Below are 72,089 nucleotides of genomic sequence, written 5' to 3'. Positions count from 1 at the left end.
AGTTATCTGTACTATAGTGTTACACAGTTATCTCGAGCACCACAGAGTTTATAGGACTGACAAGTGTCCAAAGGTATGTCTAAGGTGAATTACATCAGCAGCTCTTGTAAAGTATGGCAATGGGCAGTGTATTAGGTGGGAATGGCCTAAAAGTCTTTAACCTACAAACACACACATATTTAAATTTGGCAGGACTGAGGTTAGAACCCCTACCTATCTAGTTATCTGTACTCTAGTGTTACACAGTTATAGCATGTGGCACAGTCCTTATAGGGCTGACAAGTGTCCAAAGGTACTTCTAAGGTGAATGACATCAGCAGCCCTTGTAAAGTAGGGAAATGGGCAGTATACTGGGTGGGAATGACCTAAAAGTCTTTAACATACAAACATGCACACACACACACACACACACACACACACACACACACACACACACACACACACACACACACACACACACACACACACTTGGCAGGACTGAGGTTAAAACCCCTACCTATCTAGTTATCTGTACTATAGTGTAACCCAGTTATCTCAGGCACCACAGTGTTTATAAGACTGACAAGTGTCCAAAGTTACTTCTAAGGTGAATGACATCAGTAGCACTTTTAAAGTAGGGCAATGGGCAGTGTACTGGGTGGGAATGGCCTAAAAGTCTTTAAAGTACAAACACATACACACATTTACATTTGGCAGGACTGAGGTTAGAACCCCTACCTATCTAGTTATCTGTACTATAGTGTCACACAGTTATAGCTCATGCCATAGATGTTATAGGGCTGACAAGTGTCCAAAGGTACTTCTAAGGTGAATGACATCAGCAGATCTTATACAGTCAGACCTTTGTATGTGTATTGAGGGGGTAAGGCCCCATAATACTTTAACCTACAAACACACCTGCACAAAAAGGTGGGTGATGTGATATTACAACCCCCTACCTCAGTTCTACTACACAATTGGGCTTACCTTCATGCTGGCACATGTGACTGGTTATAACTGGTATGCAACTGTCCACAGCAGGACATCAATATGTGCCTTTCAAGGTATCCCTGCTTATGACTCACTCTGTGTGTGTGTTTCCCTGTGTCTCTCTGTCTATCACTGTCTGTCATTCTATTCCCCATGTCTATGTGTGTGTATGCTTGAAATATTGTTCTATGGTGCCCATATATATGTCTGTGAATCACATGCAACAAATGCAGATATATCACATATGGGCCACCTACAGATAGCTGAGGGTACTCCTGTCTGATGGGTGTGGGTAGAGACAGTTAAAGTGTACATAGCTGTCTGTATGTAAAGACATCTATGAACAAATACAGTTATATACTCCAATGTGGGTTTAGACATGGGCTGTAATTCTCTGTGTATGAGCATGCCCAGCATGACCTTCTATAGTAAGAGTGGCACTCCATTCCAGGGATACTAGTACTCCGGTCTGCTGTTTTATGTGCTTACAGCCATACATGTCAACCTGTTAGTGCAAGAAATATGGAGGTAGCCTGCCAAAATGGGGGGACAATGGCCCAAACATAGGGAGATACTGTAAATGTTGCTCTTATTAACATAGAAAGATGCTAGAGTAACATGGTTTGTTTTAGCAGACATTTTCTGACATATATGTCATCTGACACTGAAATTTATTATGTTATTACTTACTGACAGATAGCCTCAGATCATCACAGTGATTTACCTGGGAAATACAAGATGTATGATGCATAGACCAAAATTGTGGGCAAAACTATAGACATTCTTGCCCAATCTAATCAGTTGAGAGGTGTGGCTACAGCTGATTGGTTGATGAAGTTGTGTAGACAGTCCAGCACCTCAGTGATATACTGGCTGGGGATCTCCTGCTTGTGTGGTGTTCTTCTTAACTGATAAGCCATATCCTGGTGTGGGTACAGAGTGCATTCTACTGAGCAGAGATGTCCATTATATTTGTGGTATATACCACTTAGCACTGTGATTTCCAGCTATGTCAGTGGCAGAGCAGTACAGAGTAATGTGGTGAACCACTGACAGACATTTTTTATAGGTTGATAGGTCGATATAACATTACTAGGCTATTGGGCCTGAAGCCATTACAGCCCTTGCAAACAAGTGTGTAGCCCATGTTAGGATATGTCAGCACCCAGAGCCCCTGTCCAGCAGGGACACAGGTGGAGTCACATGACTGTATTTTCTGTTTCCCATGCACTTATACAGGGAGTACTTCACAAGGGGTTTGAGAAACTCAGTTTGATGTGGATAGGGAGTGTATTCTACAGATGGGGAAGTCTGTGGGACATGTATCTGTCACACCAGCAAGTTCTATTGATATCACAGACCAGGTTGATGGTGTGACTGCAGATTGTTCAAGTGGGCCTTGCCTTCCAGATGTGCAACATTCCCATCATGGCAGGGTGTGGATTGCTTAGCATGCCAGACAGAGGACACATCTGAGGAGTCTGTCTGGAACTGAGTAGATGGACAGTGCTGTAGCCTATCTGTATAGGGTAGGTGTTTGGGGTCCTGGTATCTCCTGGTGAGGAACCACTGTGGCATCTCCAGCTGCTTCATGTGCTTTGTGAGGCCCATCTATGAAGCTCTCTGTACAATGGAAGCAACATGGTGCACAGACTTCTGATTGCTATCAACCTGGGTGGCCAAATGCCTCAGTACTGATTGTGTATGTCAGACATTGTTGTTAATGTGATAGTATGTGGGGACTTCAGTCTTCCCAATAAGGATGATGATGGATCTGCAAGCATTCAGCTTGAGGCCATGTTTCTGGCAACAGTAATTTGTTTTGGTGAGACCCTGTTGTGGGGCATCCACATCTGTTTGGGTATTGATGACTGTTCTCAGCTTGCAGTTGTCTGGCAAGTTGGTCAGCCATAGACCAGTGTTTTTACCCTGCACCTCAAGGAAGTATATGCCATACACCAGAGGTGTCCAGACCAATCCCTCTGGTATGCCACTCATTACAGGTGTACTGCTTGGGTTAGCTACCCCTATTATGATCATGTGGGTTATATCAATGAACCAGTTTGCTACCCATCTGGTAACATATGGTTTGCTGCCTAGTTGACAGGTTTCATGTACTATGGCCACATGGGGAATAGTGTGTAAGGCTTTGGCCAAGTCAAGGTGGTTGGAATGCACCATCTTTCCCTCATCCATACCTTTGTTGTCTGTTCCAGGGATGTCATCCAGAGTTCACTGACATACCTCCCCTTGAGAAAGGCAGAATCTGTGGGGTCCAGTATTTGGGGTTTGCCAATGTCCCTGTTAATGAGGTCCATGATGATCCATTGCATGGCCTTGCAGATCAGGCTAGTTAGGCTGATGGGTTTTTAATTCCCTGGATCGGTAAACACTGCACCTTGGTGTACAGGGCTGACAGTGCCTGTCAGCCACTCAGCTGTAACAAGGGCACTACTCAAGCTTTGGTTGTGTAGGGTGAGTACTGATGTTGCCAGTTCATGCCTGAGTTCATGTAGGTTGCAGGCTGGGATGTATTCAGGTCCCATGGAGGCTGTTTTCTTGCTTTAAGAGGGCAGTGATGCCCTGTTCCCTAGTGATAAGGGTTGGGTGGTCAAGTACTGGGGATGTTTTGCTTTCCTGATTGGGGGCAGAGAAGAGACATTGCAGCTGAATCTGTCAGCCAATAGATTGGCTATATCTACAGCATTTCTGTATGTGGTGTCCTTGACCACCAGTTCTGCACAGATCTGGGAGCTTTCTTTATGAATGCAGACATATGTGAGGAAGGCCTTATGATTGTCTGTCTTAGATGTGGGCACTTTTGACTTGGAGATGCCTATAGAGGATTTCAGAGGTGCTCTTATTTGTTTGTTCAGGCTAGGGGTGATTACTTCCAAATCTTGCCAGGGAGGTTGATACCATAGGGGTGCTGCAGTGGTTAATCATGTTGGTTACTGCCAAGTCCAACATATGTATCATATCTTGTGGGTGTATCAAGTAGATGTCCTAAAGATTTAGCATTGATAAGATGGAGTAATCTCTGTGCATTTCTGTTCTGGCATGGTTGGTTTTCATATCAGTGGTTGGGCAATATAAGTCAGCGTGGACACTTGATAGATTTGTGGAGGGCCAGATATGGGGTGGGTATCCTGAGTCATATATGTTTGCCTGTAGCTACCCATAATTTGCATAGGGGTATCACCATTGGTTGACTAAACTTGAGTATCTAGTGTGTGTCAGACTGTTTGACCAGCGCAGGGTGTGTGTCTGTCTAATATATATTTATACTCCACCTCCTTTGGCTTTACTGCCTACATTTTGGGGTCTGGCTGTGCGATAGGATAAGTAATCAGGTAAGGATGGGTTGCTGCCTGCAGCTGCAGGCCAGATTGCTGTGAGTGCACAAATGTCATCATCTGCCAGGGATACGAGTGTCTGCAATGAGAACATTTTCCTGTTTAGACTCCTAGCATTTAGCAGCATGACCTTTACTTTGCAATTTGTTGAGTGTTATATGTTGGTAGGATTGACCCAATAACTGTCCCTAAAAGGGCACTATGGGGGAGGCAAGGGCTTTTGACAGAGGCCTGAAAGCCAAGTGAGACAGATGCAGGCCATCTGTAGCAAAGCAGCATGGTCTGTCAGTCATATATTCCCGCGCTGCCTGGCAGTGGATCCCCCTGGGATGACACCAGTAAGCAACCAATTGTTACTGACAATCATTTTCTGTTTGTATTGAGTCATAATTCCAGGTGATGGTAGAATGCTGCTTAAGGCTATGGACATACCTGCATGGGACACATATTCAGCAAGCTGACTCATGTCTGTCTTCCTATAGTCCGTTGAGGTACATCTGAAGTCATTCACACCACCATGGACTAGGCCAGAGTGATAAAAATACCTGTTGTGGAGTGACCTGAGTGCATGTGTGATATGGTGGATTCTGAAACCTGAAGTGAGCATGACTTTCTCCTTATCCAGCCTGGTGAGAAGCACATCTGTGTGTCTCACAGTGGAGTCTCCTATGAGTAATATATTGGGTTTATGGTAAGGCCTTAGTGGTTGCAAGACACTGGTGTGTGAACTATGCATGTTCTGTGGTGTGTAGGTTTGTGGAGTTCCCATGTGTTTTTGCCTCTGAGGTGTCCTTTGTTTGAGTTTTTGTTTTGTTGTGGTCCTCCACTTACTTGTGTGTGTGTTGTTTAGTTGTGGGTGATGTTTACTGACCCAATACCCTGCAGGGTACCTATGTTACTGCACAATTTGTTCTGGTGTGCACATTTTCCATTTGTCTGGCCAGTAGTTCCCCCTCCCCTTATGAGTGTGTCTTTGTCCTTCTTTAGTCCAGTCACAGACTTTTCACACAGTGGCTCCTATGTATTTGTATTTCTGGTGTGAAAGGGGTAGACACCATAGTCTTACACACAGCGTTATGAGCTTCACACCTCTGAGTGGACCTATTTAGCATGCTGTCCATCATTGCACCTCTACATCTGCTGTGGTCCTCAGACTGTTTGTGTTGCTATGTTATTATGTGTTTTTTTTTATGTTTTATTATGAGGTTACATGTTGGCCCTAGCTGTCAACCTGTCACATAGAGACATCTGGACAGGCCCATATATGACAGTCAGACATAATGGCCTGCCAAAGATAGACAGTTGGAGAACCGGTTTGGTATTTGCTTGCTTTTTCTTATGGGTATGATGTCTGCTTCTCCACTGTCTGCCATTGATGTTTTGACATGAACCTTTCTTGTTTTGCAAATAGTTTGGCAGGCAAATGCAATGTTAGGACAGGCATAACAGATATACGTGGCATACCTGTGGTCCGTCTGTGACAGCCTGTCATTCCAGGGGTATGGATGGTGGCCAGTGACTTGTTGTCATTGCTGACTCAGTCAGGTGGCAGCCATTTATAACCTGGCAGTACACTAATTTTCAGGTACCTGCTGTCCTAGTAAACACCATACCTCTCAACCTCTTAGAGCCAGAAATCTGGATAAAGCCATAAATAATTGGGTGACAGAGGGCCAAAAATAGGGACGTGTTAAATATTTCCCTTACAAATGTAGATAGTTGCTACAATAACAGGTTTTGCATTAGCATGCATTTTTCTAAAGGGTATGAAGTCTGAAATTAAAATCTGTTCATTATTTTCTGACTTTAGTCTTTCATGATTTGCTAACGACTTGCCAGTAAACCACAATTTCATGACAAACAGCAAACTTATGATGCAAACCTCTGGACATTCTGTGAACATCTGTACAGTTGAGAGGTATGCTAGGCACTGTGTAGGTTACTCTGAGCTGTGTACTGTACATATGAGTGGCTCCCTATCCCTGACTTGTCCATCTTTCCTGCAGTAATGGATATTGACCTCTGGACAGTTTGTACAGGTCCTACTGTAGATGTAGTTGACATGCAAAATAGTTGGCACAGAAAGTTCTGTAACATGGACCCTGTCAATCACAGTACTGTACCTAGGCCACTACTAAGCAACTACAGCCAAGTGTAAGTGCTGCCCAATTCCTGACACTATTAAACATGCATATACATAGCTCATTGACCCCTGCATATTGTGGATGTGCAACAAGTTATCAAGTTGACTGGGACAGCCCTGGGAATGTATGCTGTGCTGCTATTACTCTACAAAGATACATTTTACTGCATTTCTATGAGGACATGGGTGTTTGGGTTTACGTTTTGACTACATTAGGCATAGTATTGTGCCTGTCTTGGAGAATACTGGTATATCACTAAAAAATGAAGGTTATGATGTAATGGCAGACATTTGGGTTTCAGACTTCCTACCCTTCAGATACTTCATGCAACTTGCAAGACCTTCTGTGATATCACTGTGTAAGTCTGTAAGAGGTCTATTTCATTGTTGTCCCTATTTGTGGGCCTTTGCCAGACATATCTTACTGGATTTCTATGGCTGACTTGCTGGGAGGGGCAGAGGGGTGAGTATGGGACCCCAACATTGAAATCCATGCATGTGACCTATGACCCCCCTGTTTATTTGTCCCCCATATACACTGCAGTGAGTTTTGTCAGGTAAGGGACTACTGCATACTCTGCAGCAGCCAGTATTGGGCAAACGTTTCCTGTTTTCCTACATAACTGTCAGTTGTCTGCTGTTATCCCGGTAGCTCACCCCATTCCCTTGCATACATGCAGCAATACCTGAGATATGCTACCAAAATGTACTGCCACATTCATCTATTGTTAAGAAGAGTGAATTACCTTGTGCCTACAGCAGTTATGAGGATGGTGGTTGAGGGATGACTCTGTCAGATGCATGCAGTCCACAGACTATACATGGTAAGATACAGGTAGTGTGATGTTTCTGGCATCCATTTTACTGTGTGTGCGAATCAGAGAGAGATGTCAGTCCCTGGGTCCCTAGGGTGTCAGTGTATGTGCTATGCATTGCCTATTTGCCAAGATCAGAGCATACTGGGCATGCCTACATCTGCCTACAAGGGCAGGCCAGAAGGTTTCTCCTCCAAGTCCCTCTGTGCCTGTGGAGGCCTTGGCAATGGTGGGGGACTGTGTGCCCCTTCCCTGTGATGTTCCTACCACAGCTGTTTCCACAGGATCATATTGTGTAGCATGGTACAATACTATGAACATGTGCGCACATGGCGCTGGAGGGTACTGCAAGGCTCCACCAGATATGTCAAGGAAGCTGAACCATGAATTGAGCCCAACACACACTCTATAATGTTCCTAGTTTGTGCATATGGCTCATTATGGCATTCTTCAGTGGGTGTATGTGCATTTTTGATGGGTGTCATCATCCACGATTCCAGTGCATAGCCAGCATCTCCTACAAGATGGCCATACAGCATGTCCCCCCTAGAAAATGCCTTGTACAGCTGTGAGGCATGCCAGATCTGGGAGTCATGATAAATGCCATGGCTGCCAGGACACACGTTGATGATAATGCCTTTGGTATTGCACATGAACTGGCCGTTGATGGAGTGATAGCCCTTGTGGTTGACATACACTCTACCATTTTCACCGGGTTGTGCTTTGATGTGGACGTGAGTGCAAGCTATGGAACCCAGTACCTCTGGGTAGTCTACTACATGGTGGAAAAGATGCATATTGCTGGTCCTCTCCTCAGGGGTGTTAGGGAAATAAATGTTCTCACTGGCATGCGGTAGTGTGGCATCCAGGAACTGGTGGAGTGCCCTGGAAGCAGATGCCTGTGAGACCCCCATGATGTCCCCAGTAGGTCTTTGGAAAGTACCTGTAGCTAGTATTCCTAAGGCTACACATACCTTGGTTTCAACTGGGATGGGTTCCTCTCTTTTGGCTCTGGGTCTGAGGTGAGGCTGGCAGAGCTTGGTGAGTTGCTGAAGTATGGCCTTGTCCACCCTGTAGCACTCTAGTATCTCCAGATCATGTAACCCCAGAAGGTTACCCTTGGTCTGAACACTCTTCTCCTCCTTGATGTGGGTCAGTTGTCAGCATTATCCTCATCACTGCACTCAGGCTGTAGCACATACAGATGTAGCAAAGCAGCAGCAGCCACTATCATATTTGTCAGTTAAAATTCCCAAGTGTTGACACCACTGGTGTAGAGTTTGTGGGAAAAAAACAGACTGAAAGGTGTTTGCATATTTTATACTGGTGTGCTGCAGATGCTGTCTGTGTGATTGGCTGACTATGATACATTCCACCTGACAGCTATATTATTGAAGGGTTTGAATGGGCCACTATGAGTGACAGAGTCCGTATTACTGATTTGTAGTTCATTTCCTTTACTTTGCTTTTTTTTCTCTATTTCCACTCTGTTTCAGAATGCTGCACAAACTGTTTTAGCTAGTATAAACATTGCTTAGCAGAAAAGGCCCTTCTCTGGACACAAACATGTTTAACATTTCTTGAACCATCTAAACAGCCTCAGACACACACACCCTTGCTTATCTGTGCTTAGCTGAGTGCAAATAAGAGCTGCGGAGCTTCAATGTGCTTACAGCAAGCATGACACACCCGCTTCTCATGTCATCTGCTTCTTCTGTTTACACCATTGCATTATAGCTGCTATACAGTTAGGTACCCACAGACACGGTCTCCCATTTTGTTATTCAATAAATTTAGCTCATTTACACACCATACTGCCTTAATAGACTGTGGTGGTGGTGTTGCGGTAGCTTTGTCGCCTCACAGTAAGACGTTGTCCTGTTTGATTCTCAGCTTGAGCATCTTCTGTGTGGAGACATGCGTGAATGGGCGTACCTTCGTTGAAGGTTATGCGTCAGGGCCAGCAACTCAGCACATAAAAATCTACTGCCAATCATTAGCGGACGAGAGTTCCGCTGTGGCGACCCCTAACCGGGAAAAGCCGAAAGACACAACAACAACAACATACCATACTGCCTTAGTCCCTAGTTACACCACTATACCGTAGCTTATCTCCTTAGCAACCGCTGTTACCTGTTATGGGTCTGCATGCTGCCCCTTATAATGCAAAATTCATGTTTCACATTTAATTTACTTTTTACACTTTTTTTATTGTCTGCATGATCACATTTCCACACCACTGTGCTCTGCTTAAACAGCTGAAATCAGCCAAAAAAAAATAAAAATTGATTTTTGCAATTTTAAAACACTTTTGCATGCCAGTGGCCATAGTTTTGGCACTTGGCATGCCTACTAAACATGATACATGCTTTACTTTGAGCTGTCATGCCCCCGTTTTGATTTTTGCAGAAATGTACACAGTTAGTAACTGAATATATTTCTGCTGCAGACATGGCTTCAACATGGATGCCTGTCTGCTTGCTGAATCACTAATTCACCTCATTTGCATGGTTTTCACTAGCAAATGAGGTGATTAGCATTATTCCATAGTGTCCATGTTGGAATAGTGCTGGGAGGCTTGTGCACATCCCCAGCCTTGTTTACTGGATTGCACAGGTTCCAAACTCCATGTTTGAGCCGTGCCACTATTATTACACACAGGTTAGCACCATGAAAGTTTTATGGAATCCTGGCCATTATTTATATAGCATATATCATGGACAGAAGTAGGTCAAAAATTAAAAGAGATAGCTGGGTGCACAAGACCCAGGATAAAAAAGAGCCCAATCCTAGTAGGTGCACTGGTGCCAGGAATGGAAAAAATGACAGTGTAGAATCCTCAAAATACGGAAACATTCTTACAATAGGGCCAGGCCAGCCCCAGGGGGAGGATGGCCCCCTGTTGAAGAAGGAAGTAGCAGTCCACAAAAGTCACAAAAACAGATAGTCCAAAAAAGAGCCATAAAGACGATAGAGTGGACTATTGACGATAAGAAATAAAATGATGTATTGTTACTATTATGCAAAAAAGCCCAGAATTTCCAGACACAAGATATACAAAATGATTACAACAGAAATTAGAGGAAAGAAAAATACTTCTGCAAGAAAAACTGTCAGAAGCTTCAAATGAAAACGTGTGTTCATTAATACAACAGATTTGTGAAAAACAGCATATAGATCAAGAAACTTTGATCTGTTTGGAAAAAGAAGCATCTGAGGAAGTGCAAAAATATAATCAACAAAACCTAAAAATATCTGAAAAATATAAAAAAATATATGGACATGGGAAAGAAAGCGAGATTTGATATGGTACAATATTCATGCAAACGAGAAAGCCAAATTAATTAATATAAAGAATGCAGCCCCAATGATATTAGAATAGAAATGCATATGGAATAGTTTTACAATAAAAAAAATAATATCACAAAGATGGAACATAGAAAAGAAGATTAGTAAAGTAGAAGCTAAAAAAATAGAAGTTAAAGTTATGGAGTGCTTGCAAAGTGAATAATTTGGTGTAGAAGGTCTAATACAGGTTACATCACAGGAGGATGGAGTGAGTCCCCAAAGTAAGGAGAAACATGAAGATCAGGAAACATCTGAAGAGGAAATATGGACATGGGAAAGAAAAAGAGATGTAATATGGTGTAATATTTATGTCAAGGAGAAAGCAAAACTAACCAATACAAAAAGGGCAGCACCAAAGATATTTGAAGAGAAATATAGGCAAAGGAATACAGACATGGAAAACTTAACAATACAAAAATAAGAAAACAAAGCAGAAAAGTAGAAATGGAGATTAGTAATGGAGAAGGTAAAGAAATAGAGTTTATGGAGTACCTGCAAAGTGAAGGATTCAGTTTAGAAAATCGAATGCAGAAAGCAACACAACAGGCTAGAGCAATGGATATCTAAATTACGGGAAAATCAGTTGAGCAGGAAACAACTGGTCAGATGCCATATAAATATATTTTGGAGCCTTCAACAGGAAATCAGTATAAACATTTACTTGAAGCTAGTCAGCAAGGAAAGAAACAGGAAACTGTGGAAACTCTGATGCAGTCAATGCTGAGGAGTTATAGCTCAGTGAGTTCCCATATGTTAAAGCAACAGATGCCACAGGATGAAATTGAAGAGAAGGTACCACAGGAAGATGCTATAGGACTTTCTAAAGAATGCCCACAGAAATGGAAAACAAGGGATGTGCCTCAGTTTGGAAGAAAATAAGCTAAGGGAAGAGTTGCTTGATTTAATAGAGCTGGATAGATATATCAAGATCAATGAGAGAAATAGACTGCAGAAGGTCAATAAAACCCCAAAAGTCAGAAGTCTAATAAAACAAATTAATGCAGTAATTAGAACTGTCCATAAAGATACATGTGATACAACAGAAGTAAACAGGATATATTACTGTGAAGCTAAATTAATAACTGATAAAGTTCTACCACAAGAACACTGGGCAGTGAGGTAAAGGAAGGAGAGAAATTGAATACTATCATAAAAGTATCGAATTGAGAAAAATATAAAGCAATCAAGACAAGAAGTGTCACTCTTAGAAGTCTATTGAAAAGGTAATAGATCAACAAAAAGGCTAAGAAAGATAGATGTGATTAAAGCAATGCACAGTATTAGAACAGACCAGGATCTATCATGCACTATCATAAATAGCAAACTAAAAATTTCAGCAAAAGCGGAAAAACTTAGAAGATACACAGGTAAATATAAAGGAAAAGTATAAAAAAAGCAATTTATTGATGACCCACAAAAGTTTTATAGAGAATTGGGAAATAAGGTAAAAGAAATTGAAAGACCACCAAAAAAGAGGAATTTGATACATTTTGGAGAAGCATCTATGAAGATCCTGTGGAACATCACAAAGATGCTAAATGGATAGAAGAAGTAAAAGAAAGAATAAGAAGTTTAAAGGTGCAGGATATGAAATGGTATGAAGTAACAGCCAAAGAGATTGAGACAATGTTAAGAAAAGTCTCTAACTGGAAAACCCCAGGCCCAAATGCAGTACCTAACTTTTGGTTAAAAGTATTAACATCTTTGCACGAGGATTTAGCCATGAGTAAGAACTATGTATATGCGCATTCCGAACAGACACCAACCTGGCTAACAAAAGGGAAAACAATGCTCCTTCTTAAGAGTGAACCTGCAAGCTACCCTAATAATTACAGACTAATAACTTGCCTTCCAACGACGTATAAACTATGCATGGAAATTGATGCCGGCAGAGTTTATAGTCATTTAGAAGAAAACTCAATTACGGCAGTAGAGCAAAAGGGCAATAAAAGAAAGTCATATGGAAAAAATGATCATTTGTTGTTAAATAAAGTCATGCTGGAGAATTGTAACAAAGGGAAGAATTTAAGTATGGCATGGATTGACTATAAAAAAGCATTTGATAGTATCCCACATTCATGGATAAAAGAGTGCTTAAAAATGCATAAGACACACCTTACACTGATCGACTACATTACATGAAACAGTTGCTGACCACTTTGCAATTAAGATATGATAAAGGTCAGATTATTATCCCAGGGATAAAAATTCAAAGGGGTATATTCCAGGGTGATTCTCTGTCACTACTGCTATTCTGACTTGCCATTAACCCATTAAGCTTTTTACTTAACAACTTAGGCCATGGCTACAATTTGGCTCCTAAAAAAAAACAAAGTATAAAAACTTCTCATCTTCTCTTTGTTGATGATCTAAAACTGTATAGCTCATCAGATAAGGAACTGAAAGAATAGCTGTAGGTTGTCAAAACTTTTTCAGATGATATAAGAATGTCATTTGGTCTTGATAAGTGTGCAAAAGCAACCATTAAATCAGGAAAACTGCAGCACTAAGAAAACATCAGTTTGGAACAAGAATGTGATATAAAAGAACTTGAGCAATAGTGAGTGTATAAATATTTGGGAATTGATGAAGGATCAATGATAAAACATGTACAAATGTGAATAAAACTTAGTAAGGGATACTTTAGAAGACTTAAATTAATTCTGAAAACAGCGTTGGTATCTAGGTACAAAATCCAAGCTATAAACCAATTTGCTCTTCCTGTCCTAACTTACAGTTTTGGAGTGATTGACTGGCCCCAAAATGTGTTGAATAGATTAGATAGGAAAACAAGAAGGATACTTCATGCTCACCAAATGATTTATAAAAATCAGTGTATACCAAGATTATATATTCCCCGTTCTGAAAGAGGGATGGGCCTCCTTGAAATTGATTACATGTATAGATCTGCAATCGTGGGACTCCACACATATCTGCTGACCTCACAAGACCCAAATGTAGAGAAAGTGTCGAAACATGATGAAAATAAATCTAAGATGACTTCTCTGCTTAATTTAGCAGAAGCATATCAGTATCAAGCAGGAATGGAAATAAACTAGAAGTAGATACAAATCAGGCAGCAAATGAATTTGCAAAAAAACATAAGAAAAAATATAAGGTGAAGGACCAGATGAAAAGGCAAAAAAAGTGGAAAAACATAAATGTAGCTGCAAGTATATAAAACTTCTGGAAGAACCTCATGTTGATCAGGATCAAACACAGAAATGGTTAAGGAGAGGATAATTCAAACCAAGAGATAAAAGGTTAGTATTTGGGGCCCAAGATAGTGGACTAGGTACACACTGTTTACAAAGTCCATTGAACATGTGGGAGAAACAGACAAATGTAGGTTTTGTAAAACTGAATCGGAAACAGTCACACACCACATTGCTGGTTGTGACACACTAATGGCAGAGGAATGTATACTGAAAGGCATAATAATGTGGTAAGACTGTACTGGGAATTGTGCAAACATTATGGTATTGAAGTTTATTTTATTCATTTATTTTATTATTTGCAGTTTGTTAACTGGGAAAGTCCATTGGGCCAAAACAAGACCATTTTCAATGGAGGCCCGGGGAGAAAAGCTCCATATACAATTATTGTAAAGCTAATATCAACAAAGTTAACAAGTACAATACAATGTTCAAAAACTACTAAAACACAGTAATATAGAATATAGAAAAGTAACATTTGAGCAACACAGTAATATAAAAGACAGAATACTAACATTTGAGCAAAGTGTTGTAACATAGCATAGCATGAAATTAACATAAGTATTTTGGAGTACATAAGTATAACTTGGAGTGCAGGCATTTATGCACTCAAAGTTTCATGAGGTGAGAGAGAGGAAGACTTAGAGGAGGAGAGTAGAACAGTGAGAGGTGAATAGACTGAGTTATGAGAAAGGAAAAAAGGGCGTGGAAATGAAATGAAGGGAGTCACTAGGGTGAGTTATGAGAAAGGAAAAAGGAAGAGGAAGTGGAAATGAAATGAAGGGAGTCACTAGGATTAGTTATGAGAAAGGAAAAAAGGGAGAGGGAGTGGGAATGAAATGAAGGGAGTCACTAGGGCGAGTGATGAGCAAGGAAAAAGGGAGAGGGAGTGGGAATGAAATGAAGGGAGTCACTATGGTGAGTTATGAGAAAGGAACAAAGGGAGGGAGTGGAAATGAAATGAAGGGAGTCACTAGGGTGAGTTATGAGAAAGGAAAAAAAGGGAGAGGGAGTGGAAATGAAATGAATAGAGTCACTAGGGTGAGTTATGAGAAAGGAAAAAGGGAGAGGGAGTGGAAATGAAATGAAGGGAGTCACTGGGGTGAGTTATGAGAAAGGAAAAAGAGCAAGGGAGTGGAAATGAAATGAAGGGAGTCACTAGGCTTAGATATGAGAAAGGAAAAAGGGAGAGAGTGGAAATAAAATGAAGGGAGCACTAGGGTGAGTTATGAGAAAAGAAAAAGAGAGAAAGAGTGGAAATGAAATGAAGGAGTCACTAGGGTGAGTTATGAGAAAGGAAAAAGGGGAGAGAGTGGAAATGAAATGAAGGAGTCACTAGGGTGAGTTATGAGAAAGGAAAAAGGGGAGGGAGTGGAAATGAAATGAAGGAGTCACTAGGGTGAGTTATGAAAAGGAAAAAGGCGTGGAAATGAAATGAAGGAGTCACTACGGTGACTTATGAGAAAGAAAAAGGAGAGGAAGTGGAAATGAAATGAAGGAGTCACTACTGTGGGTTATGAGAAAGGAAAAAGGGAGGGAGTGGGAATGAAATGAAGGAGTCACTAGTGTGAGTTATGAGAAAGGAAAAAGGAAGAGGAGTGGAAATGAAATGAAGGAGTCACTAGGGGAGTTATGAGAAAGGAGAAAAGGGAGAGGGAGTGGGAATGAAATGAAGGGAGTCACTAGGGTGAGTTATGAGAAAGGAGAAAAGGGAGAGGGAGTGGAATTGAAATGAAGGAGTCACTAGGGTGAGTTATGAGAAAGGAAAAGGGAGGGAGTGGAAATGAAATGAAGGGAGTCACTAGGGTGAGTTATGAGAAAGGAAAAAAGGAAGAGGGAGTGGAAATGAAATGAAGGGAGTCACTAGGGTGAGTTATGAGAAAGGAGAAAAGGGAGAGGGAGTGGGAATGAAATGAAGGGAGTAACTAGGGTGAGTTTTGAAAAAGGAGAAAAGGGAGATGGAGTGGAAATGAAATGAAGGGAGTCACTAGGTGAGTTATGAGAAAGGAAAAAGGGGGAGAGAGTGGAAATGAAATGAAGGGAGTCACTAGGGTGAGTTATGAGAAAGGAAAAAAAGGGGAGGGAGTGGAAATGAAATGAAGGGAGTCACTAGGGTGAGTTATGAAAAAGGAAAAAAGGGCGTGGAAATGAAATGAAGGGAGTCACTAGGGTGACTTATGAGAAAGAAAAAAAGGGAGAGGAAGTGGAAATGAAATGAAGGGAGTCACTACTGTGGGTTATGAGAAAGGAAAAAAGGGGGAGGGAGTGGGAATGAAATGAAGGGAGTCACTAGTGTGAGTTATGAGAAAGGAAAAAAGGGAGAGGGAGTGGAAATGAAATGAAGGGAGTCACTAGGGTGAGTTATGAGAAAGGAGAAAAGGGAGAGGGAGTGGAAATGAAATGAAGGGAGTCACTAGGGTGAGTTATGAGAAAGGAAAAGGGAGAGGGAGTGGAAATGAAATGAAAAGGAGTCACTAGGGTGAGTTATGAGAAAGGAAAAAGGAGAGGGAGAGGAAATGAAATGAAGGGAGTCACTAGGGTGAGTTATGAGAAAGGAAAAAGGGAGAGGAGTGGAAATGAAATGAAGGGAGTCACTAGGGTGAGTTATGAGAAAGGAGAAAAGGGAGAGGGAGTGGAAATGAAATGAAGGGAGTCACTAGGGTGAGTTATGAGAAAGGAGAAAAAGGAGAGGGAGTGGAAATGAAATGAAGGAGTCACTAGGGTGAGTTATGAGAAAGGAAAAAGGGAGAAGGAGTGGAAATGAAATGAAAGGAGTCACTAGGGTGAGTTATGAGAAAGGAAAAAGGATGAGAGAGTGGAAATGAAATGTAGTCACTAGGGTGAGTTATGAGAAAGGAAAAAGGGAGATGGAGTGGAAATGAAATGAAGGGAGTCACTAGGGTGAGTTATGAGAAAGGAAAAAGGAGAGGGAGTGGAAATGAAATGAAGGGAGTCACTAGGGTGAGTTATGAGAAAGGAAAAAGGGAGGGAGTGGAAATGAAATGAAGGGAGTCACTAGGGTGAGTTATGAGAAAGGAAAAAGGGAGAGTGAGTGAGAATGAAATGAAGGGAGTCACTATGGTGAGTTATGAGAGGAAACAGGGAGCAGGAGTGGAAATGAAATGAAGGGAGTCACTAGGGTGAGTTATGAGAAAGGAAAAAGGGAGAGGGAGTGGAAATGAAATGAAGGAGTCACTAGGGTGAGTTATGAGAAAGGAAAAAAGGAAGAGGAAGTGGAAATGAAATGAAGGGAGTCACTAGGGGGAGTTATGAGAAAGGAGAAAAGGGAGAGGGAGTGGGAATGAAATGAAGGGAGTCACTAGCGTGAGTTATGAGAAAGGAAAAAGGGAGAGGGAGTGGAAATGAAATGAAGGGATTCACTAGGGTGAGTTATGAGAAAGGAAAAAAGGAAGAGGGAGTAGAAATGAAATGAAGGGAGTCAGTAGGATGGGTTAAGAGAAAGGAAAAAGGGAGAGGGAGTAGAAATGAAATGAAGGGAGTCACTAGGGTGAGTTATGAGAAAGGAGAAAAGGGAGAGGGAGTGGAAATGAAATGAAGGGAGTCACTAGGGTGAGTTATGAGAAAGGAAAAGGGAGAGGGAGTGGAAATGAAATGAAGGGAGTCAGTAGGATGGGTTAAGAGAAAGGAAATAGGGAGAGGGAGTGGAAATGAAATGAAGGGACTCACTAGGGTGAGTTATGAGAAAGGAAAAAGGGAGAGGGAGTAGAAATGAAATGAAGGGAGTCACTAGGTGAGTTATGAGAAAGGAGGAAAGGGAGAGGGAGTGGAAATGAAATGAAGGGAGTCACTAGGGTGAGTTATGAGAAAGGAGGAAAGGGAGTGGGAGTGGAAATGAAGGGAGTCACTTGTGTGAGTTATGAGAAAGGATAAAGGGTAAGGGAGCAGAAATGAAATGAAGGGAGTCACTATGGTGAGTTATGAGAAAGGAAAAAAGGGAGAGGAGTGGAAATGAAATGAAGGGAGTCACTAGGGTGAGTTATGAGAGAGGAAAATGGTAGAGGGAGTGGAAATGAAATGAAGGGAGTCACTAGGGTGAGTTATGAGAAAGGACGAAGGGAGAGGGAGTGGAAATGAAGGGAGTCACTAGGGTGAGTTATGAGAAAGTATAAAGGGAGAGGGAATAGAAATGAAATGAAGGGAGTCACTAGGGTGAGTTATGAGAAAGGACGAAGGGAGAGGGAGTGGAAATTAAATGAAGGGAGTCATTAGGGGGAGTTATGAGAAAGGAAAAAGGGGAGAGGGAGTGGGAATGAAATGAAGGGAGTCACTAGGGTGAGTTTTGCGAAAGGAGGAAATGGAGAGGGAGTGGAAATGAAATGAAGGGAGTCACTAGGGTGAATTACGATAAAAGAAAAAAGGGAGAGGGAGTGGAAATGAAATGAAGGTAGTCACTAGGGTGAGTTTTGAGAAAGGATAAAGGGAGAGGGAATAGAAATGAAATGAAGGGAGTCACTAGGGTGAGTTATGAGAAAGAACGAAGGGAGAGGGAGTGGAAATGAAATGAAGGGAGTCACTAGGGGGAGTTATGAGAAAAGAAAAAGGGGAGAGGGAGTGGGAATGAAATGAAGGGAGTCACTAGGGTGAGTTTTGCGAAAGGAGGAAATGGAGAGGGAGTGGAAATGAAATGAAGGGAGTCACTAAGGTGAATTATGATAAAAGAAAAAAGGGAGAGGGAGTGGAAATGAAATGAAGGTAGTCACTAGGGTGAGTTTTGAGAAAGGAGAAAAAAAAAGTGGCTGAAGTGGCTGAAAAACACTGGAAGCATGAGCGACAAAGCATCATAGCAAATAATGAAGTTTATATCACGTGGGATCACCCATTACCAACAGTTCAAAAGATAGATGCTAGAAAACTGGATATAGTGATCGAATAAAAGAAGACAAAAGTAGCTTTGATCATTGAAATTGCTACACCCAGTGACTACAATGTCTTGCGTACAAAGAGACATAAAGTCATAAAATATCAGGATATGCAGGCAGAAATGAGAGCAATGTGGAAGAAAGATACCCAGAGAGTTCCAATAGTAGTTGGAGCAACGAGTCTTATAAAAAAAAAATCTACAATCGTATTTAGATATGTTACCAATCCATGTAACCCAGTACGAATTGCAGAAGGAGTCATTACTGGGAACATTGCAGGTACTGCGAAGAGCACTTTTGGCTGACATCAAGGATTGAAGCAATGCTAATTTCATAAATGTTTAATCGTACTTTAACTTAATAATGGGGTCCATTCCCATCATGGTATTAGAAACCCAAAAGATTTGGAGAAATTAAAAAAAGAAATTATATATGTTCTAAAAATGTTCCTCTGATTTGTTCTATGTAGGTGAAAGTCAGAGGTAGTTTAAAGTCAGATTACAGGAGATTATTAGAGACATTAAAAATCAGCAAGAATTAGTCTGTTAGGTTCACATTTTAAACAATTTCATGAAAGTGACCTTTATTTTTTGAGGAGTATTTTAGAACAAGTTAGCTATGGTATGTGGGATCTGTCTGATAATAAGAACAAAGTATTGTATAAAGAGACCCTATGTATACTTAAATATAACACTTTAATACCCTATGGTTTGAATAAAGAATGCAATTGAAAATATGTTATTTGAATTTGATGATTGTTAATTTGTTAATTTGTATAATTAACCAACTATTTTTGGATTTGTACATAGGAGCCAACATAGTGTGTTTTTTTTTTACTCCTTTAAGGCAGATTGTTGCCAAGGTGATAGAAAATGTATTTATTTATTTATTTATTTAATATTTGTTTACCGGGAAAGTCTGTCTTGGAACAAAGCACAATTTGCAGCGGAGGCCCAGGGAGAAATGCTCCAGATGCTCCAGACACATAAACTGTTTTATTATATTTTCAAGGCTTTTTTCCTGTGGCAGGTGTATAAGTTTTCTGTTTTGGAGTTTGGTTCATTGTTTGGTCCAGTATCTGTCAGCCTGGGAAGATATGGTTGACAGACCATACTGCTTTGCCAAAGATGGTCTTCACTTGTCACCTCTTGGCTTTTAGTTACTGGCAAAGGAATCTGCATCTCCCACGGTGCCTTTTTTAGGCAATATCATACCAACAAAAATCAGAAACTGCACTCACTGGAAGCACACCTTACCTTGCAAGGTGCCAATGTCTGTGCAGTCCAGAGACACGATTCTAGGCCACAGAGAGCACCCTAGCCATGCAAGACTACAATGCCTTCCACACATTCGAAACCTCAAAATGAGAGTGAAAGAACCAAAGCCAGAGGTGTATCCATCTTCATTAAAGACAAATACACCTCAAGACTGGTCAAACAGTATGACTCCCTAGTACCACTCCAAGTCCAACTAACTGTAGGTAAAACCCCCCTGCATATCATTGTTAGCTACAGATCCCCCACCATGAACAACAAGAACCACTCTGTCTACCTGGACCTACTTGAGTCACTCACTATATAGCCAAACACCTTGGTCATGGGTGATTTCAATTATTCTTCCATCAATTGGGATTCATGTATGAGCACAAACACACGTGCACTAAGGTTCCTGGACATTGGTATTACAAATGCTCTGGAATAGATAGTCTGCTCCCCCAACAAGGTGCCCAAATATAATGTCCTGGACTTGGTACGCACCAGCATAGGGGATCTCTGCACTACCTCCATGTGTTGCCCTCCCTGGTAAGGTCTGATCATAAATTTGTCTTGTGCAAAGTGACAGTCATACCAGACCCCCCCCCCCAAGAGCAAAAAAGGATGGAGCATTTCTCCAAAGCAAACTATAGCCTCCTAAGGTATGGCATAAATAGTTTCAAACCCTCTGCTACCACTGTCAACAATGACTCCAATACAGAGGTATACACAAATGCCCTGTATAAACATCTATACAGATGTATAGACTCGGCTGTACCTGAATGGATCAAAACAAGGTCCTCAGAAAAAAATAAGCCACCCCGGTGGACATCAAGCATAAATAGGTTATACAATAAGAGAAATAAACTAATGTATGAGAGCAAGAGAGAACTGACTCAGCAGAGGAAGGACACCTTCCACAGCTTAAACAAGTAAATTAGATAGCTTGTAAAGTCCTCTAAAGCCAATTATGAAGCTAAACTAGCATCCCTAGCTAAGGATAACTCACAAGGCATTCTTTAGCTATGTCAGAAATCTAAAATGGAAGGCCCAGCTTTGTGCCGAACTAGTAGTGGATGGTAAAACTCATACTGACCCTGTGGACATTGTCAACCTGGTAGCAGACAGATTTGGTGCAAACTTTGCCCTCCTGGCCTCACCAGACATACCCAAATGCATACCTTTCACCGGTTCTTGACCTAGTATCTCCAAAGACCAGATCATAAGCACACTCTCCATGGCCAAAAACATAGCATCTTTGGAACCAGATAACATCCCAGGCTACCTACTAAATGGTCTAAAACAGGACCTAGTGGAAGCACTTGGCACTCTTTTTAACCACAGTCTAAGTACTGGCTTTGCCCCAGCAGAGTGGAAAACAGCAACAGCAATTCTGGTCCATCAACCAGTTCTGGGAACTATAGACCCATAAGCCTAACTAGCCTTATCTGCAAGGCCATGGAGAGAATCATCAAAGACCTTATCAACAAAGACATAGGTGACCTTCAAACACTTGACCCCACCCAGTTTGGCTTCATTAAGGGTAGATTATGCTTATTAAACTGGTGGACATCTTTGAGAATGTCACCAAAACCCTGGATGAAGGCAAAACAGTACGTATAGCCTATCTTGACTTAGCCAACACTTTTGACACAATCCCCCACTCAGGCATCATTGAGAAACTCACCCAGCTGGGAATTAACCCATATGTCACTAGATGGGTACAATGCTCCCTTCTGTATGCATCTCACCAGACACCTGCAGCAGCTGGAGAGACCCCAGAGGTTTCTCACCAAGAAAATTTAGGGCCTTCAACACATGACCTACATGGACAGACTGAAGGCTCTGTCACTGTACTTTGTATCTTACAGGCTGCTGAGAGGCAACTTGTGGCTGGCCTACAGAGCAGTCTTGGACTCTGCCTAATGGAAATGCTGCACATTCACAAGTCAAGTGAGACAAGATTCACTCACTCTAGGGTCTTAACCTACCCTGTGACATTAATGGGGCATGCGGAAGAGACAGATATGTCTACCGGAGATTGCCATTCCTCTGGAACAAACTCCTAATTCATGTAAAATAGAGCTCCTCAATGACCTTATTTAAAAGTAACTTAGACAACTGGATGGGAGACCATAAATTAACCCCCAGGAGGGGGTCAGCTATACCATTCTTGGATAAGGGCAGTTGGTGCTGATCATAGACTCTCACTGCAAATATAGACCATACAACTTGGTCAATTAGGGAACAAGAGTATAACATGAGTAGGCTTAGAAGGCCCTAGGGCCAATAGCCTAGTAACCTCCTATGAACCTGTGAATCTATATCGTGCATGTATTTTCCACTCATACGTCATCCCAGAGTGGTTTATTTTTCCTTCTCGTTATCTTTTAGTGAATTTCAAACCTTAATCTCTTACATTTGAATTTTCCAGTCTCCACGCTTAATAGGCCTTTATGTGCATTGCTTTTCAATGTCGTCTTGAGCCAAAAGAATCAGTGACTGCAGGGTGATTGCTGTCCATCACTGTGATATCTCTAAGAACCTCTATGAACCCCACTCAGTAAACATGTGAAGATGAAGGGTTGAAATAATGGTTAGAGTGTTCACCTAATCAATAAGAGGGACAGGGTTTGATTCTCACTAAGGGAAACTGTCTAGGCTTAAAATAGCCCAAGAAGGCAACTATCCTAGTACTTACTAAGTGCCAAATATGTTTTGACAAACCCTTCTGTAACTAAGGAGGGGGAGTTAGAATGTTCCTCAGGCTGTGCAAAAAAATGGCATGGAGGAGGTCACCAGTAACGGGAGGATTACATTGTATTGGAAAGAACATTTGGGGAAATTCCTTAATGGAATCAACAAACTCTCCTAACAGGAATTAGGAGATAAAATTTCTGGTGGGTTGGCAATATCACTGTATGCATGTCATTCTGTGGGTAAGGTACCTCACCAATGCATGATGTGCTATACACAACTCCAGGATAGTGACATTTTGGCTGCTTAGGACAGCCTTGGTTAGCAATTTTACACTTTTGGACTCCAAGTATGATAGAGGTTTATCAGTTATTTTTTAATGTTTAATTTACTGACAAATTTTGCAAAGGTGTTGCTTGTTTCTCTTTTTCTATTCTTTTCACTGGTTTGGCATTCTTTGGTAATACTTTTCATTTGCCTTTTGTTGCATTTTCATAGTGCTCCAATCAGAGATCTTGCACAGTGTTGCAGTCTGTCATCTATACGATTTTGAGTTCTCCTGTTGTTGTCACTGCTCTGTTTGGGGCTGTTTCCTGCATTGCTTTGAGAATTTCGCTTCAGTTGTACTTTGCATATGTCCCTGCATTCCAATGGCCTTGAGATGTCAGTTGTACTTTGCGTATGTCCCTGCATTCCAATGGCCTTGAGATGTCAGTTGTACTTTGCGTATGTCCCTGCATTCCAATGGCCTTGAGATGTCAGTTGTACTTTGCGTATGTCCCTGCATTCCAATGGCCTTGAGATGTCAGTTGTACTTTGCGTATGTCGCTGCATTCCAATGGCCTTGAGATGCTGCGTTTTATTATTGATGCCATTATTCAGACTCACCTCCTTGGTTGATTTTTCCTTTTTTTTTTGTTTTGTTTTTCTTGTTGTAGAGGGAATGTAGATACAGCTTCTGAATCTTTGTTACTGATCAACTAGCTGGCCTGGTAGACTGGCTTTCATCATTGAGCTGGAAACAGTTTTGTGAGTTAACAGAAACATTTTTTTGCCTGTCTTGGCCTTGTTTTTCACCGTGCTTGGCCTGGATTCTGTGTTGGAAAAACTGATCTTTTGCTGTTGTTATCATGAACGATTTGCAGATTTTGTCAGTGAACTTAGATTGCCATGTTAGTTACAGTTTTCTATCTTTTTGTTGTCCTTTGGTTTAATTGCTCTTACTGCTCTTTTCGTGCAAATGATATTGTCAGATTAAAGAGAAACCTCTGGCATGGACTTGGATACATCGCTGTTGACAACAAGACTGTCTGAAAAGTAGTACCTTGTAATCATAGGACACATTGCCCTCTCACAGGTTCATAGGTTCAAAGAAGTTTACTAGACTAATGGCTCAAGGGCCCTTTATATACCTAGGTAAATAACCAAATTTTTACTCAATGTATGTCCCCTAGGGACAAGAGGATAGCATGGATTTGTGACTGTGCATTGTGTATCTTACAGATTGCTGCTGTCCATAAGGGATATAATCATTACCCCAGGTGCAAATTTGTAATTCTCCATCCATTAATCCAAACTGCATTTGAAGAGGACTGAGGACTGGCTCAAATTAATGTGAATAGAAAGTTTGTTCCGAAGACAGGATAATCTCTGAGACACATATCTGTCTTTCCAGCATGTTTTGTTTGAGTAGCTAAGTTTAGATCTGTAGATCAGGTAACCCTTATGCTGTTAGACTTGCAGATGTGTAGCAGCTCCATCAGGGCTGAATTTGTGAGTGGTTTAATGGTCAGGCATTGGTCACCCCTTAATAGTCAGTCATCAGAGCAAAGGAATAGGGCTTTTAGTCTATCCACATAGTTCATGTTGTTTACACCCTGTATTTTCCTAGTGAGTAACCTCTGAGGTCACTCCAGCTGCTGTACATGCCTAGTCAAGTGCATAACAAATGGTGCACTGTACTCAATTATTGGTCTAATGGTGGCTAAGTACAGAGGGACTATAATTTCCTTGGATCTAGATGCCATACCTTTACTTATAATTTGTGTCACATAAAAGCCTTAAATCACTGCAACTGGTCTCCACTCACCTGCCTTCCATTGGACATATCAGTAGACCACTTTAAATCTACCTTTCTAGATATTCTTACTAGGCTTGCCCCTCCTAGAACAATTAGATTCAAATCCACCTATGCCTCCTGGCTCTTCAAAACCACCTATCTACTTCTAAAAGAAAGGATAAAGCGTGTAAGACCTGGGGTAACAATAAAACTAACTCAAACAGACAAATATTCATTGAACTAAGAAATAAAACTAAAAGACAAATAAGGAATGATAAAAAAAAAGCCAGGTCACTGACATGCAAACTAAACACAAATCAAATCTACAGAAAGTTTGGGTGGCTATTAACAAAATTCTACAACCAGGTAAAACTAGTACCCCACCCCAAACATAAATGGTACCAATAACAACATAGCTACCCAATTCAATGACAACTTCACCAGTTCAATTTTTAAATTGGTTACTCTTCTTCTACCACTAGACTCCCAAATCTACATAATCCTTCAAACAGCCAAAACCTGTTTTCCCTCAGACCAGTCCCAACCAGTCTCATTTATGAACACCTTTCCAAACTAAAACCTACTACCCTCACAACAGACAAACTACCAGCTGAATACCTATGGATCACAGGCAAAGCCATTGCCTACCCTGTTTCTATATTAATTAACAGACTCATAGCTGAGCAACTGGTACCTTCCCTCTGGAAAATCTCTCAGGCTTTTATATCCCTCCACAGCTACTGAACCCACCCCCCCCCTTTAAAATCATCTACAGACAACACCCTCATTACTCCAGTGCCACAAATCAAACTATTAGGGACAATCATCGACCAAAATCTTAAATTCAACAATCATATAGCCCAGACCATAACTAAAGTCCATAAAAAACATGGCACCCTTTATTGTTGCAAAAACTACCTGACCACGGACAGTAAAGCCATCATAGCTACTAAATCACCTACTCTCCTCATTATTATATTCATCCCTGGTTCTAACCAACTTAAACAAAGTGACTTAAACAAATTATACACTTGCAACAACAAGTAGCAAAATTCGCTACCATCTCCTCCTATCAGTCCAATCACTGTCAAGCTCTTAAGCAATTAGGTTGGCTAGAACTACCCAAGTTATTAAACATTAACCAACTTATCATGGTGCACCAAACAGTCTACCACCCCAATAAAGTACCATTTCTAACAGGCCTACTCAACCCTTACAACAACTCCTGCCAACTAAGGTCCACAAACAAAGAGCTTGTAGAAATATCCAAAAGCAAATATACATCAAATGACTCCCTTTACTCAAGTGCAGTTGCCAAAATCTTGAACTCCCTCCCCCTTGAAATCAGAATGCAAGATAACAAATCTAACTTCAAAAAGCAATTAAAGTACTACCTAACCAATTCCTGGATATGTAACTGTCAAGATCTAGACTAACTAACTTGATAAATACCAAGTTTTGTCTCATAATTAGCCATAAATGGCGAACTCCATGCTAAAATGCTACAGTTGAACCGGCCATGACACTTCAGTGTGTATCACTATCTCACATTAACCACCTGTACCTTACTTTCTGTGTATTATTTTAATATATTTTGTAAGGACTATGTTGAATATATCGTATTGAATTTTTTGAATATTCGTTGTATCTTGCTCATGCTGAACGTCATTGTATTGAATGTCTTAAATACTTTTTTGTATTGTGATGTACTACATGGAGCTTTTCTCCCCAGGCCTCCTCTGAAAATGGGCAATTTCTGCCCAGTCAGACTTTCCTCGTAAACAATATAAAATAAACAAATAAAAATAGAATGACTTCCTCACCACTGTGGACACATGGTGGTCAAAGTTCAGGTTATTATCTATCTGTGTACCTTTGTACCTAGATCTCTCATCTCTGAGTCTACTCTTAGGGTTGTACTATTGATAATGTAATTTTCAGGGGTATTTGATTTCCCAAAGGTTATCATAATGGATTTTTTTCACATTTAATTTTAATCCATAGTTTTACTACCAATCATTTATCTGATCTAGACCATCATGAGGATATCTACTTTGTTGGGGGATTCAATGGTTGCCCCAGCTCGGAGTCATCAACAATCTTTGTCATCCAGAGGCCTTCCACAATAGCTTTGACTTTAAAGAAGCATATTCCAAACAGAAGTGGTCCTAGTACTGAGCCCTGGGGCCTTCCTGCTGGATCTGGATTCACCCACTTTAACCACAGGTGTCCTATCCATGAGCCAATTGGATATCCATTTGGTGATGTAGGGAGTTGTGCCCAGTTTTGTGAGCTTATTTATAATACCTGAGTGTGGAATTGTGTCAAATGCCTTGCCTAGACCAAGGCAGAAGTATGTACTATTTTACTGTCATCCATGGCCTTAGAGACTTTCTCAATGAAATCCAGCAGATTCAGTAGGCATGACCTCCCTTTGACAAAGCTGAATTGGGTCAGGCCCAGTGTTTGGAGGTTTCCTATGTCATTATTTATCAGGTCTATGATTATTCCTCCCATGGCCTTACACATAAGACTAGTCAAATTTATGGGTAAATAATGTCCTGCATTAGTAGATGGTCCTCCATTATGCAGATGGATGACCATTTCTGTTCTCCACTCTGTTGTGACAAAGCCAGTCCAGAGTCTGTGTCTCAACAGAGATTCTAATAGACCTGATAAGTCCTGATTTAATCTGTTTAAGAGGCAAAATGGTATATTTTCAGGCCCCATTGAAGTCATTTTTTTAGCTTTAGAGAGCACAGTGGCAACTTCTTCTTTGGTGATATTTGGCATTGGTGTGGTAGAGGGTATTTCTTGGGAAGAACCAGAGATGATGGTGAGGCAAAATTTGAGCTGAATTTGTCAGCCAGCAGATTTGCTATACATTCCAGCTAAGTATAGGTAATGCCATTTTCAACTAATTCTGTACATTGTTGGGTTTTTCCGTAGAGATTGTGAACATAGCTGAAAAATGCCTTATGGTTTTCCTTAGCTTTGGAGGCTATTTTTACTTCAAAGTCTGCTTCCAGAGACTTGACTAGTTGCCTGATTCACTTGTTTAGATCAATAAAGAACTGTTTTGCTCTGTTGTGCACATTCCCTCTTGCTTCTCGATAAGATTTTCTTTCTTTTGTTGTACAGCCTATTAATACCAGGGTAGCTTGTTTTCGCAGTTTGGCCTGGGTTCATTTCAGTCTGGTACTGCCATTTTTAAGAAGTTATTTATATGGTCATATAGGGCTTTTGTGTATGCCTCTGCATAGGTTTCTGTGTTTTCTGGATTTGGAGAGTTTGGAAACTAGCTATGCTGTCCATTAGTAGAGGGCAATTTACCATAGAAAAGTTCTTAAAGTTTTTGGAGGTTAGGTGGGGGGACTAGTTGCTTATATTTCATGGAAGACCACTTTGTAATCTGATCTTGCCAGAGACAAAATTATGCTAGGGGAGGTGCAGCACTCTCCTGTATTTGTGAGTACCAAATCTAGGATATTCATTCCCCTAATGGAAGTGCAGACTAACTACTCCAAGACATTTGGATTTACAAAGTCAAAACATCTTTGGGCCTGCATATTAGTGGTCATGCATGCCTCCCAGTTAATGGAGATGTAGTTAAAATTTCCCATGAGTATGGTATTGGGCTGGATGGTGTGTGATTCCAGTAATTTTGGGTATAATGTATAGTTCATGGTGAGGGTCCTGTAGCTAGCAAGAATATGGTAATGGATTTTTCTCATGGTTATTTGGGCATGGAGTAACACAAGCATGTCATATTGTTTGACCATATATTGTTTGACCAGAATCTCAGAAAAGAGTGGATTCCCATTTCATCTTGGTGGAGCTACTTCCCCAAATGGAACTGAATAAATACTCATTGTCTTGTTGACTATTGGTAGCCATGGCTTAAAAGAGATGAAGGTAACAACCGCTCTATTGTAGTTGTTGAACAGCCCTGTTGTGGCCAAGTGGGAATTTAGTTTGAGACAAAGCTCTTGATTTTCTAATGAGTTTACATGCACAAAGCAGGCCACATTTTATTTATTTAACATTTGTTTACTGGGAAAGTCTGACTTGGAATAAAGACAATTTTCAGCAGAGACCTGGGGAGAAATGCTCCAGAAAAATGTTTTTATAACATGGGAGGAAACCCACACAAATGCAAGGAGGACATGCAGATTCCACACACAAGGCACCCAGCCAAGAATCAAACCAAAGAACCTCTAGCTGTGAGGTGACAATGCAACCACTGCGTCATCCGTATGAACAAGAATGTAAGTAAAGATATTAAGGTGAGGCTTTCCTCTTGATCTAGTAATCCCCACAAAGAATTTGTTGATCTAAAGCCATGCTTGTTGACTGCCTACATTAAGTTGCCTGCGTGTGCTTGTGTGAGTGTGTGTGAGTGTGTTTGCCCTGCATAGGCTTTTGTGTGCCAGTGCAATTATTTGCATGTATGTGAACACTAAACAGGGTTGATTGAGCATCCCATTTGCCAACTTAGCAAATGATCAATAAGTAAACCTAATTTTGCAGAGCTGTTGTTAGCCTCAGACTGAAAAAATGTCATATAGCATTTTTTGGGTGTCATATAGTAATGCTGCCTGAATAACTCTTACAACATTGTTCCTGGAATGGCCCATAGGCAAGGATGCAGTGAGAGCCATGGGAACTGTTGTAGTATTTATCTTTCAGCTATTCTGAAAATGCTTTGGAATTCAACAGAATGAGCTTGATTGCATGGCTGAAGAAAGGTACCATAATCCTCATCATTAAAATCTACTGAAGATAACATGATGAATGAAGTTTTATTTGTTTCAATTAATTACTCAAGAACAAGGAGCAATAAAATGTTAAGTTTACAAATGTATTTTCTCACCTTGATTTGGAACAGACATTAGAACAGGCAAGGTTGAGTTGTAGCATGATGGAAAATAAAATAAGAAGTAATGTTGTGCCAGCTTGGATCTATTAAAGCTGACTATCAAGAACAACTAGCATACCCTGAAATGCCTGGCTCCATGGTAAGAGGAACGGAGACTGGACTGTGACCCAGGAGACTTTATTTAGTGGCCCAGACACTGAAGGAGCGAGGCATGGAAGGGCAAGACTGAAGGGATGTGGCCTACTAATATGTCCTGGGGAGTGTGGACAAATGCATACACCCTGGTGGAGAATGGGAAATCACCACTTTTGCTTTAGAAAAAGAAACAAGGCTTTTTGCAGACATTCCCCTAGCATATGTGAGGGGGGTAGGATGCTGCCAACATCCCATTGCACATCCCCATCTTGTTACTTCACTACTTTTGTGTGGGGGTTTAGGGCACAAAATAAGAGAAAGTTTGAACCACCTCTAATTGGCCCTTTCTAGGCAACCCATACTCTGATTCAGGGGAATGGGTGAGCTGATTGGTTGGTAGAGTTTGACGATCAACAAGAAAGAAAAAGAAAGTAAGAAACAAACAAAAAAGAAAATAAAAGAATAATAATAATAATAATAAAAAAACCTATCCAGCAATGGAACAGAATGAATATGTATCATGCATCATCCTTATTATTTATCCAGCAGGTAAGGTAGATGTGATCTGAGTCATTGAGAAGCCAGCTTAGTAAATATTTCCTTGAGCAGTTTAGCTCAGGCAGTCATCAGAATCTGGTTCCACATACAAGTGCAGTTCAGTTAAAATTTTCCATCTGCTCGCTTAGGTAATTACCTTACTCCCAAATAAGATAATTTGCTTTGCTGTTAGATTTGTTAGTCAGGGGGTTATGGTTACAGTACTGGAGAGGGAAGAGGACAGGCTTAGTGCTGTACATGTGTGTTGGTGCACATAAAGGATTGGGAGATCGCACGTGTATAATGGTTTCTAGGTTAGGGTTAGAGTCAGTTCTAGGGAACAGGATAGATTTAGTGATTTGTATCTGTGCTGATGTTAATGTTGGCTCTAGATGACTGTCACTTTTGATGTAACATCCTGACCCTCTGCGTAAAAATAGGTTAAAAGGGGTTGTGTATAAATGGATGTGGATATATGTCTGTATTTGTATGTGTGTGAGTGAGTGTCTTGTTTAATGGTACTGTTAGTAAAACTGTTTTCATAAGGTAATGTGTAAGTTTGGAGTTAAGGCTAGGTAACGGTTAGGGTTAACGCATATGAGTAAGGAAGAAATGCGTAGGTTTGCAGTTAATAGCAGGGGCAAATTTAGGGTTATAGTTAGCACACGTGAGTAAGGCGGTACAAGGAACCAAAGCCTTAAGCCAATAGGAGTGTTTTCAACTTGAGATGGTTCTTAGGAAGATTCTTGCAGTTTTTAGATTACTTAAATCACATGGGAATGTCCTTTCATTTACAATGAATGCTTCCCTTGGTTGGATACAGGTTTAGATACTAAAGTGAATCACATGCTCTGCACTTGAATGTATACAAAAAAACCTTTCACAAACATATACCTGCAGTCTATTAACTACCTTACTGATTTTTGTCAAAAATAGTTAGCAAGTATTACATCATACATAACATACCACTTCTAAATGAAAATGGTGTGAGAGAGACCTGAGTACATGGGTGAACAGCTCCGTTATGTTTGACTATCATATTGCAAATATGGTTAGGAAATCCTCTTACTTTGCATAGCTCATAGTTAAAAGTATATCTTCCAGATCTAAAGAAGTCCTCATTTCCTTGCATTCTGTACTAATTAGGTCCATCACTGAGTATGTCTCCTTTGGAATGTATACTTCAGAGAATGTCAATCAATTGGAAAGACCACAGAGATTTGTCATAAAAAAGATCAATGACCTTGAATCTCCTATTATCATATGATTATGTAGATTAATCACAGAAGATATATTTCTGACTAATCATATTTGAGACCTCTATTTTTAAACAGACAATACAATTATGATAATTTGATTACAAACTTGTGGAAGTTATTTCACAAATTTCTTCTTTTCACATACTAATTTTAGGTATCTACAACAATAATGTACATAACTGGTCATACATGTATAATACACATACTAGAATTGACTTGTTTTCTATTGGCTATAGCATTAATAGCAACAGCACTGAAGTAATTATTAAAACGCCTGTAAAATCTTGAGAGAGCACAGTCAGATTTATAATGTAATGGGCAAGACTCCAACATCTATCTGTAACATGGTCAAAATTCTGAAGTTTTTGCTAGGAGAAAAAAGGATATAAGTTTGAAATGTCAAATAAAATCCACTGAGATACCCAACAATGTGTGCTGTATAAGAAATGCTGTTACATCAATGTGAGCCCTTGCATATCTTTCCATGATCTAAGTAAACTATTAACCTGACAGGAAATCTATGAGTTAATTTAATATGGTGTAGTGCATGTAACCGACTGTGAAGTATTTTATGTACGTAAGATTTTTCCCAAGATGTCACAAACAGCTTAACTTTTTCATGGCAACATTTGAGATGACTTAAAAAGAGAAAATTATGCCCACTTGTTAGAAAAAAGTAGTTGAAATGGCATCTTGATGTAATGCCACCTCACATCCTGGATTCAAAGAGTCTATTAGCAGTTATGTGTACTGGATAAAGAGTAATTTCCAAGTATTACTGCTGTTGTTTTTCCTTTGTTTGTTATACATTTCAGACATATGTGTGACTATATACAACATATCATGTTTAACAGTCCTGATTTTGTACATGGCAAGGATCAAAAGTATCTTGGTCTACTATTTCACCAGCATATAACCTTTCAAAAACACAGTGAGTCCTAAATCTACAAAAGTCCTTGCTCAATTAAAAATATGTTGTAAAATCTTTAATTTGCTAAATGTTGTAACCAGATGTGCCACTGTCATTAATATACTCCTTCCAAGATGATGTGCAACTTCTAAGACCACAGTATGGACTATCATAACTCTATGCTTTTCACAAAAATACCCTAGTCCAGTTTGCAGATGACCAAATAGTTAATTATCTATCTCACAAACCACAGTGAACAACACTGTCCTGCAATAAGCAAAAGTAAGTCACTACATGCGTGGCTCAAGGCTATTCTTAACTCAGTTAATTTAAAGTTTGTGTGTGAAACATACTGTATACCTCTTGATAATAAATTGACTATCACATTTCACCTAATCCTTCTATAGCACTGATACTGGCCATTTACAATGACCTGTTCTTATTCTTGCTACCTGTGAAAGTTCCTTGGCAAGAATTTCCCCTCCTTACAGAAATTACCTACCTTTAATGATCCAACAAATTGATAATCTCAAAATATTAAAAGGATCACTCTCTAGTCCCATCCCATTACAGAAAGCAAATGTGATCACTTTAGAGGCACAAACATTAATTTTGTAATAATCGTTTCCTCTCTTCATTAATTCCAAATATTATAGTGTCTCAGTAAATGCTCTTTGATACACAAATGGAATTAGAGGAAAGGAAAGGATTAAAAATTAATATATATATATATATATATATATATATATATATATATATATATATATATAGATATATAGATATGTGTGTGTGTGTATGTGTGTGTGTGTGTGTGTGAGTGTGTGTGTGTGTGTGTGTGTGTGTGTGTGTGTTTTGTTTGTTTTTTCCTTTTGAATAATTGGGTATGCAGTTGGTGTCATTCTAGAGAGGCCGAGTATATGTCAGTTTGGCCTGAGATTGCTGGTAAGCCTTCCTGCTTAACCTCGATTGGTCCACACTACAGTCATAATTACTTTCACATTCTGGCAAAAACCTTTGCTGCCCCAATAGTGCCATTTTATACAAAGTACTTCTCCATGACATTTCAAACTAGTAAATTAAAATTTTGAACTCGCTAAGCTGTCTCTGTTCAATGCCAGAAGTCCTAACAAAGAAAAAAAAACTGACCCTATGGTCCTTCTGCAAGTTAAGCACATTAATATATATATATATATATATATATATATATATATATATATATATATATAGGTTCACTTTTAAATCCTGAAATACCAAAATCCTGAGTTTTCAGATACCAAACTCAAAACATTGAGATTTCTGTATCTCAAAACTTAAAAGTAGACCAAAAAAAAAACACAGCTAACATAATGTGTTTTCAGGGGGGAAAGCCCCCCTGCACCCCCCACACCCCCCTACTTAAATATACCAACTCTGAGATTGCGCTACACTGAAGAGAACGGCATTGCTCCTGCTGCACTTACAGTTCTCTTCACGGTAGCACAATCTCAGAGTTGGTATATTTAAGTAGGGGGGTGTAGGGAGTGCAGGAGGGCTTGCCCCCTTGCAAACACTTTATTTTAGTTTTTTTTTTTTTCTTTTGGTACACTTTTAAGTTTTGTGATACTGAAAACTCGATGTTTTGAGTTCGGTATCTCAAAATTCAGAATTTATTTAAAAGTGGACCTATACATATATATAGATAGATAGATAGATAGATAGATAGATAGATAGATAGATAGATAGATAGATAGTTAAAGCAATACAGTTTCAAACTAATGAAAACACTCCCTCTATTCCTGGATTTAGTGCTCATCACAACTTCATATCTACTGGCACTTGTAGAGTAATTACAGTATTTCTCAGGAATATCTTCACTTCATGAATGATTCCTTGGGACCTCAAATGTAAACACTTAAATGTCAAAATCACCTAAACAAGGTTAGTTATCACTCTGTAGCTAGATAAAGAATACTCTGTATGATCACATCTGACCATGACAGCAATCTTAATTACTCAGGTCAAAGCCCCATTAATGTCAACAAGTTTCTTTTAGAGGAGTTCAACTATATGTCAGTAACCTCGAAACACATACCACCAACTGATGGCATTTCTGACAAATCCTAGACCTTATAAAGGCTAATGTATTTTAAAAAAATACTTAAATACTGTACTGATGAGATATCCTTAATTATTTCTCTTCAGATATGTCTTCTTCATGATATGAAAATCAATATTTTCACATAAGGTAAGAGTCTAGTCAAAACACTAGTAACCATAAGCTTAACAGTCAGAAAGGCCTTTATATTCAGGCAGTTTAACTGTATAACAATATATTCAATATTGCTGCCCCTCATAAGTATCTGTCAGAACCTCAGAATAATATGTCACCAAGTTTTTCTCCTCTTTCTCTCCCTCCATTTCTCTGTCTTTAACAAATCAAGGCATGTAAGAGCATATTGACGGATATGTTATGGAGTTAAGACACAGAACACATGCTTGTGAAGTTGTGCATCGACAGTTTTTTTTTTAAAGAGATACAGTATCTTGTGGAATAAGAAATGACAGTGTTAGCAGCAGGCTGTTGACCAAATATGACTTGATACTACAAAAAGCCAAAGCTGTGAGCCAACTGAGTTGTCAAATGTGCAGTTAACATCTTTACCTATTGATGTAGAAGCAAATAGGGTAGACAGCGTTCTTCCAAAAATGGAGTCATTGTGCTCATTCAACAGTTTGGATGTAGATTGAAGAAAATGATGAAGGACACTCAGGGACTATGGTTAATTGTAAAAAAACTGGTAAGTTATTTTATGAAATTTATATGGAAAACAGTAGATAAAATAGGAAGTATACACATTTTTCAAAGCTGTATTAAATGATGATTAGTTAAATTCTTTGATTATCATGGGGAAGAGGAATTTAATGTTTTCGATTCATGATTAGGATCATTGAGTGGAAAGAATGTTGTTGTCTTTCAGCTTTTCCTGGTTAGGGGTCGTCACAGCAGAATTCCGGTCTGCTAATGATTGGCAGTAGATTTTGACAAACGCCAAGGTGCCAGCTCGACGTTCAACCTTCAACGAAGGCACACCCATTTATGCATGTCTTTCGAACACCCACCCAACTGCGGGGAGGACATGCAGACTCCACACAGAAGGCACTCCCGCCGAGAATCGAACAGGAGAACCTCTTGCTGTGAAGCAGCAACACTACCATTGCACCACTGCAGATGTCATAATATTCCTAAAAGAAAACAATTGTTAAATCACTTCAAAACTGCAGCTTAGTAGACATTTCAAAGCAAAACAATCAATGATCTCCAGTTGTTAAATGATGTAGAAGATTTAGCTAGACATTTTGATTTTGGCTAAATTAGTATAACTTGGTAGGCCTAGTCATGGGTATAGAGCACACCAGTTCATATCTATCATACCACATTATTTAGAGAAATCTCTCGTAAAAAAAAGATTTTAATAAATGGATGATTGAATCAATAAGTAGCTCAATATTTGAGAATTTGATGTGCTAAAAAAATCACGAACAGCGCATGTTTTTAAACCTTTGAAATAGGAAAGATTTTAATGCACATTTAAAAAGATGATAGAATGAAGTAAATGGATATAATTAGGGAAGTGAGATGGCATATATAAGATTTGCAGATATCTTACATTGCAGGGAGTAGTAAGAATAGAATGTTACTGAATAATTTAATGATGCAAAAACAACTATATAATGCATAAAATGCTGCAAAACACAACAGTGATAGATCAAGATCATTCAACTATGTGAGAGAGGTGAAATCACCTAAATTAGTAGCATGAAAATTACCTGAAAAGTGCAATGGTATAACTACTACAATGCCAAAGATTATGAGACCAAAGAAAAGGTTGAAATCAACCCAGTTATGTTTAATACATTTAAGAAGCTATCCCACATTGTATTATAAGCAACTTAGATGCAACTAAAGTAATACCAAGACACCATTCCTGTCTACAGGGTCAAGGATACCTTGACAGAGATAGAAAAAATAACCTTTCTATAGCCATTTCTGAGATTATCAGTCTGAAATATAAGTTTGAAATATTCACTTAAGTTTGGAAAGATTGAAGGAACAGACAGTTTTACATATCGCTTCTATAAAGACTTGTGACAGCTTGTGCAATTTTTTTTAAAACCATTTTAAAGGATTGAAGACTGTGAACGCTTTACTTCTTCTTGAACTGATAGTACTATTCTGATTGTCAAACATGGTAAAGACCCTTCCAAACTAGTAGCTCATCACTTGCAAATGATTAATCATTCCTCAGTAGCTATACAAAAACAAGCCATTTTAAAGGAGAAATATATGTTTCAGACATGGTTACTTTGGGGCTCATTCATGGGCAGGATTATCTAGGTATTGAGAATGCATTGGTCTTAGTGTTATGTCATTATTAGTGTAGCATTCTGGACATATTTAATATATGTCCAAGCGTTTCCAATGGAGGTAAAGTATTATAAAGTGGTCAAGTGGCTAAAGTATTTAGAAGCAGTATGATTCAAACTTGTATTGAATTGTCTAGGGACATAGATCAAAGCCATCTGTATCACAATTCAAAATGGGAGAGATGCAAAATACACGCTTCTTATGTTAAATTACTTTCTACCTCATTGCTGAAAGATAACGGTTGCTTTGGGTCACAGATCCAAAAGGGACAAACTATTCCATCCATGATGATTAGTTACAAATGTTATATAAAGTCTGTAGCATTCTTCTTAATCATCAGAAATGTTTGTTATTTTCTCTAAACAGGGTCTGTGAAGAAAAACATACATGTTCTTTTATTTTTGTCTTCATGGTGACAATGCATTTCATATATTTAGAATAGAAATGTATGCTTAAATGAATAATGTGACTAGCCTTAACTCAAAAGGACTGCTGAAATAGGTGTATCACAAATTAGAAAGTTGCAAAAAGCTAAATAGTCTGTATAAGATAATGGGATAGCAAATATCCTGATTTTTCCTTAAGATCCTTTTCTTGATGTAGTACCTGCTACCAATTATGTTGATGGAGAAGACCATGATGTCCCTTTAGAAGTGGGACTAGTGAGAAGGTCAGAGGGATTAACCAAAAAGCAGTACATGAGTTCCTCTCAGCAGGAGAACAATCGATACAGGGAGTCCAGTTTCAGGAAAAGGAAATCACGGAGGAAGCAGAAACAATGAAAATGACAACGGTAAATTCGCATCCTTGGAGCGATGAGATCATCATGAGGGAACTGCCAACACCTGGTGATGTGAGTAAAACTAATTTTTACGATTATAATATTTACAACTTTTCTGGATTTTCTATTGACCCTGAACATCATAGTTTATTTCTCAAGGGTTTAATTTTATCCCCTCTAACAGGGCTAGTCTAGAGGACACAGTACTGGATTTGAAATTATTTACAAGATAGTTACATTTCCAGTACATTTTTGGTAATGACCGTGGTGAAATCGGTGGGAAAAACTTAGAAGAAAAAGTATGGCAAACACCCCCACACCCTGTTATTAATGTGTTTGAAAAGCAATGTGAAAAATGATATCCATAATGAGCTGCAGAAAGCATTTCAACCTTACACTGCAAGAGAGACATGTGTTTAAGGAATTTTCAGATAATCTTGACATCGGGTGTATGAAGCCTGATAATGATAGGGGTATGGTCATTATGGATACTATAGATTACTCTGGCAGAATGCTCAATTTACTGCACAATGATTCTACATGTAGCAGTGTGTCTATAAATGAAATTAATATAGCCTATAGAGCCATTAAAACTGTATTGGATGAGTTGCTGCTAGTTGATAAAATTCCACAGGGTCTATATGACTATCTCAGAGTTGACCACCCGATCATTCCTAAAATATTTGGAATTCCAAACATACACTCCAATATGAATAATCCACCTATGTGTCCAATTGTGGCTGCAAGAGGGTCAGCCACAATACCATTGGATAAATTTATTAATCAGAAACTGGATAAAGTTTTTACATCTTTTCCCCACATCCTGAAAGAGTCGTGGGACCTTTTGGATAAACTTAGAGACATCTCAGTTAAAGCTGAAAATTTACTAGTGAAGTGTGATATACACAGTTAATTTTCCGTAATACCTCAGGATGTTGGATTAAGCTAGTTTGAGGACATTATTAAACAATTTGGTGGGTTATCACCAGTTGACAATGAATTAGTGATTGAATTCATGGATCTGGTATGAAACAGTATTTTTATAACTTTTGATGTTGAGTAACCCTTCAAGTAGCAATGCGGGTGGCATGTGCCCCCAAATTTGCCAATGCTGTGCTACTCAAATGGGAGACTGATATCTTGATTAAGCTCCCTGTTTGTAAAATGTATTGTTTATTTCAGGTTCTTTGATGACCTTCTCATAATATAGACTGGGTCCAAGGCAGAGTTTGTGTCTTTCATAACTGATGTGAAAGCCAGTACTTCATTTATTGACTTTACATTCTCGAAGAATAGTGATATAATACATTTTTTGGACATTACTCTTAGAAAGGAGCCAAATGCCAATTTTATTACAGAAGTATATAGGAAGCAAACCTTCTGTAACACCTTTTTGCATTTTAAGAATTGCCACCCCTTCCACCAAAAAAGGGGCATGGTCAAGAGCCAGCATTTCAGGATATCATGGTTAACTTCTGAGGATGCAACATATATTGAGCACTTTGACAGACTGGGGTCTATCTTTATAGACCATGGATATCCAAGCACTTTGGTCAACAATATAAGGCAAGAAGTTTGGACCAAAAGGCATAACAAATTTGTACCTATTATCAAATGTGGTTTCAACCAAATGGAGAAAGTAAAAATTAATATAGGTGGCATTAACCCAAATAGAATGGTTTTGCATTATACTGTGAACATCAAATAAATTGAAAATATTATTTGCAAAAATTGTCACTGTTACAAGTTGATTCTGATTTGAAAACACTATTTTCAGACAGACCTGCATTTATTTATAAAAACAGGCCCAATTTTAAAGCACTTTTGGAAGAATTGAGTAGCCACAAAACTGGTATTAGTGTGAAAAGGAAGTGTGGTCACTGTCCACAGAGCAGTTTTATTAATACAGGGTATAAGGGTAGCTTGCTAATTTAAGTTCAATAACAGTAAAGTGTTTGAAAGATGGAACTGTAGGTTACAAAGGGTGGTAAACCTTGCAACCTCTAAATCTTGTCTTAAGTACTATGTGGGAAAGACAAAAAATGCTCTTTTTAGATGTATTTACCAACACAATTATAGTATATAGCAGAATGACAGTAAGAGTGCTCTGGCAAGACATTTTAATGTTTGTGTTGGTTTTAAAAGATTTATATTATCGGTCTTGGAGCAATTTCATCGTTCCCCATTCAAAGGTGACTGACACAATAAATTGTACCACTAGGAAATATTATTGCAACTTAAGACTGAATGCTACTAGCCCTTCTGGTTTAAATTAATCAGTTTCATTAGTAATAAACTAAAATTTAGAGATAGTAATGTAAGAAATTTTATTTTTATGTATTTTTTTTATTTTTTCTTCTTTATACTTTGCACTTGTAATTGTCATACTTATTACAGTCACACAAAGATAGCTGTCTTAAAATTCTTTACTTCACCTTTTCCATGTGAATTTTTTTAGTGTGCATGGTTCTTTAACGCACTCTATTTCCAAGGAAAAGGCTGTTACCAGTTGATTGGTTTTCTTGTTGGTGTGTTAATGAGTGGATTCTTTATAAGTGAGCTGACTTTTAGCATTTTTGTTCTGATTATGTTTATATTACTAGACAAAAGCACTTAACAAACATTGAATGCTTTTTACTTTGAGTGTATAAATACTTTATTTTGTGATTAAGCAGAGAATTCTACTTATCTGAGTGGTGGGATTGTTTGGTATATCCACCAAAGTGAATACAGACTTATCAGAGTGTTGGGCAGCTGCGTTTGGTGGTTGTTTTTGTTTTGAAAACTGGACAGGTTATGAATGGAGCAGATGAGGGTAGAATCTTCATCGTATTGAATCAGGGTAGTATATTTACTTGTGGTGTTTGAATAATTTATGAACAAGGTAAACAAGAGGATGCTTAATATGGATCTCTGAGTTATCCCATTGGTGACTAGAAGAAATTATGATTAGCTAGATTTCCATTTTATTGATTGCTGTCTGTTAGTGCGATAGCTGTGAAACCACTGACATGTAAAAACTGACAGTTCAAGGACAGAGTTTTTCTAATTTTTTTTTTTTTTTTTTTTTTGTGGAAGATAGTGTCAAAAGCATTTGAGAGAACAAGAAATTGGGAGAAAACAAGTTTGCCTTAATTTCTGGATTGGTTGATGGTCCAGTGAGAGACAGAGGAGATCAGTGATAAGAATGAAGTATAGTCATTGGTTTTGGATACGTTTTTCCAATATTTTGGGAACTGGATACATAATTGAAATGAGCCCCTAGTTAGAATACCTAGTGGAATTCCTTGCTTTGTAGAATGTACTATGTAGGACTTTTTTCCAGAGTGTTGGCACATAAAATTCTTGGACGGATCTATTTATGAGGATGGTGACCTGATGTTCTAGGGCACTGGTTGATACTGTTAGATGCTTAGCTGGTAGTTTATTAGTGGTAAGGGTAGTGGATTTCAGTTTAGATAGTTATTCCATAACAGCAGACACTAGGATTGGATTTAGGATGAAATTGGAAGCAATTATTTTTGGTGGATCTGTTTGTGTTGGGTTACACTGAGTTGTTCTGTCAGGATTTAACAGATTCTTTAGGGAAGCCCTGAACATTTTAGAATAATTTTTGGTGGGCTATTTGTTCATTGATGTAAAAGTTTTTTGCTTGTTTATTTATTTGCTTTGAGCCAGCTTTGGCAGTACTTTGGAGATGTTGCAAAGTTGCTTGAAACCTTATAGGTTTTGCATAGTTTTATTTTCCTGAAAGGCTTTCCTAGTCTTCACTCTTTTGTACTTTTGCTATTTAGCTTGTTTTAATAGCCAGGGAGTGGGATTTAATATTTTCACTTCCTTCAAATAGGGATTGCTAGCTGAGTATAGCAAACAATATGCTAATGCATTTTGTTATAGCTTCACCTAATGGCAAGTATTTTAGGGCACTTCAGCCACAGGTTAGTAGGATGGATGTAAAGGTTTGTAAAGTTATCTTGGTTGAATGCAGTTAGGTTATACACTTCACTAAAAAGGTGAAATGCACATATATGGGTTGAATGGATAATAAAGTTTGCATTAATTTTGCCCCTTCATATATTTGCTTGACCATCTCTCCACCAACCTCTACATATATGTATCTAATAATCTATGAATTGAGTAAACAGTACAAACATTATTTTTTTTCAGAAATAATGCTGCATCTTGGTCTAATTTATTAAACATATATGCATGCAGTTTCTTGCACAGAAATGTTTTCCCTAGAACCAAACTAAATGCTATAATTGCACGGAAATTGACTTCAAAGAGATAATCTAATATAGAGACCACTGCATATCCACAAGGCAGATTTGTCTGAAAATGTTTCAGGGATTGCTATCTCTAAGAACTACAGGCATATGGACAACAGAAACTTTAACTGCCTGTCACTGCCACAAGTTAAACTAATAAAAAGCTTTCATGCATGCTTTGCAGATGTTAAGTCACAGAGATATGCGTTTTTGTCATTAAATATACTTTATAATGAAATAATCCTGCTAAATGTGTTGAAATTTGCAACTGTATTAGTGTAACATTTTCTCTCAAACTTTGGAACTATGAAATGAAACTAAAATGATCTATTTTTCGCATCACATACTGGCAGCTTCAACTCAAGAATATGATGTTTTTCTGTAGTCAGCATACTTGTTCATGGTTACCAGCAGGTTATATTTCCCAGCTGCACTACTATATGAGATTCATGCCAAGAGTCTTATTTATTATGCAGTTGAGGAACACTACAAAGAAAAAGAGATAAGGTGGGAAAACTGAATATTTATGGAATATTAATTTTCCTATGGTTTGAGGGGTTTCAGCTCACAGTTTACTCACATTATCATTTACTTTTAAAGCCTGTAGCTTCTAGGTAAATAAATATCCTTCAACTTGAAATCTTACTATATTGCCTGTTTTGAACATACGAAATGCCTTCATGCAAATATTTTCACAAATTTTCTGTTGCATATTCCCAGTTTACTAAGTTCTTCTTGAACAACTATAGCATTCAAGTTCTTTATTTTTTGACTTATTGATAACATTATATCAGTTTTTCACCAGGGTAAAAAAAATCTGATTAGAAGATGAATCATAAATTAAGTAATAGCAAATTATGCATAATTGTAAACATCTTACATCATTGCTGGCAGTATGACAATAAATAAATAAATAAATAAATAAATGCTGGAACTTACGAATAAACATTACCATTATCAGAGATTGTAGAAAGTGACCGTATTGAAGGTCAGTATTGTGCCTTTTTATAAGGCTATCATTATAAGGTTATATTGTGATATAATATTGATTGTCTGCTATTTTATTACTTATTACCAATGGAGTAAGTCTGTACCACTTGCTTTAAAAGTGTTGCAGTGTGACAGTTAGTCCTGTTGTGTAAGAGGACTATGTCGAGTAAACTATGCATTAAGAATTAATACACATACAGTCAGCATTAGAATATAGCCAGACACTGAGGAGTATTTTATTTTATTTATTTATTTTACATTTGTTGACCGGGATAGTCCAACTGGATATATGTCCATTTTCAGCAGAGACCCGGGGAGAAAAGCTCCACATACCAAAAAAGAGACAGTGCATACATCACTGAGTGATAAACTCAGGCAGACATGTTTAGAAAAATGTCGACAAAGAATACAGGCAGATATCAATATACACAATGTGCAGACTTGCATCTGACTGGCAAAGATGTATCCGAAAATGTGAACACAGAATACAATCAGATCTCATAATTCACAATGTTTAGACATTCAAATGCTATGAGGCATAGATACTTGGCTAAACAGTAGGCTGGTAGGAAGACCTGTATTAGTGAAGTTGTTAGTCAGGATTAGAACAAGAGCACAGCCAATGAGATGTGAGGTATTTTTTGAGTTCTCTTTTAAATAGGGGTAGTGAGGTTTCCTTGGTAACGGTAGTAGGGAGTAGATTCCAGATTTTACCGGTTGAGTTGGCAGATACAGCATCGTCTGCAGAGTTGTTGGATTTTTGGGTCAGTATCAATAGTTTATCAGCTGAGCATAGTGGCCTGGGGGCACTATGAGGGGTGAGAATATTTTTGAGGGCAGGGGTGTTATCAGGTTGATGGAGTATTTTATGCACTACTATAAGCTGGTTGAACTGTAGAAGGGTAGGATACTCTAGCAATCCCAGTGCTTTGAGGTTTTGGCAATGGTGGGTCCTAAAAGCCATGACAGTAGAGAATCTGGTTATATGATTGTAACATCCTGATAATTTGTTGAGATCAGTTTTGGATAGGTTGGTGAGTACAGGGGAGGCATACATAAGGGTAGAGAGGAGGTGTTATCTTGCAATAGCTACCTTAGCTGGGGGGGGGGGGTGAGGAAAGGTTTGGCTCTGTACAGGGAGCCAAGTTTTTTGTTGATGGACTTAATAGTGTGATTGACTTGTTTATCAAATTTAAGGTTGTTGTCTATTATTATGCCTAGAAGTTTTGTATGGTCATCAGGGTAGATAATGGTATCATTGCTACATTTGATGTTGAAGGAAGGAGGAGAAATTCTATTTAGGGGAGAAAAGTAGTTGCTTGGTTTTGCTAGGATTTAGAAGCAGGTGGTGATTAGCTAGCCATGTTTCTACTGTGCTGAAAGTGGTCGGGTGAGGGTTAGAAGTTGAGTAGGAGAGGAGGCGGAGCATATGTGCGTTGAGTCATCTGCATATTGGATGCAGGTGTCTCCTGGGATGGTAGTGTGCAGATCATTGATAAAGACAGAGAAAAGAAGGGAACCTAGTATGGGCCTTTGTGGGATACCTAGGGTTAGAGGAAGTTGGGATGACAGCTTGCTCCGCCATAAGACAACCTGCTGTCTACCGTTTAGGTAGGAGTGAAACCATTGTATTGCATATTGGTCTAAACCGATGGTTTGTAGGGTATTAAGCAGTAGCTGATGCTTGACCATATCAAAAGCTTTTGAGAGATCTAGGAAGAGTGCTGAAGATAGTTTGTTGTTGTTACAATGAAGATTGATGACATTAGAGAAAGATAGATGAGCCATGGTCGTACTGTGGAATGATCTAAAGCCATGCTGAGAGTCGGCGAGCTTTTTGTTTTGAATAAGAAAATGCATAATTTGTTTGTGTATGCATCTTTCAATGATTTTAGCTAGTAGTGAATGAATGGCTATAGGTCCAAAGTTAGATAATTCTGTGGAACTTCCTCTTTTATGGAGAGGTATAATGTGATATTTTCCATATTGCTGGGATGGATCCTTCTGAGATGGATCTGTTGATCAGAATAGAAATGGGAAGTGCTATGGCATCAGGTGCTTTTTGAAGATATTCAGCTGGGAGGAGGTAGGCAGCTAGTGTAGTAGGTTTTAGCTTTTTGAGTAAGGTCTGGATCAGGTTGGTAGGTATGGTTTGAAAGGTAAAGGTGGGTTGGGTGCTGGGTGGATCAGGGCTAGATGTTCCAGAGCTAGTGTTTGTGTCTGATGGAGAAAGATGGGTAGCTAGAGACTAGATAGTAAGATAGAATTACTACATGAACCTAGCTACAAATATCAGATGCTTCGCTTGGTTGACAGTACAGAAAAGAACAGAATGGTAAGTCTATGAGCTGCTAGTAAGTATCATCCTTTAACCCTGGCATTCATTTATTTAAGGACTATCAGCATACTGGGTAAGCTTGAGCAAATTGTTTAACAAGGGAACGCCTTCTGGGTTTCCTCTGAAAGGACTGAGTTATACCTAATCTGAGTTACTGCTGGTTTATTGTGAATTCTTTGAGCTATGCTTATTTAATATTCGGTTGCTCAACCAGTAGTCACCCAAGCTGTTATTTCCTCAGTAGTCTTTCACTCAGTACTTGTAGTAATATGCAATGGTTCGTAGCTATGTTATTCACTGGTCCCCATATCCAATGGATAGCAGAGAAGAGTGATAGTTATACACTTTATATTATGTCTCTTTTTAAGTTAAAATTATCTCAGAGCATGAATATGTAACTAAGTGGAGTATATGAAATGCAAAAGGGCTTGCAACCTCCATAAATTATTATAGTGTTTTCACATTTGTGTATATTTCCAGTTTCCTTGAACACATCCGTGTAGATATTTCCAGTCTCCTTGAAAACATACATGTAGATATTCTTAGTCTCCTTAAACACATACGTGTAGATTTTCCCAGTCTCCTTAAGCACACAGATGTAGATATTCCCAGTTTCCTTGAGAACATACATGTAGAGCATAAAAGTAATTGAAACAATGGGATTTATGATAAAATGTGTGACCTTTTGGGTTAAGATATTGCACTTTTCTGGTAACATAAATGATACTTCTCAGCAGATCTGGTGAACTGCGTGTTTACAGAAAAGAACACATATGTCATGTGAAATATTTAAATGCTGCTTTAAAAATAGATAAAAAATATATAAAAAAAGTTTCTACTGGCAGACCATATAGAAAAATGATAGAAGTCAGACTCAATAGAATCAGGAAGAGAAGTTAATGATTTCCAGCCATTTTCAAATATACCTGAAAGACAATAGTGCTTTCAAACTAGGAAATGTGCATATTAAACTAGTGCCTTTAAGAAATGATAATATAGGTTCATAGGTTCATAGGTGTGTACTAGGCTAATAGCCCTGGAGCCTTTACAAGCCTAGCCCATAGGATTACCATGGCATCATGCCACCCAACCTTAGTTCCTAGTGCCTCTGTCGAGCAGAGCCACTGGAGTGATCCCCAGAGTGAATTTTCTATTTCCCATCCACTCATCAAGATTTCTCTTGAAGAGGGCCAGTGAGGTGCTCTACTTGACATGTATGGGAAGTCTATTACATAGCATGGGCAGTCTCTGGGTTATGAACCTGTCCCTCCAGCATGTTCTGTTAATTGAGGTAGTGAGATTGAGGTCTCTGGAGCAGGTGGTGCGGACGGATTGTGATTTCTTTAGATGTAGAATTTCTAACAGAGCTGGGTCAGACATGGCTTTGTAAGTCAAGCAGAGATCGCCTCTAAGTAGGCGATATGAGACAGAGAATGGTTGGAGTTTTTTGTCTATCCATATAGGGCAAGTGTTTAAGGCCTAGGATCCTCTTTGTGAGGTAGTTTTGCAGCCTCTCCAGTTGCTGCAGGTGTCTAGTGAGGTACATGCCAAATTGGGTGTTGTACTCAATGATTGGCCTAATAAGGGAAGAGCAGAGGGAGACAATGACCTCTTTCTTCCTGGATGCAAAACCCTTAGTAATGAGATGTGCCACATAGAAGGACTTTCTGACCTCAGTGGCAATGTGGTGGTCAAAAGAGAGGCTGCTCTCATCCAGTGTTCCCAGATCTCTTATAATGCCTTCTGTGTTTAGTGGACTACCATCAATGTGGTAATTCAAGGGAACCGGGTTTTTCTCAAAGGGGACACATTTTTTGGCATTGAGGTTAACTTAAGGCCATGGTTCTGACACCAGTCGTTGGTCTCACTGAGGCCTTTTTGTAGGATTTTAGCATCACTTGGGGAGTTAATAATAGCTCTCAGCATGCAATAATCTGCAAACTTTGTCAGCCAGAGTCCCTTCGTGTTGGCCTGGACTTCAGAGAAGTAGATGCCAAATGGGAGAGGACCCAGGACCAAACCCTGTGGGACTCCACTCCTGACTGGTCGGCAGTCTGACTTGGAGTCAGCTACTTTCACACTGTGAGTTCTATCTGTGAGCCAGTTTGCAACCAACCTAGTGATATAGGGGTTGATGCCTAGCTTAGTAAGTTTTTCTATGATTCCTGAGTGGGGAATGGTATCAAAGTCCTTGGCCAGATCAAGGTATGCTGTAAGAACCAACTTACCTTCCTCCACAGCTCTGGTGACTGATTCAAAGAAGTCAACCAAGTTGAGCAGGCATGATCTACCCTTCACAAAACCAAACTGTGTAAGATCCAGAGTTTGGAGATTCCCTATATCCTTGTTTATTAGGTCCATGATGATGCGTTCCATAGCTTTACATATCAGACTCATCAAGCTAATGGGGCGATAGTTCCTGGGGTCTGCAGTCGCTCCTCCTTTGTGGAGAGGGATGACTGCAGCAGTGCGCCATTCAGTGGGGACAAAGCCTGAGGTGAGGCTGTGATTGAAAAGGGCACACAGGTAAGGTGCCAGTTCACTCTGTAGTTCATGTAGAACACAGCCAGTGATACTGTCTGGTCCCATAGAAGCTGTATTCTTGGCCTTGGACAGTGCTGTTTTAACCTGTGCAGCATTAATACTGGGTGCCCGGCAATCTACTGGTATCATGATTGGTCCTTTGTGGGGGGGGGGGGTAAAGTTAGCACTGAATCTGTTCGCCAGTATATTTGCAATATCTGTTGGCTCGGTATAGGAGATACCATTGTGCAGTAGCTCAGAGCAAATCTGGGTATTGCTGTGTAGATTCTTTACATAACTATAGAAGGCCTTATGGTTGTCTTTACAATCTGCTGTAATTCTGTTTTCATAGCTAGCTTTAGAGGATTTGATGAGGGATCTCAACCTTTTGCTGAGGTTGATAAGGGAGTCTTTCCAGTCTTGGGACCTCACCTTATTCCACATCAGTTTCCTCCTTCTGTTGTAGAGTTTGTTTATGGCAAGGGACCACCAGATTGGCTTCCTTTTTTTTGAGGAGAGTGTCTTTGATCTATTGGGTATGGTGAGATCCATGCATTTGTGTACGTGTTTGTACAGTGCATTGGTGTATGATATGGCAGTCATGCAACTCTTCTCCATTTGCATGGGTGCCTTGAAGTTAGCCGCATCTGTTTTTAGGAGCCCAAAGTTAGCTTTGGAGAAGTTTTTCATAGTGGTTATCTTTATTGTGGGGGTGGGAGGGATGAGGATTTCCAAGGTGATTAGCTTGTGATCAGATCTAACCAGGGAGGAGTTGACTATTGGTGTGGAACAACGGTCGCCCATGTTAGTAATGACCAGGTCAAGGATGTTGCTACCTCTAGTGGGGGTAAGAACGAGTTGGTCCAGGGCATTGGAATTAATGAATTCCAGAAAGTGTTGGGCAAGTGTATTGGTACATGAGTAGTTTTCCCAGTTAATGGAAGGGTAGTTGAAGTCGCCCAGTATGAGAGTGTTAGGTTGGACCCTAATATTCTCCAGGGTGCTTAGGAATGTGGAGTGTGAATCTTGGGACATAGCTGGGGACCTATTGCAGGCTACGACATGAATCGCTGTCTTACCCAATGTTAGCTTCACCTGAAGTATCTCAGATGCATTATGTTGGCTGGGCTACCAGTCTGGAGGTATGTGCATCCTTTATGAATATGGAGACACCACCGCCTTTGGAGCTTCAGTCCAAGTTCTGTAGCTGAAAGGTGTGGAATGAGTTGTAGACTGGTAGTGCAGGGGTGCTTTCTGCTGCCTTGAACCAGGTCTCTGTTAGAGCACAAATGTCGATGTTCTCCATTTTAAGGAGTACTTCGAGCAAGTGTATTTTGAGATTTAGTCTTCTAGCGTTGAGCAGCATGACCCTCAAATTGCATTTGTTTGTAGCTGTTATGGTGGTAATTTGGTCTGTGGAACACTGCCTAAAAAAGGCACTATGGGGTGGCAAGAGCCTTGGCCAGTATCCAGAACCCCAGGGGTGACAGATGCAGGCCATCTCTGGCAAAGCATCAATGTCTGTCAATCATGTCATCCAAATATCCAGATACATATAAAAAAGTACAACTAGGTTTTTAAAATGCAGAACTGTTGTCTTAAAAATAAACATAGTGGATGAAGCAATTCTTTTATCTTGCTACTTTCTGATATGGTCTGTGTTCTTATTAAACGTCTGTTAATAATTGTTGTGGTTATAAGTTACTGCAATAAAAATTTTTTGAAATCTAAGGAGATTTTTCCCATTATAAAACAATCACGCTCAAAGAAATTCCTACAAATGTGCCTTATTAGTATGAAGTAAGAAGCTGAGATCCCTCATAAAATCCTCCAAATCTAGTTGCGAAAATAAAATTGCCAAAGATTCCAAAGACAGCCACAAGGCATTCTATAGCTATGTCAAGAATCTAAATGGCAATGCTCAGATCTGCTCTGAGCTACAACAGAATGGCATTAAATATACTGATGCCAAGGACATTGCCAATATCCTGGCAGATCGATTTAGTGCCAACTTCACCCCCTTTCACCCCTTAAAGGGCCCATCTCAATACAGAAAGATTGCCAAATTCCAGTAATCACGGCCACACAGGTAAAAAACGCACTTCCCAAAGCTAAGAATACATTATCCATGGGACCAAATGACATCCCGGGCTGTGTACTACATGAACTACAAAATGAAGTGGCACCTCACCTAAATGTCATGTTTAATCATACAAGGCCATGTCAAACCCAGAGCTGTTGGACATGCTACACTTAAAGAAATCCCAATCCATCAGAGCCACATGCTCCAGGGACCTAAACCTTGTCATCGCAATGAACAAAACATGCTGGAGGGATAGGTTCCTGACACAGAGACTCCCCATACTCTGCAATAGACTGCCCATACATGTCAAGCAGAGCACCTCCTTGGCCCTCTTCAAAAGGAACCTTGACGACTGGATGGGAGATAGGAAACTTACACTGGCAATTACATCAGTCACCCTGGTAGACAGGGATCCAGGGAAGTAAATATTGTGGGAAGAAATAGCCAGGGAATTTTTATGGCTAGGCTTGTATAGGCCCTATGGCAGATAGCCTAGTACCAGCCTATGAACCTATGATGCAGAGATAAGTCATGTGGTCGTTACAGTAAGCTTACTAGCATTTTAATTAAGGACACTCAAGGAAATGTCATTCCTATTGTTCCCAAATGTCAATGCAAAGGCATTAAACTTAGATCATTACTTTCATTCACAACTCATATTGATAATATTACTAACAAGCTTTTATCTCAACTCAAACATTGTTACAGGATATCACATCCCACGTCTCCTACAGCCTGTTTTTCTATGGATAAAAATGTACTCCTTCCTAAACCTGAATATTGCTTACCTTTACTGACTACAGTTCACAAAGAATTCAGATTGCTGAGAATTAAAAGTTTCAAGTTTGCCTTATTAGCAAAGGCTTGCACTCACCATTGCGACTACATAAAGGATTCCCCTCGCTATATTAATTTAAATAGACTACTGCTGAAAAGACAACTTTAAGAGCTAAACTTCCATTCACAGAAAAAAAAACATTACCCTGGGATTCAATAAACTTTGTGTAGGCTCCATAAAAAGTCTACATGGAGTTTACATGTTTGCGTGATGGTGCACATCGAGTGGTAATGCGCAATGCATATTAATTGTGTGTGGAGCATCTAAACTAGATTTCTTGGCTGGCAACAGTGTTGTTGTACAGGAAGCCTCATAAGTGAATGCGAATATCAATTTTGTGTAAAGCAGAGCACCTACAATCTGCAGATTTGTGCAGAATGCCGCAATGATCATGTGGGCTTCACAGAGAGCTGTCAATCTGTTAGTGCAACACGTCTGCACAAAGCTCAGCATAATGAGGGGACAAATAACCAGAAATATAGACATATTTGACATAGATGTCACATAGAAATGTGTTAGAATGAAACTGTCAAACTCATAGAGCAAGAGATCTGGACAAAGACATAAACAATGGGGGGGCAAAGAGCCAAAACAAGGGATAACATTTTAATATTGGTCTTCTAAACTTAGAAAGTTGAAGGAATAATAGGTTGTACAGTACCATGAATTTTCCAAAGAGCATGAAGTTTCAAACTCAAATGCCTGCCATCAGTTTCTGACTTCAGTTTGCTTTGACATATCAATAATTTGCCAGAAAACCAAAATGTTATGAGGAAAAGATCAAATATATGAGAAAAAAAGTTGACATTCTGCACAAATTAAGATAGTTAAGAGGTATGAACTCAAATGTATGTAATATTGACTTACATCAGTTCTGAGATCATCCCAGTGATATGGTAGAAAACCATAAATTTGATAAGGAAAATGTCTGGACATCCTGGGAATATCTGGATAGCTAGAGAGGTATGAATATGAATTATATGGTCCAAACACAGTACAGGACAGTGTACCTACAGTGCAGAGTATTGTGATCGCCCATTCTTGGCACTGTGCACTGAAGCTGTGTAAATGATATGTAACTGAACATGGACTGCCATGTAAAATGAACACTCAGGGGAATGTGTGTATTGAATAGGGACACACACATGAATTGTAGGAATGAACACAGGGAAAGAGGACAGGTGAAAATACCTAATGTACAACAGTGTAAGGCATGTTAATGGAAGATGATTGCAGCAAAAACACCAATCGCATATCTGTATGGTACAGTAGGGACTGCGCAGTGAAACTGTGTTTTATGTGACTGTCACACAAAGTGACATAACAATGGGGAAGATGTCTGTGTGAGATAATCATCATTACATGAATAATGCAGATGACATTCATCAGGGATCTAACATGCAATTGGAGTAGGGTGCATATTGCAAAGCTGTGCAGACTGATATGCCTGAATATAAGTGCACTCTCAGCAGAGGTCTTCAGCAAGGTAATCGCTCATGGAAAACATTACAAGAACCAGCCACAATCATGGACAATATCAGAATAATACACCCACTAATCCCATGCCTCTGACATAACATATGTGATTTACAGTCATTAGAGATGAGTCTGCACACGCACACACACTCACACACACACACACACACACACACACACACACACACACACACACACACACATACACACACACGCGCGCACACACACTTGAACAACTATTATGAAACATCCACATTCTATGAAGAAATCCCGCACAGTGTTCTGGTACTGTAACATTTGTTGGAGGTGTTAGGAGGGATGCTGATATACCTATATGTGACAGTATGGGTAATACAAGCTAGTGGTGTGGTTGGCACAATCCACACTGTCATGAATGATATACATGCCATTAATATTGTCAAACACCTATGTTTGTAGTGTGTGCATAAGCAGAACAGGTAGCATGCATTCATACATTCATCTGGTGTAACAACTTTATTGGTGTTCCACACCATTAGAGAGTCGTGTATATTACACAGAAAGAATACCTAGGTATGGCCAATAAGCTGTGTGACAGGGCACTGTGACGAAGTGGTATATTTTAGTTACACATCACTGGAACATGTGTAAGGAGTTACATGGAGAAGGGTGCATTGTACACAGTTATTGATGTGATGAATGCTGGAAACCATTAATGTATTATGGCCTCAGATGTGGATGTCCTTCACATACCCAGCATTTGTGTTACATTCAAGGAAGTAGTCAGCACTGTGACCACATGCTGGTGGATGCACCAATTACCATCTACTCTAGCACATGGGTCATATATGTATTGGTCTGATTATAAAGTGTGATGTTCACATTAAACTTGGATGGTGTGCTTGTTTTCTGATTTAACAAATCCTCTCACATTTTCTTGTTATTGCAGGTGTTGCCATGGCTGTGGCAGCAATCTTTGGGATGTGTTACTACTGTTTGTATTATACTAATGTAACAGCTGGAGTCAATGACTGTCCATATTCTGTAATCCTTCAGGCAGCTGTGTTGACACAGCATTTCTATGTCATCCGTGATGTCCATCACTTAACTAATGGACAGGAAAGGGCCTAGCAGACAGCCCACATGTATGGACCTGATCACTGGACCTGAGATATAGGTCACATTACACATTTTAGCATAGTGGGATGCCACATATGTGATACACTGGTCTACCCATTTGGAGATATAGCTGTTTATGGCCACATATCACAGTCTTGAGTGCATATCTCAGGGTAGATTTGTGTCAAATGCCTTGACCTGGTCAAGTTGTACGAGATGATACTGTTGTCATCATGCATGCCCTCAGTGATCTTTTTGAGGACATCTATGAGATGCAACAGACATGATGTAGCATTAACAACTCACACAGGCCTGTTGCACACAGCCTGAACATGCCTAGTCTGCTTGCAAAAGAGGTCCATGATCACATGTTGGTCCACATCATGGTTGAGGAGACTCGGGATGTCTCTCTTCATACATGCATCAGGTGCTGTCCCCTCTACTCAGATGGATCCATGTTGATGTACATCCTTGTATGAGAATATAGCCCATGTGGAGAGTGTATTGAAGCGTGAATTCAACTGTTTCAGGAAGGTGTATATGCTGATTCATGCCATAGGTGATCTGACCATTGCTTCCATGTGATAGGCCTGGATGAAGTTAAGACAATGCATACTGCTTAACATGATCTGGCCTAGGCTTTTGACACAATCACCCAAAAAGGTATCATTGAGAAACTCTCCAAGCTGGGGATTAACCCTTATGTCAGTAGATGGATAACAAACTGGCTCACCAACAGACCACACACTGTGAAAGTTGGAGAATCAACCTGTACCAGTAGAGCTGTCACCATTGGCAACCCCCAGGGATCTGTGCTTGTTCTTTAACTGTTTGTACTCTATTTCTCGACAACTTAGGCTAAAGTATATGGCCTTTGCCTTACCAAGTTTACTGATTCTTGCATATTGGGTACAATTATTGAGTCCAACAATGATGATAACATAGTACAGGAGGAGCTAACGCAGGCAAATAAATGGGGACAAAGGTGCATGATCTACAAATAAATGCAGAAATGTGCCTTTTGTAATGCTGTCTATCTGGAAAGTGGAATTCCATGTTAATCTCAGCACTGATAACAGTCCTGCTATGCTGACACCCTGTTATGCCAGCACTGGCAACACATGCAGATGGCAGTCTGAACTTCGAACACCAAGTGTCCACACTGGTATTGAAAGCCTATATTGTGCACATCATAAGTCATGCTATCATATACAGATCTTAGGATTTTATGACAGCACTGTAGTCAAACCTTATCAGAACAGTAATTAACCATAATGCTCTCCTTTGCATGTACCTCACCAGATACATGCAGCAACCGGAGAGACCACAGCACTTTCTCAGCAAGATAGCACAGGGCCTACAAACCAGGCCAGGATGTATGTGGATAGAGATAAAGCCATGTCACTGTAATCTGTCTGATATAGGATGAGGTGATGTCTGCTTGACCTCCAGGCCAGTGTCTGCCCCTGCCCTGGTAAGGAGTGCTGCATATCCAAAAATCTGATATAGCTGATGACATCAGCAGTGTCTGTTGAGGAGAATATAATAATAACAGTGTCCCCCATGCTGGTGCAAAATGGTAAAAGGCTTTCTGTAATGTCAAGCAAGAGCTCATCCACACACACACACACACACACACACACACACACACACACACACACACACACACACACACACACACACAGAGATACTGTTGACTGAAGTGAGAATAGAACCCTTACCTATCTAACTATGTAGACTGCAGATCTGTGTATTTAAGGCAAGCACTACAGCTCAGACACAGCAGTGTCTGTTGAGGATAATATAACAGTGTCCACCATGCTGGTGCAAACTGGTCTTTGTAATCTCAAGCAAGTGTTCACATACACACGCTGTTGACTGCAGTAAGAATAGAACACCTACCTATCTAAGTACACAGACTACAGAACTCACTATTTTATGCATGTGCCGTGGCACAAGTTCAACATGGAGTGTGTGAGACAACACATTATAGGTGATTTCGTCAGCAGTCTCTGCTGAGGAGAATATAACAATGCCCCACATGCTGGTATAAAATGACCTCTGTAATGTAAAGACAGAGTTCACAAACACATAGTTGACTGCAGTGAGAAAAGAACCTCATATATATATATATATATATATATATATATATATATATATATATATATGTATATATATACACAAAGACTACAGAACTTGGTGCTTTGTGTAAGCACCAAGGCACAAGTCTGACTCTTACGAGACTGCAGGTGAACATATAATAGATGGCATCAGCAGGCCATGCGGGGGACAAGATTTTGGGTGGGCTGCATGAAATGGATGTGTAGGCATCTGCAAGAATCAAAATACTAACTTTCCTTGGTATTGGAGCAGTAACTATGGGATACATACTTCTGCTCAACTGTCTAGACACACACACACTACCAGATGACTGCAATAAGAACAGAACCCCTACCTATCTTAAGTGCACACACTACAGATCACAATACTTTACTCAAGTGCCATGACACAAGTCTGACTTTTATGAGACTGCAGGTGAATTTATAGTAGATGACATTAGCAGGCCAAGTGGGGGACAAGATGTTGGGTGGGCTGCATGAAACTGATGTGTAGGCATCTGCAAGAATCAAAATACTGTCAGTCTTTTATATTGGAGAAGTAACTGTGGGATATACACATCTGTTCTTCTGTCTAGACAGAATCAAAATACTGCCAGTCTTTTGTATTGGAGAAGTAACTGTGAGATACACACATCTGTTCTTCTGTCTACACACACACACACACACACACACACACACACACACACACACACACACACACACACACACACACACACACACACCAAGTTGATTGCAGTGATAACAGAACCCCTATCTATCTATCTAGGTACACAGTCTACAGAACACAGTACATTATGCAAGCACCAATGCACAAGTCTGACTTTTATAAGAGTATAGGTGAACTTATAGTAGATGACATCAGAAAGCCACATGGGAGAGAACATGTTGGGAGGCCTGTAGAGGCTCATAACTTCATAGGTTCATATGCGGCTACTAGCCTAATGGCCCTATGGTGTTTAGAAGCCTAGCTATGTAAAAACAGAAGCAACATTACTGAGCATAGTTGGATGGTCATTATTAGCAGAGCAATTTTGTGAGCAGCACCAGCTGGCCATGTCCATGAGGGGCATAGGTGCCACCCAAGAGATGACTTTATAATTACTCAACCAGTAGTCATGGTTGTGCTTGAACAAGATCATTAAGGAGCACTACTTCAGATGTAGTGGGAGCCCATTACAGAGGAGTGTGAGTTGCAAGGGGATATATCTGTCTCCCAAGCATGTTCATTTTATGTCAAAAGCTAGGTTGAGAACTCTTGGTCAAGTTATTCTTGTCCCATTTGATTTGCAGATGTTCAACATTTCCAGTAGGACAGATTGTGAGACTGCTCTGTTGAGAGGCATGGGTCACATCTCAGCAGCCTACATGATACTAGGTATAGTGACAGGTCTTTCATTCTTTCCATGTATGTTATGTTTAGAGGTCCTGAAGTCTCCCAAGCACAATCCTGTGTCTTCTCCAATTGCTGCAGGTGTGTGGTGAGGTACAGACAGAAGGGAGCATTGTACTAAATTAGTGGTCTTAAAGAATAGACTATGGCAGAGGTTTGACCCCCCTCCCTGCTCTTGGATGTGATATCCATATGTATGATGTGTGCATTACAGAATGTCTGTGTCACCACTATGGACACATAGTGATGAAAGTGTAGATTGCTATTAACGTGTGCTCCCAAGTCTCACAACACTGTGTTTGAGTTTAGAGAGGTGCTATGTATAGCATAATTAGCAGGAGTACTTCATTGCCAAAGGGGACAATGAGGCCTTGCATGCTTTAAGGTTTAGTCTGTGAGTGTGGCAGCCCCTTCAGTAATATGTTACCATCATTGGGGTACTCTATTAGTGCACCTAGTTACCAGTCTTCTGCAAACTTAGTAAACCAAAGACCATCTAACATTATCTGCACTTTAGTGAAGTAATTAAACAGTTAAAGAGCAAGCACAGATCCTTGTAGTATTCTAGTGGTAAGTGGCTAGTGGTGGATGTACAGTCCCCAACTTTTAGAGTGTGTGTTCTGTCAGTGAGCCATTTGCCTATCCCTCTGTTGCTGTATAGCTTAATTCCAACATGAGAGATCTTCACTATGAGACATGAAATGGGGGATAGTGTCAAATGCCTTGAATAACTCAACTAAAGGCAGTGTGTCCTGTTATCTCTCATCCAGGTCTTTGGCGTCAGTATGCAAGAAGTCCATAAAGTTCAGTAGGCAAGATCAACCCCTGAGAAAAACAAAATGTGTCAGGTAAAGTGTGTTGAATGTCAGCTATGCCCCTGTGGATATGGTCTAAACTGATTCCTTCCCTAGCCTTGCAGATATGGCTTTTTAGGCATATGGGTCAATCGTTGTAGTTCTGCATGTTACCAGATTGATGTGCATTGCATAGAACACATTTGATTTCACATTATGTGAAGTTTGAGTGTTACTCCTACGAAAAGTTTTGTGGCAGTTAGCAACGTTTATATCCTAATATTTTTGAAAACGTGTTGTGGCAGTTTTCTTCTTTTATATTTCAATAAATTGGATGTTATATCTGACGATCTCATCCTTCTTTAGCAGCCTGTAATTATACAGAAAACGTGTTGTGGCCGTTTTCTCAGGCACTTTATAATTGGTGAGCAGCTTTGTGGTGGTCCATTCACTGCGACTGGTATTTGGTTTATTTGTGGTTCTTACCAGGCGCACTCCATTTTCTTTAACAGTAAAAAAAGGTTGCACACCTTGTACTACAACCCAGGACCATCTGTACTCCAGCCCTACACTTACACCTGCTACCACAGGAGTAATTGCACAACATACCCAATTTTGCTAATCATTCTTAAGGTCTCACTGTTAACTGCCAGACAAAGCTACTAAATGGGTTGCCCAATGCCCAATAGTATTAATTAAATGTATCTGGTTTTTATTTTTGGCTGTCTGGGTCCTGTCTGATTCTTGTGTGGTCCAGTTGTCCAGTTTGTGTACTGCCTTGCTTCACGCAAACAGGATAAGCACAGTCAAACCTGCCATTCATTTCCACAATTCCCATGATTGTACTATGCACAGCATCGTGCAAATATTGCCCCCCCCAAAAAGAAAATTAGACAAAGACAGAAAAAGTAAAAAAGGGGAAAAAGGAGCAAGAAGTTAAATGAGTAAAATCAATGTATGACATACACACAAAAAAGATGGGTCACATGAGATATGTCTACATAGATTTTGATTTGAACTCTCACTGCAATGCACCTCCAGAACACATGAAGGGTGCTTTATCCCTCTTTGGCACACAGCCTTGCAGCAAAGAACTGAACTCATTCTTCACACAACCAATTGCAACAGCATCTACAGTGATATCAAATCATAAGCTGTTATTTGTATATTTATTATATTCGGATGTAGTGCACTTAGTGATCACAAAACCTGTTATGATTATTACTTGCAAATATACAGGTCTGTCTTACCTTTCTGTGTTTGTTGGTCATGCATCAGTTATCTGACCCGTACTCTGAGACATACAGTGTGTAAGCCATTCTATATCATTGGCCTTAAAATGTGTGAGGCTATAAACTTGGAATAATATCTTTGCCAGAGATGGCCTGCATCTGTCACCCCTAGGTTTCCGGATACTGGCTAAGGCACTTGCCACCCCTATATTGCCTTTTATAGGCAGTGTTCCAAAGACCAAATTACCACCATAACAGCTATAAATAAATGCAGTCTGAGGTTAATGCTGCTCAATGCTAGAAGTCTAAATCTCAAGATGCACTCACTCAAAGCACTCCTCAAAATGGAGAACATCAACATTTGTGCTGTAATGGAGACCTGGTTAAAAGCATTAGAAAGCACCCCTGCACTACCAGGCTATAACGCATTCCACACCTTTTGGCCCCAGAACATGGGCATGAAGCTCCAAAGGCAGTGGCATCTCCATATTCATAAAGGATATGCACACCTCCAGACTAGTAGCCCAATATAATGCATTGGAGATACTTCAGGTACAACTAACAGTGGGTAAGATGAGGATTCAGGTCGTAGCCTGCTCTAGGTCCTCAACCATATCCCAAGACTCTCACTCCACATACTTAGCACCCCTGGAACTATTAGGGTTCAACCCAACACTCTCATACTGGTTGACTTCAACTACCCCTCCATCAACTGGGAAAACTACTCATGCACCAATACACTTGCCCAACACTTCCTGGAATTCATTAATTCCAATGCGCTGGATCAGCTCATTCTTACCCCCACTAGAAGAAGCATCCTTGACCTGGTTATTACTAACATGGGCAGCCATTACTCAACACCAATAGTCAATTCCTCCCTGGTTAGATCCAACCACAAGCTAATTACCATAGAAATCCACATCTCACCCACACCATCAGCAAAGGTAACCACCATGAAAAACTTCTCCAAAGCTGACTTTGGTTTCTTAAAAACAAAGGTGGCTAACTTCACAGCACCCATGCAAATGAAAAATAGGTGCATGACCACCAAATCATATACCAATGCACTGTATGAACACGTACATAAATGCATGGAACTAGCCATACCCAACAGAACCAAGACGCTCTCCTCCAAAAAAAAAAAGGAAGCCAATCTGGTGGTCCCCCGCCAATAACAAACTCTACAACAGAAAGAAGGAACTATTGCAGAAAAAGGTGAAGCCCCAAGACTGGGAAAGCTCCCTTGTTAGCCTCAACAAAAAGTTGAGATCCCTCAACAAAACCTCTAAAGCTAGCTATGAAGGCAGAATTGTGGCAGACACTAAAAAAACACAAAGCATTCTACAGTTATAATAAGAATCTCCATGGCAATACCCAGATTTTCTCTGAGCTACTGCATAATGGTACTTCCTATACTGACCCAACAGATATTGCCAGCATACTAGCCGACAGATTCAGTGCCAACTTTACACCTCCCCCCACAAAGGACCAATCACAATACCGAAAGAATGCCAGGCACCCAGCATTACTGCAGCACAGATTAAAGTTGCATTGTTCAAGGCCAAGAATACAGATTCCATGGGACCCGACAATCTCCCTGGCTGTGTTCTACATGACCTACAAAGTGAACTGGCACCACACCTGTGTGCCCTGTCCAATCACAGCCTCACCTCAGGTTTTGCCCTTACAGAATGGCGCACTGCTACAGTCATCCATCTCCATAAAGGGGGAGTGACTACAGACCCTGGGAATTATCACCCCATTAGCCTGGATGAGTCTGATATGTAAGGCTATGGAGCACATCATCATGGACCTAATTAACAAGGATATAGGGAATCTCCAAACTTTGGATCCAATGAAATTTGGTTTTGTGAAAGGTAGATCATGCCTGCTCAACCTGATTGACTTCTTTGAGTCAGTCACCAGAGATGTGGATGAGGGAAAGGCAGTTCATACAGCCTACCTCAATATGGCCAAGGCATTTGATACCATTCCACACTCAGGAATTATTGATAGACTCACCAAATTAGGCATCAACCCCCATATCACTAGGTGGGTTGCAAATTGGCTCACAGATAGAAACCACAGTGTGAAAGTAGCAGACTAAAAGTCAGACTGCCGATCAGTCACAAGTGGAGTCCCACAGGCAACAGTCCTGCGACCTCTCCTGTTTGGCATCCACTTGTCAGAAGTCCAGGCCAACACAGAGGGACTCCAGCTGACCAAGTTCAGTGATGATTGCAAGCTGGGAGCCATTATTAGCTCCCTATGTGATGTAGACATCCTACAGAAAGGCCTCACTGAGACCAACGACTGGTATCAAAACATGGCCTTAATGCCAAAAAATGCATCCTCATTTCCCTCGGGAAAAAACTCAGTTCCCACTAATTACCACATTGATGGTAGGCCACTGAACACTGAAGGCATTATAAGAGATCTTGGAACATGGGTTAACAACAACCTCTCCGACAACCACATTACCACTGTGGTCAGAAAGTCCTTCTATGTGGCACATTGCATTACCAAGGGTTTTGCATCCAGGAAGAAAGAGGTCATCATCTCTCTCTACTCTTCCCTCATTCCCTCAGTCATCGAGTATAATGTCCCATCTGGTATGTACCTCACTAAACACCTTCAACAGCTTCAAAGGCCACAAAAGTACCTCATGAAGAGGAGCCTAGGCCTTAAACACATGCCCTACATGAACAGACTCAAAAAACTCCAGCTTTTCTCTGTCTCATATTGTCTATTAAGAGGCAATCTCTTCTTGACTTACAAAGCGATGTTTGACCCACCCTTGTTAGAAATGTTACACCTAATGAAATCCCAATCCCTCCACACCACATACTCCAGGGACCTCAACCTCATTACTACAATCAACAGAACATGCTGGAGGGACAGGTTCATAACCCAGATACTGCCTATGCTCTGGAATAGACTTCCCATATATGTTAAGCAAAGCACCTCACTTGCTCTTTTCAAGAGAAATCTTGATGAGTAGATGGGAAGTAGAAAGTTCACCCCGAGGATCACTCCAGTGGGTCTACTTGATAGAGGCACCAGGAACTAACGGGAGCTGGATATTAAGGAACCCAACCTTTGAATTGTGTGTTGCTTACTTACCTTTCCAACCTTACATCTAACACTTTGTAGAGCTATGTAGTAGAAGTAAGTAAGTAAGAAGGAAGTAAATAAGGAGGTAAGTAAGAAGGAAGTAAGGCAGCCTACAATGTGGTTGTGCTTCTGTTTTCACAACCAATAATCATTCACAGGTGCAATCCATTAAAAACAAACACTGAGAGACTGCCTGCAGTACCTTTACATCTCCTACACATATCCAAGTATTTGGGATTCAGCTGTTCTAATGAATTTGCATCTCATTTGCATCTTCACCATGCCAACAGCCCTGAATCTACACCATATAAAAAGGCAGTGTGGCTAGGCAAACTGACGTTGAGGATACTTGTTTATGTTGGGAAGATTGCACATAAGCTATTTCTTCAAGATATATCTGCACAGAGGATTACTGAACTTCAGAAGGTATGCTTGCATTTTGTCAGCTACATACTACGTCTACTGGAATGTATTAAAGAAAAATCTGAAGCAAAAGCTTTTACACTTTTATCTTTACTCATTAGTTAGAAGTGTACTGATAGCATGGACATGTTTGTCAAGCATTTCACAGGTGTGCATGATTGACAATAAGTGAAAATGGAATTCTCTTTGATAAATATGCACAAATGTTTCAGGAACATTTCCTTTGATAGCACTTTTAGCATTTCAAAGATGGTTTGTTAGCAAAATGTGTCATTTGCCTGATATTTTGTGGGGAGGGGATGAAACAAAACTGAGTTACTGTTATGGCATAAACAAGGATAAACTGTTGTTTTGGGGAAACAAAGGTGAGTTACTGTTATTTCACAAACAAGGATAAACTGTTGTTTTGAGAGGAGCAAAGGTGAGTTACTGCTATGACATAAACAAGGATACCTTGCTTTTGTTACTCCCCTTATTTTGCATCCTGTCTGTTGTTTGTATTTCACATCTCTAGGCTTTTATGTTTCTCCAGTGGATAATACTAGTTGGTTACCTTTTCTGTTTAATGTGGAAACAGTTAATTTGTAGTTATATGATACTCATGTGTATTATCCTTATGATGTATTTTAGGATACCTAAAAGTATGGCAACCAGTTGTGTCAATCCTCAGAGATCCCCCTTCACCAATGTTGACAACCAGGTGATTCTGGAGGCCTTTAGTCAACATGGTGCTTTTCTGCTGGAAAGGACACATGGAGAGATGGCATGTAGGATGCAAATATGGCAGCACATAGTTAATAATATGAATACAGTCAGTGGCCACAGCAGGATATATGAGCAGGTCAGCCACAGTGCCACTGACATGATCACATCCACACGGAGGAGAGCAGCTGCAGTGGTCCATGACCAGATGGTTACCAGGGGAGAGTCTGATAGGGAACCACCACTAACACCAAATGAAGAGTTTCTGGCCAATATCAGGGATCCAGACAGCTCCAGGAAAGTGCAGTACCGCATGTCCTAGATGTTGGAGCAACAGTTTCAGAGACAGCAAGCATGTCCCAGGAGTAGCTTCCATATAGGCTTTGGTATCTCAAAGCTGAATAGTGTTGAATAGTAAAACAATTGAAATCAATAAGTTACGTCTGTGTCACACACACACACACACACACACACACACATATATATATATATATATATATATATATATATATATATATATATATATATATATATGTATATATACATATATATTTTTTTTTTTTGGGGGGGGGTGAAGATTGCTACAGTTATCAGCTTAGGCTGCAGTTGTCAGCCACATTCTTGTTGAATGTATAGCTAATGGACATATAAATGGGTAAAAGTGTTACCCTCTGTGCTACTGCTATTTGTGATGATGTTGCCCTTACCTCTTGCTTAACTAAATTTGCAGATGATTGCAAATTAGGAGCTGTCATTGAATCTCACACTGACACAAATGTTCCCCAGGAAGGGCTGACACAGACAAACAACTGGTGTCAGACCCATGGTCTAAAACTAAATGTCAAGAAATTCATAATAGTATCCTTTGGGAAGTCATCCATCTTTGGTAGCTATCATATTGACAACATACCCCTTAGAGCTGACCCAGTAGTCAGGGACTTAGGGACACAAATAGATAGTAATCTAGCCTTTGTCACATGTCTACAGTGGTGAGGAAATCATTCTATGTTGTGCAACCTATAAACAAAAGGTATGGCATCAACGTCTAAGGAAGTCATTGTTCCACTATATTTGGAATTCATTAGACCTATCATTGAGGACAATGCCCCCTTTGGTATGTACCTTACCAGGCATATCCAAAAATTGGAATGACCACAGAGGTTCCTCATTAAAAAAATACAGGGCATTAGTAAAATGTCCTCTGCAGACTGCCTCAAGGTCCTATCCCTGTATTCTATCTCCTACAGGCTTTTGAGGGCAAATTTATGCCTGGCATACAGGTTATTGTCAGACCTCACTCTGATGGACCTCCTGCATATCCACAAAACAAACAGCACCAGAATTACCCATTCTAAATACTTAAAGCTTACCTGTGATATAAATAAGACCTGGTGGAGAGATAGGTATATATCCCAACGACTACCCCATCTATGGAACAGAAGCAGAGTTCCTCCCTAACCCAATTCAAGTGCAGCTTGGACAATTGGATGGGAAACCAGAAATTCATCCCTAGTTTGGCACCTGTGTCTCTAATGGACACAGGTAACCTGTAAATGGTTCATCTCCCAAGCCCATGCTTACACTTATCAAGGGTATCAGAACTTGTCAGAGATTTGGGATACATGCCTAGGATTAAAAAGGTCCTTGTGTTCATTAGCCTAGTAAACACGTATAAACCTATGAACCTATGAACTTCTACCTGGACCCTCTGGATTACAGAGGAGAATCTCCTCTGCCGATGATAAACCAAACATTTTTATGTTAGTGCTGCTGAGCAATTTAAAGAAATATTTTAATATGTGCCATTGATGTCAGACCTGTTGTGCGTTTTGCTGTACTGTCTGTAATAGTGGCAGCACCATTAGTTTGTTAGCATATATTGCACTATATTAGTCTAAGTATTACTTTTTTCTTGTGTTTGTTGTTTTTTATTACAGGTGATAATGATAGTGGGAGTGTGGGCCATCTGCCACCTGACGTCAGTGTATCAGCAGACTCTGATGATGATGGTGCCCAAATTGAGGTACAGTCGGGAGGTGTAGAAGTTGAATATGACAATGAGGTTGACATGCAGCCATCCCCTGAAATTCCACCAGACACATCCAGTAGGCCTGTGCCTACCCATTTAAGTGAGCCCTTAGATACTGGACAGGTGGAGAGCAAGGCCATTGATCTGGGAGGTGTGGCTACTGTAGCTTCATTGATCTGGGAGGTGTGGCTACTGTAGTTTCAGTGCCTATTGTGTCTGGCTGTAGCAAAATGATGGGTGAGGTGCCACGCAGGAGGGTTGATAGTGGTGCTCGGATGGGGCCTACTGTCCCTCCTCAACCTGGTGCAGGTGTCTCTTCCCATGCTACTCAACATATATTTAAGGCCATCATAGAGGCGCAGGCACTTTTCTGTTCACTAACATTACACATCACCTTCCTGCAACAAATCACAATGATTTGCACCAATCAGCAAAGCTTTTAAAAAAATCTAAATTAATTTAGTGCACATATGTTGCTTTCTATCTTCCACTGTATCATTTTATATAGAGTACATAAGCTGCTTTCTGTCTTCAGTGTTTTATACTTAGTACTGCATATGCTATTGTTTCTCACATAATTATAACTATTGCATTGTGTTTTTGCCAATTGTATAATTTTCTATTCAACTGTATTATGTTATGTTCAACTGCTTTATTGCTGAGCATAGGTCATTGCTGAAAATGGTCAGCAGACCAGTCTACCTACCCCGTTGAAAAACAGATGATTTATCTTTGCTAACTCTATCTGCAATTAGTACCATTACAAGGGTTAGTTAACTTTCTATCCTATATCATAAACAATATAATACATTAATGTGTCGTCTTATATACATATTTTCATATGCATATAGGAGTGTATGCCTGCATGACTGCATTGCATATTATACATTTCTTGGCTTGCATTTTGTGTGTGCATTTATGTGTGTGTGTGTGCGTGTGTGTGTGTGTGTGTGTGTGTGTGTGTGTGTGTGTGTGTGTGTGTGTGTGTGTGTGTGTGTGTGTGTGTGTGTATATGGGTCTACTTTACATGATCGGCAAACCAAATGTTCGACTTTCATATGGCAGAGACCATATGATCGAACATTTGAAACATCAACCATGCAAACTAAACACCATAACACACCCCAAAAAAAACTTAACTCTTCTGTTTACCCCTGCACCCCCACACCCCCCACTATTAAATATACCATCTCCGAGATCTCACTAAATTGTGGTAACTTTTAAAAGTTCAACCATCTGAAGGGACCCATATAAATATATATATATATATATATATATATATATATATATATATATATATATATATATATATATATATATATATATATATATGTGTTCTCTCAATGCACAGCTTACCCTATCTGCCCTGAATCTTACTATTATGTTCTGAATTTTACTATGTACTCAGTCTGAATACAATATTTTAATTAGAACGTCTGTGATGTATTTTATGCTTAGAACATGTCCGAAAAGGGTTAATAGGCCAATCATTTTTTCTGGTGAAAAAATAGTAAATAAATGAATAAATGCATATTATAGATAGTAGTGGTCTGAAGAGAGAACCCGTCAATATCCCCTATCTTATCTTGTAGAGCTTTACTGCAAATCGTACATTTCTTTTAATTAAACTAGATTTGATTTAATGTTACTAGTGCTAGATTCTCTGACATATATAATTTGAATAGAAGCCTGCATGAACTAATGCTGCAAAAAAATGTTATACTCAATAAAGATGACATAAAGCTAGGATCAGTAGTCAAAACCCTCTGGCATATTCCCCCACTGCACACGTGTTAATTGTTGACAGTTTATCCTCTTATGCATGCTAGATCCAATGGCACATGTATTTTTATTCTTTTTTATATTATGTTGCATGTCAGGAAACCAACAAACAGTTACTAGAATCACTTACCATTCAGCACGACACACTACTCATAGGTGATTTTAACTATCCCTTCATAAGCTGGGAAGCATACATGACCACTAACATGCAGGCTCTGAGATTCCTGGACTTTGTCAATGCAAATGCTCTGCAACAGCTTTTCTTCACTCCTGCTAGGGGCTCAAATGTCCTTGATATAGTATTCACAAACATCGGGTGAGTGTTGCATCCCCTGCAGAGTAATGTCCTATTTGGAAAGAACAGATCATAAATTAGTCTCCTTTCAAATAAAAGTAATAGTAGAATCCCCATCAAACCTTAAAACCCTGAAGATTTTTTCCAAGGCAAATTACTATCTATTAAGTGATAGCAGAGGTACTTTTAAAGCTCCCCCAACCTTGAAAATATGAAGGCCTAAGCAGAAGTATAAACGAATGCCCTGTACAACCACTTAAACAGTTACATAGGAATGGCTGTACCTGATCAAACTAAATCCAAGTCTAGCTGGGAAAACAAGCAATACTGGTGGACCCCTGGCACAAATAGATTATACAACAGAATTAAGAAATTTCTGCTTAGAAGTAAGTGAGAGGGTGCACAACAGAGAAAAAAATCCCTAATTAGTTTCAACAGGCAAATCAGGGAACTAGTCAAGTCTTCAAAAGCTAAATATGAGAATAAACTAGTCGCCCAAGCAAAGTATAACCACACAGAATTTTTTAGATATGTTCGAAATCTTAAGGGAAACACTCCACATTGTGCTGAGTTGGCTGCTACCCGATAAATTCAGGGTCTATATTGAATCAACAAACGCTTAAAAAAGCAAACGCTGATCCATGAACCCTATTTAAGCAAAAGCTTACAATCCCGAATACTCGGAACAGCGATTTGTTTCCCAGGGAAAAAAAATCGCTGTTCCACAAAAAATAAAATAAAATTTAAAACAATATATAATGTGGGGGGCTTTGCCCTGACCCCACACCCCCCTACTTAAATATGCCAACTCCGAGATTGCACCACAGTGGAGGAAATGACAAACTCCCGAAACCGGCCTAGAAATTTTTTTTCCCTTGGAAAACAATTGCTGTTCCGGGTGCTCAGGATTGTAAGCTTTCACTTGCATAGGGTCGATGAATCAGCGTTTGCTTTTTTAAGCATTCGCTGAGTCAATATAGACCCTAAATTCATCTCATATTTCACTGCCTAATTAAATCCTCTCACTCCCCATTAAATACCCCCTGCAATTCCTTTGCCTGTTATCACAAAAGAACAGGTCATCAGTGCACTCTCTAAAGCTAAAAACACTGCATTAATGGTCTCTAGCAGAATCCCAGGATACCTATTAAATAGCTTGAAACATGACCTAGCAGACCCAGTTGGTTTCTATTTAACCTCAGTCTCCAGACAGACTTTGTCCCAGTAGAGTAAAAGACAATGACAGTCATTTATCTGTACAAGGGAGGACTATCAACTGACCCAGGAAACTACCATCCCATAAGTCTAACTAGCCTCATATTGGCGGTACAGTGGTGCAGCGGTTAATGATGTCACCTCACAGCAAGAGGTTCTCTGGTTTGATTCTCGGCTGGGGTGCCTTCTGTGCGGAGTTTGCATGTTCTTCCTGCGTTCACGTGGGTTTCCTCCGGGTACTCCGGTTTCCTCCCACATTCTAAAGACATGCTTCTGGAGCATTTCTCCCCGGACCTTCGCTGAAAACAGGATCTGTGGAACCTAGTTGGACTTTCCCGGTCAACATATGTTAAATAAATAAATAAATAAAATATGCAAGGATATGGGAAGGATAATCATGGACCTTATTAACAAACAAATAGGAAATCTCCAGACTCTATACCCAACACTTCAGGTTCATCAAGGGCAGATCCTGCCTGCTCACTTTTGTGGACTTCTTTGAGAAGGTCACCATGGCCATGGATGAGGTTAAGACAGTACATACCAACTACCTTAACTGGCCAAGGTATTTGACCCAATATCCCACTCAGGTATTATAGATAAACTCACAAAATTGGGCATAAACCTCTATGTCACCAGATGGATAGCCAAACGGCTAACAGATAGGACACATTGCTAGAGTGGGGGAATCCACATTCAGCAAGAGGAAAGTCACCAGTAGAGTACCACAGAGCTCAGTGCTAGGCCAGCTCCTGTTTTGGATATACTTCTCAGATGTCAAGGCAAATGTAGATGTCCTTTGGCTGACTAAGTTTGCTAATGACTGCAAGTTGGGGGCAATCACTGAATCCCCAAACAATGCTGATATCCTTGAGAAATGTCTTACACAGACTAATGATCAGCATCAGAGGCATGGCCTCAAACTAAACGTGAAGAAGTGCATAATATTACCTTTTGGGAAATCCAATACCCCTGCAGATTACAACATTAATATCACCACCCAAAGAGTGGACCCAGTGGTGACAGATTTGGGTACTCAGATAGATAGTAATCTGAACTTTGAGCATTATGTGTCCACAGTGTTGAGGAACTCCTTCTATGTGGTTCAGCTTATAATTAAGGGCATGAGATCTAGATCTAAGGATGTCATAGTACCACTGTACTTGGCCCTCATTGGACCAGCAATTGAGTACAATGCACACATTGACATGTACCTTGGCAGACACTGGCAACAGTTGAAGTGTCCTCAGAGGTTTCTCACCAAAAATATACAGGGTAAAACCAACATATCATATGCAGACCGATTAAAAACCCTATCGCTATATTCAGTTTCCTACTGATTACTGATGGGTGATCTGTGCCTGACCTACAAGGCAGTCTTTGACCCAGCCCTGATGGAAATGTTGCATATTACTGAAACTAAATGGATGAGAATTACTCACTCCAAAGAGCTAAACCTGGTCTCTGACATGAATAGAGAGATCATGCTGGAGAGACAGATATGTGTCCCAGAGATTGACCCTCCTCTGGAATTGGCTTTCTGTTTACATTAAGCAGTGCCCTTCCCTGAACATTTATTTATTTATTGATATTTGTTGACCATGAAAGTCCACTGGCTTAGAAACCTATTTTTCGTGGAGGCCCGGAGAGAAAAGCTCCACAGTTAATCAAATGTTGTACAGAACAAATATACAATGAAAGAGGTATACATATAAGCACAGGGTGGGGACTAAATAGTATATAAGTTAATAGATATTGTCAGACTGAGTGGATACATAATAACATACTTTTAGTCCACAAGAAAGTAATCATAGACCTTAGTAAATTGCATATATCATAAGTAGGAGAAAAAACATCTTCAAGTACAATCAGGACCAATGGATGGGAAATTGCAAATTCACTCCTGGGGTGGCAGCCATGTCCCTTATGGACACAGGCAATTCGGTAAAAACTACCAAAACCTTGCTTGCTGGCCCTTGTTATCTTTCCCCTAGGGATAGAAAATTGGGTAAAATGTGAGTAGAACTGGTTACGCTTGTATGGGCACTTGACCTGTTAGCCTAGTAATCTTCTATGAACCTGTGAACCTATGAAAAGATTGCATTCAATAACCTTATATGTTCATAGCTGCTCACATATTTACATTTCCTTTTTTCTGTTGCATATAGATTGTAGTTCTGACATCCTCCCATTCTGAGGTATGAACTCTGACTTTAGACAGTCATTAAATAAAAAATTAAACATGATGATAACTCATCTGTTATTACACTATGTTCTATAGCACATCTGTTTATGTGCAATCTCCTTAACCTTCTTTTTGGATCTATATCATGTCATTTGCCTCTGATTTTGGATGAATAATATTGCCACCTAAGTTTGAGCCTACACAGAGCAAACCCTTTCAATGTACTGTTTAGCCAGAAATTAGTTTACTGAAATGTTGTCTTGAATCTGGACAACTTTAACATCTATTGCGTTTACTGTGTGTGGACTGGGCTTCTGCAATATGTTGCTACCAAGCAAATGTATACTTCGTTAAGGTAATAAAGTCAAGGTATTGCTTGGCCTGTCTTCTGTCATCTCATTCTGCAGTTGTTTCACTGCATGGCACACGTCTAGAGAACTCTCCATAAAAAGTTAATTATTTTAATTGCTTGTACCACCTAACCTTTGTCTTAATCAATACTTTTAACCATCTAGTCAATACACAACGATTGTCTTTAGCTCTGCAGTTCCCTTTTATGGACAATGTATCCTTACTTTTATACAATTAATACATGCTGTCCAGATCAAAACTCCTGACATAATTCCTCGCGTCACAATTCATCAGTCTGTATTTGCAAAATCCCAGTTTTAATTTGAGTATGCTAGTCTGTACATTGATGAGTTGGTTATTGTTTGCATTAGTCTAGTCTTTGTAGCCTTAAATGTACAGTGAATTAGAATCATGTCGTGATCTGCCTCAACCAAGAAAGCTAATAACTGACACCTCTATTCTCATAACAAACTCTGATGAAATATTTAATATTGTTTCCACCCTTCTATCCTGCTCTTTTTATGACCTTAAAGCTAGTGTCTCTGTTGTTGTCTGCCCTTATATTAATTTGACCAGAAAATTCCTTCCCTCTCCTCTTTTGTTGTTTTCGGTAAGAACAAATGTATGATTTCTGAAGTCACTCATTTAAGCTGTTTAAATGCTTTTACACTCTATATATCCATAATACTGGGTGCCAACTAGCCAACCAATGTTACTCTTGAGTTGACTGCCCTTACTATGTATTGTCTTTGGAATCCCATCCTGCTGTCACTTCATCTACTTATAGTTGCGAGGAGTAGAAGATCAAACTTGGAAATTCCTTCTCTTAGACTATTAAAGCTTAAAGAACCTGTCTTATCTTCTTCCAGATTGATGCACAGTGCATTATCTTCACATTTTAACTTATTTCTTTCATCTTACTTTTAAAATCTTTAACATCTGGGACAAGTCATCCATTTATTGAGAAGCCTTCAGCATATTTGTTGTATTATACCATAACTACATCCACCCTATGCTGTATTACATTACTTGACTAAACAACTTGGCCAAACACATAACCACTGGACAAGATGGAAGGTCACCCTGCTCTGTTACCAGGTTTTTAGTAGTTGTTCTCCTAACACAGTATAGCAACTGTCTTGTTTGTCTTCATTGATAATGAACTTTTTTTCTCAATTCTAATAATTCTATCTCTGAGAAGT

This window comes from Protopterus annectens, chromosome 1.part1 (genome assembly GCF_019279795.1).
Source record: "Protopterus annectens isolate FY-2018-M chromosome 1.part1, PAN1.0, whole genome shotgun sequence".
Lineage (NCBI taxonomy): Eukaryota > Metazoa > Chordata > Ceratodontiformes > Protopteridae > Protopterus > Protopterus annectens.
Note: the sequence above shows the minus strand (reverse complement) of the source record.